The 72,089-nt window shown below is 42.4% G+C and overlaps 2 protein-coding genes across 2 annotated transcripts; both read left to right on the forward strand.

Annotated features, from left to right (window-relative positions):
• The first annotated feature begins 5,590 nt into the window (after positions 1–5,590).
• Positions 5,591–10,647, forward strand: LOC131293704 (uncharacterized). Its single transcript, XM_058321779.1, has 4 exons — positions 5,591–6,264; positions 8,839–8,970; positions 9,488–9,800; positions 10,564–10,647. The coding sequence occupies exons 1-4, from the start codon at positions 5,591–5,593 to the stop codon at positions 10,645–10,647; spliced, it is 1,203 nt and encodes a 400-aa protein (XP_058177762.1).
• A 12,145-nt stretch (positions 10,648–22,792) lies between these two features.
• LOC131293705 (uncharacterized protein K02A2.6-like) lies at positions 22,793–25,774 on the forward strand. Its single transcript, XM_058321780.1, has one exon. It carries the CDS (start codon positions 22,793–22,795, stop codon positions 25,772–25,774), a length of 2,982 nt encoding a protein of 993 aa, XP_058177763.1.
• The last annotated feature ends 46,315 nt before the right edge of the window (positions 25,775–72,089 follow it).

The raw sequence follows: 72,089 nt of genomic DNA on the forward strand, positions 1-72,089 counted from the left end.
AATGTGAAAGAAAACAGAAATGTCAAAACCATTCGAGCCAAGCAGATTCTTTGCTACTATTAACCAAACTGATAGTCTAAATCTTTGCAACAAATATTTTGGATGCATTTTTTATCAAAATTACTCATTGTTTTCGGTCGAACAATTGAATTGACAACATATTTGCATGGTCACAACTACAACGATACAAATGTCAAAAATTAGACTTTCGATATACCTTTAGTTTCAACCACTTTGTTTGAAGCAGGAGGTAGAATTCGGAATGGAGGAGAAGATCGTGAGCGTAGCTGCTCGCTGCGTTGAATCGTGGACGGGAAAGGCGAAGCAAGGGGAGTGCATGACGCATAGGGACGGGTGGTATAGCAGTTTGTAGAACAAGGGGTTGAAATAATGGTGGAAGTAGTGTGAAACGGGTGGAAATTAAGGGGAGGTGAGTCCCGTTTCCCGCGGGGCACCCCGCGGGAAATTGCGCTCATTTCCCCTTCATTTCCACCCGTTTCACACTTCTTCCACCATTTGTTTAACCCCTCTGGTCCACAAGCATGTATGTCGCATTCTTGTACTTCATGCACTTCCCCTTACTTCGCCTGTCCCGTCAACGATCTAACGCAGTGAGCAGCTACGCACACTATCTTCTCCTCTATTCCAAATTCCGCCTCCTGCTTCAAACAAAGTAGTTGAAGCTTAAGGTGTATCGAAAGCCAAGTTTTTTGACGTTTGTATTCTTGTCTACGTTTCTTAACCATGCAAATATTTTGTCGAATCAGTTTTTCTACTGAAAACATTGAATAATTTAGATGCAAGATAAATAAAAATACATCCCAAATTTGTGTTGCAAGGATTTAGGCTATCCATTTGGCTAATAATAGCAAAGAATCTGATTCGCATGAATGGTTTTGACATTTCGGTTTGCTTCAACACTTACCACATAACCTTGAATTCAACAACGTTGGTATAAGCTATCAAAACGTCATTGCTGTGTTGTGCTGATGACTGTGTGATGTCGACTGGTGTGCAAAAAAATGTACAGAAAAGTGTGTTTATTGTTGAAATGTGGTAAGAAATCTACCAAAAAACCAAAATAGGTAAGTAAGATTCCTTATACAGTAATCTTTAATACCTCCAGCAACACCTTGTGGTCCAGCATTCATGGTAAGTGTAGTACAATTGTAATTGCCTATTCAAGGCATTAACATAATGTGTTTGCTTGTCTTTTCTTTTGTTTCAAGGTTCAGTACAACAACCTGATGTAAGATTAGTGAATAAAGTGAAATTGTGATAAAATTAAAGAATAAATTGTTTCGGGGTTTCGTTTGTTTGATGACATTTCAGCTCCGGGCATTGGCTCGGGTAAGGGAGCATGGTTGGAAGGGTATGGAAGGGGAGTGGGGAAAAAGGGGAAAAAGTCACTCAACAACGCACACAACCAAACAAATTCCCTTAACAAAAATACTCATGTTAAGGGTGTGTTATAGGGCTTGTTAACGTAATTTTTTCCAGCAGGGGTTATAGGGCTTGTTAATGTAATTTTTTCCAGCATGCTGCGGGAAACGGCACTCAGCTCCCCTTAATTTCCACCCGTTTCACACTTCTTCCACCATTTGTTTAACCCCTCTGGTCCACAAGCATGTATGTCGCATTCTTGTACTTCATGCACTTCCCCTTACTTCGCCTGTACCGTCCACGATCTAACGCAGTGAGCAGCTACGCACACTATCTTCTCCTCTATTCCGAATTCCGCCTCCTGCTTCAAACAAAGTAGTTGAAGCTTAAGGTGTATCGAAAGCCAAGTTTTTTGACGTTTGTATTCTTGTCTACGTTTCTTAACCATGCAAATATTTTGTCGAATCAGTTTTTCTTCTGAAAACATTGAATAATCTAGATGCAAAATAAATAAAAATACATCCCAAATTTTTGTTGCAAGGATTTAGGCTATCCATTTGGCTAATAATAGCAAAGAATCTGATTCGCATGAATGGTTTTGACATTTCGGTTTGCTTCAACACTTACCACATAACCTTGAGTTCAACAACGTTGGTATAAGCTATCAAAACGTCATTGCTGTGTTGTGCTGATGACTGTGTGATGTCGACTGGTGTGCAAAAAAATGTACAGAAAAGTGTGTTTATTGTTGAAATGTGGTAAGAAATCTACCAAAAAACCAAAATAGGTAAGTAAGATTCCTTATACAGTAATCTTTAATACCTCCAGCAACACCTTGTGGTCCAGCATTCATGGTAAGTGTAGTACAATTGTAATTGCCTATTCAAGGCATTAACATAATGTGTTTGCTTGTCTTTTTTTTTGTTTCAAGGTTCAGTACAACAACCTGATGTAAGATTAGTGAATAAAGTGAAATTGTGATAAAATTAAAGAATAAATTGTTTCGGGGTTTCGTTTGTTTGATGACATTTCAGCTCCGGGCATTGGCTCGGGTAAGGGAGCATGGTTGGAAGGGTATGAAAGGGGAGTGGGGAAGCTTGAAAAAGGGGAAAAAGTCACTCAACAACGCACACAACCAAACAAATTCCCTTAACAAAAATACTCATGTTAAGGGTGTGTTATAGGGCTTGTTAACGTAATTTTTTCCAGCAGGGCAGGGCAGCATACTGTCAAAAGCTATTTTTCGATTTTTTGCAGTGTAGACGTCAAAATGCTCTACATTCCGCTACCTTATATAGTGTGTATTTATCTTGATGGCACCCCTTCCAAAGCGACATAAAGTCACCTTATATATTTACACACCTTGTCTGCTGTCAACATTTTTGATCGTCTCTGGCAGCACTGTATGAAAAATGAAAAAAAAAAAAAATTGACAGCTCCATCGTATGTTACCCTCGGTTATTGTCAGATGTGCTGTGATTTACAAATGTGTGTGTTACTACTGGTAAGTGGTATATGTTAGTTATTACTCAAATTTTTATTTACATGAAAGTGTTTCGTACTTACCGTAGCAGGATTAGAACCCATTACTGCAGGCTGCATTGTGATCAGTTGAACCGTCGTGTTTTCGTAAGTAGCTAGGCTGACTTCGCTGACGGGCTACATTAAAACTGTGTTTTTTGTTTCAAACTATGCCATGGATCAATTGCCCCACAAACGAGTTTTATCTGAAGTAAACGTTTAGCAATGTCGATCGCAAGGAATTACAGTTTCGGATTCTTCAAAACCAAGCAGTAATTCGAAGCGTTTAATACAACATACAAAAAAAATGTGTGCAAGTGTTTTTTTTAATTTTTATTTAAGGTTCCTCAACATCACCGGCAATGAAACCACCAGTTGCACCAAAACCTGCATTCGTCATCAAGCCAAGCCAATTGCGTCTACTGAATTTCACGGGTCATCCAGCAGCAAGTGGTAACTGGAAGCATTAAAAGTAATATTGAACAAGAATGTGTGCAAGTAATTAAATTAATTTTTCATTTAAGGCTCGTCTTTGCCAGAATTTTTCATTCAAGGCTCGTCTACGCTGAAACCACCGGTTGCTCCTAAACCTACAACCGTGGTCAACAAAAGCGGTCCAGTAGTTTATACGGTTAATAGCGAAAGGTTAGTGGAAATTTATCTTTAAATTTTATTGAAACACAAGTATTCTACAGGGTGGATTTGATAAGGATATAATACTTTTTTAGCACAATTGGAAACCGAGCCACAATACCATAAGAAACGCAAATCAATCCACATAGAAGTGCCAGCAACCACTGTTGTATCGACTTCCAACACCACTCATCGAAAAAATGGTAAAACATTGAGAATATTTGTATGATATTGTAGATTGAACTGTTGGTTAACTATTTCAGAAACTTATGAGCACAAAGAAGAAAATGACCCATTGGATCGACTGGAAGCTAAAATAGATAAAACTTTAAGTGCATTTGATGGTTTTGCAGTAGAAATCCGTGACATTCAGCGGACTCAAAAACGCCAGGAAACTCAAATGCAGCTTCTAGTAGATATGGTGAAACCAGGTGCAGGGATACAACGGCGACCAAACTTCGATTTTAAAATAATTAAGTCTGCCGAAGATCTGCATGAAACCGAAAAATTACTAGAAAATGATAATTACCTCAACAAAGTGATCGAATGGTTAGAAGCTAATTTAACTACAACGGATAGAGACAACAGAATGCACGAGACTATAGGTTTAATTTTTGATAGAGAGTTTCTCCCTTTAGTAAGTTGGACTGGATTAACACAAACAGGACTCAACAAAATAGAACTAAGAGTTTTTAAAAACATAATAGAATTATTTAGAAGCATAGGATCATCTGAACTAGTAGCGATTCAAAACGAATATGTAACAAAATTCTTCCTAAAAAATTACGCTTTGCTAGTAAGAGGGTTCATATGAAAGACTTAAAAAAATCATCGTGTCGTAATTTAAGATAAAATGTTGTCGTTGAAATTAAGATATGTTGTAAGAAGTCTCCAATAATTCACTTTCGCTAATAATTAAACCATTATATTATAAGTATCTGGTTGACTTTATTTTTCTTAATCTATTGCATTCAATTTACAAGTGTATGGAGTAATGAGATAAATGGACATTTGTTTTCGTCATGACCAGTAGCTATACAAACCACGGTAAAATCCCAAATGAAGCCCCCCCGGCGCCGCATCGTCATCATTTTTTCCACGTTTGCGCCTGAAAGTTATGCAATAGGTGGCACATCAATTCAGTTTGAATATTTGAACCGTTGATTTTCCGTTAGAAGCTGTAATGTTTCGAAATAATCGGTTAAACTGAGCAAGATGGACATCATAAACCAATGATTTGGAGTGAAAAAATGAGTATGAAACGGCGGCGCGCCCGCAGCGAGCGCAGCGAGCGGACTGCGCTAGGTCCACCGAAAAAGGGAGTTTGTTATAAATTTGTGAAATAAGGGGGGCCCATGGGCCCCCCTCATATCGCACCCCTAGGTTGATTGCGTAGCCGAATTTTCATACACTCATGCAAGTAATGCATGAGGGAGTTTATGTTGTACATCCTTTCCAGTATAATCATCATCTTTAATTTAACAAGAATTCAATTCAAACGGTTCACAAAGGCATTTGTTTCACCAATTGCATACCTTTAAGGTACATCCGCTCACAAATGGTGTAGCCACGACAGCGATTTTGGTTGGGGGGGCTTCATTTGGGATTTTACCCAAACCAGTTTACTCTCTGTAGCTTCGCATATTTCTTCAGGGACTGAAACATGTAACAAACAAGTTCATGAACAAATTGCGCTTTCATATTATCATATATTTCAGATTCAGCTGAATCTTTGGCTTACCTATCATTTCTGGCCCTTCGTCTACGGAAGCTGCTTCGTTTTCAACACATCTTATTTGCCTTTCACGTCGATTTAGTAACCGGTATGTAGTGTCTTAGAAATGTAAGTAATTTGTAAGCGTAGTATAAGTGATCGATGTAAGTTAGACATAAGTATATGTGTAAGGATTATAATAAAAGGTTAGTCGTTGATCAGCATTCGAACAAGCAACAAGTCCGCATAATAGTTGGCGACGAGGAAAAAAGCGAAAAAAGTCAAGTCAAGTCAAGTCGAGTCAAAATGTCTTTGATTGGAAAGATTGAGCCCTTTGTAATGGGAGAAAGTATTAAGGAGTATTTGGAGAGGATGGATATCTTCTTCGATGTAAATGAAGTTGAGTCCGGGAAGAAAACAGTGATGCTGTTAACGCTGGGAGGAGCATCACTGTACAGTTTGATCTCAAAAATGGTGCTACCGGAGAAACGAAGTTCAGTGCCGTACGAAAAGTTAGTGATCAAACTTAAAGAACAGTTGGAGCAGAAAGTGAACGTGGTAGCGGAGCGGTTCAACTTTAGGAACTGTATTCAAAAGAATCAATCAGTGGCGGAATATATAGTTGAACTAAAAGCGCTCGCACAAACATGTGAATTCAAGTGCTGTCTGGTGGAAGCGTTGCGTGATCAGCTGGTTGCGGGTGTTCGAGATGATGGCCTGAGAAAGCGGCTTCTGCGTGAGACTGGTCTCACGTTCGAAGGAGCAGAAAGCATCGCCAGAACGTGGGAAGCTGCGGACGAGCAGAACGAAGCGTTTACGAGGAAGGAGAAAGGAGGAGAAATGGCGGCGATTAGGAGTGCGCCAAAAAGAAGCGTCGTTTCAAAATCTCACTACTACCGTGGAAGTGGTGCACCTGTAAAACCAAGTAATGATAATAATTGTCACAGATGCGGAAGATCGCACAACCCACAGACATGTCCTGCGCGTACGTGGCAGTGTTTTACCTGCAAAAAGTACGGACATGTGTCGTCGTGTTGCAGGAGCAAAAATGTACATGGGCAGGATAGATCACTAACACACATAGCGCGGATCAATGTAATAAGTAGTCCAGAAGTGCGCGTGTTAAAAGTTAATGACACGGACATTGCGTTTGAAATTGATTGCGGCGCGTGTAATACAGTGATGCCGGAGAATTTATATCGAGAAAAATTTTCAAATCTACAATTAGAAAAAACAGATTTAAGATTGATTACGGCATCTGGACAAAGATTAACACCGTTAGGAAAAATAACTGTTAATGTTATCGCGAGTAACAGAACGGTCAAGTTAGAAATAACAATAATCCCGACAGAAAACAGAGGGAACCCTCTACTAGGCCGTGATGCGTTAGACATATTATTCCCTGATTGGAGAAAAAGTTTTAATTTAAACCAAATTGATGCGGATAAATGGCTAGTAGAAATGAAAGAAATGTTCCCACATCTAACAGATGGGAATCATAAACAAGGAATAGAAGGATTTGAAGCTAGTTTAGTATTAAAACCAAATTGTACTCCAATATTTCACAAAGCTTACTCAGTGCCGTTTGCTCTAGTACAAAAAGTAGAAAACAACCTAGAGAAGTTAGTACAAGACGGTATACTTGTACCAACACGTACATCAACGTGGGCGAGTCCTATAGTAGTAAGAGGAAAAAGTGATGGTTCGGTACGGATTTGTTTAGATGGAAAGGCAACTATAAATAAATATCTGACGGTAGAACATTATCCTTTACCGAAAATTGACGATATTTTAGCGAAAATTGCAAATTGGACAGTGTTTTGCAAAATAGATTTAACAGGAGCATATCTGCAAGTGAAGCTATCAGAACAATCGCAAAATATTTGTACCATAAATACCCATAAGGGGTTATACAAGTATACTAGAATGCCTTTTGGAGTACAATCAGCGCCTGCGATATTTCAAACGATTATCGATCAAATATTATTAAACACTCAAGGTATTGCGTATATGGATGACATATTGGTTGGCGGTGAAAACGAAAAACAACGTAAAGAAAAATTATGCGAAGTGTTGAAAAGCCTAGAAAAGCACAATGTGAAGATAAACGAGAAAAAGTCGGAATTTTTCAAACCGGAGATAGAGTACCTAGGGTATAAAATATCGAGGAACGGAATAACAACAAATGAGTCGAAAGTTAAAGCAGTAATTAAAGCTCCAGTACCATCAGATGTGATGCAATTGCAAGCGTTCTTAGGAATGATAAATTATTATAGCAGGTTCTTGCCAAATTTAGCAACAATATTAAGTCCAATGTACGAATTGCTACGCAAAGACAAAAAATATGTATGGTCAAATGAATGTCAGGCGTCATTCGAAAAAACGAAATCAATGTTGGTAGATAACAACATTTTAGTACCATTTGATCCTAAAAAGCCTGTTATATTAGCAGTTGATGCTAGTCCTTACGGATTAGGAGCAATATTGTCGCATGAAATTGATGGAGTAGAGAAACCAATATATTTTGCTTCAGCAACTCTCTCACAAGCGCAGAAAAACTATGCGCAGGTTCACAAAGAAGCGTTAGCGGTCGTTTTTGGTGTAAAAAAATTTCATAAGTACATCTACGGAATCAAGTTTAAACTAGTGACCGATAATTTGGGAGTAAAAGAAATATTCAATCCGTCAAGAACAACGTCGTCGATTGCAGTAGCTAGATTGAGTCGATGGGCAATGATATTAGCCGAATATGAATATACAATAGAGCATAGACCAGGCAAAAGCATGAGTCATGTAGATGCATTAAGTAGACTGCCATTAGAGGAAGGTTTAGAAATAGAAGAAGATTGCGCACAAGTAAATGCGATTTCGTCGTCCTCAATCATTGACATTGAGATGATTAGTCAATTCCAAAAGTCAGATGCAATATTGAAACAAGTATACCAACAAGTTAAACATGGTTGGGCGAAAAATGTCAAAGCGGAATTGAAAGATTATGCTAAAGTTAGTAATAGCTTAGCAATAGAAGATGGTGTGTTGTTTTTCAATGATCGAGTAGTAATTCCAGATAAGCTGAAAGATAAAATAGTCAGTCTTTTTCATGACAACCATGATGGGTTAGTAAGAATGAAAATGTCAGCAAGGAAATTAGTATGGTGGAAAAGTATGGATAAAAGTTTCGAGCAATGCATAAAGGCATGTCAAGTCTGTCAGTCGAGACAAATCGTACCTAAAGAAATAGTCACAACAAAATAGGTACAATGCTCAAGACCATTCCAAAGAATACACATAGATTTGTTTTACTTTGAAAATAGTACATTGTTAATTATAGTCGACAGTTTTTCAAAGTATATTGAGGTAAAAATTATGAAAAGTACTAAAGCAGAAAATGTCATAGAAGTGTTAGAAATATTTTTTGCATGTTTCGGATTACCAGAAGAAATTGTATCAGATAATGGTCCTCCATTTAGTTCAGATCAATTTACGAATTTTTTAAGAGAAAAAGGTATAAAAGTCAGTAAGTCCCCACCGTACCACCCACAGTCGAACGGGTTGGCCGAGAGGGCGGTTAGAACAATAAAGGATAGCCTGAAGAAGTATCTATTGGATACAAGGTACAAACCACTAAGTCTTCAGAGGAAACTGAATCAAATATTGTTCAAGTATAGGAATAGTCCATGTACGGTAACTAAAGTCACACCTTCAGAAAGAGTGTTTTGTTAAGCGACGGCTAGACACAGCGGTATTCGCACGAATATTCCCGCCGTCCCGCGGGAATCCCGCTGGACGACGGGAAACTCCATATGAAAAAAACGGATTTCGTTCCCGCTATGTTTAAAAAACGCGAAACTACGACCCGGCGGGAACGGACGCATTTGCTTAATTGAAACGTTTCATGAAAAGTTTCATTCGCTTGCTACAACAACGTCGGTATGGGCAACGTATATGGATGCGGCCGATGTTGTTGGAGAGAAACCAAAATGCGAGTAGTCTTCGACGCAAAATTTTGGAGGAGGAACTCAACAACACCATTCATAAACTTTATATTTGATAATGACTCACAATTCCACTTTTACCTGCCGCCAATTTAGATCACGTAAACAAACTAAAACGTAAACAAAGCTTCACTTTGACAGATCGGGCGAATAAGCTCGTTCCCGCTGGATATTTTGTCGAATCTGGGCTACTTTTTCCCGTTCCCGCCACCTGGAATTCCAGGCGTGTTTAAACGGCGGTTTACGTACCACATACAGTAACAGCAAAAGTCAATCCTATAAAAGGAAATGAGAGACAAATGTCAACTATGGAAGAGTCAAGAAGTCAGTCTAAAATCGTAGGAAATCAAGTCGAATATGAAGAAGAAGAATCTGTATTTTACAGAAATCACTTTAAAGAGCACATGAGATGGATCCCGGCAATAGTAAAAAAGAAAATAAGCGGGTTAAGATATTTAATCAGTCTGAATGGAATAATACGGATGGTACATAAAAACCAATTGAGGAAAAACAAAAACCAGACGAGTTCAAAGGATGTCATAATACCATCAGAGGTAAATATTTCGTACAAAAGGAAAAGGAGTGAATCAAGTCCTCCACCGTTAAGGCGATCGAAAAGGTTAGAAGGACAACCACGATTAAGTATCCAAGATAGGAAGTAAACTCCGTTTAAGGGGGAGAATGTAGTGTCTTAGAAATGTAAGTAATTTGTAAGCGTAGTATAAGTGATCGATGTAAGTTAGACATAAGTATATGTGTAAGGATTATAATAAAAGGTTAGTCGTTGATCAGCATTCGAACAAGCAACAAGTCCGCATAATACGGTACAATGCTCCGGTTTGTTTCAAACGACGAAAATATTTAGGCATGATTGCTTAATTTGATTCAGTAAACAAATAGAAAATTTCGAGTCTTCGAAAGAAGCTAAGCACTTGTTAACAACAGTCCACCCGGTTGACAAAAATTCAAATTTTTTGCAGCTGTCATGTAGTACCAGCAAGTTTTTCCATGGCAGGTTGCTGGGACTCTTGCTGGAACTACATAGTACCAGCAACAATGTCAATTTCTGTCAACCGGGCACTATTCAAAGTTTCCGCCATTTGTTAGAGCTAGCTCAAGATAGAACAGTCGAGAATGAGATATAGAAAGAGATGATAGACTATGCTTTGGTGTTTTGATTTGAAACCGGATTGACGAAAATATTTCAAACTGACGTCTTCCATTAGACTGCATGTAAGTTGAACTCAAACCATACAATGTAAATGCATTTAACAACTCGAACTAGAGATATTTATCTTCTTGGTTAGTGTGATTCAGAGAGGGGGAGAAGGATGGGGGTACATGACCCCGGAGGAGGGTTACTGGCAAGTAACCCGTATGGCCTACTATCAGATGGAGTAAAGGCTAAGAGTGCAATGAATAATACGGAGGATGAACAGTTTCTAGTTATGGAAACCACATCTACGGGGGTTAGTTGCGATAATTTAAATCCGTTTATCGTGCAAAAAACGTTCGAAATTACACTTGGAGACGAGCCGCTGGAGGCAAGAAGACTACGTGACGACAAAATGTTGATAAAAGTTAAATCGGACAAACATGCTCAAAAACTAAAAAATTAACCAGCATCCAACATGGAAACGGTAGGGTAAATGTGCGGATAATAGATCACCCAACGCTTAACGTGGTTAAGGGAATGATTAGATCCTTCGACATCGCCCACTTAACAGAGGACGAAATTACTGAAGGCCTGAAGGAGCAAAAGGTAACGGAGGTCCAGATAATAAAAAGAAAAGACAAGGATGGGAAGCTGGTCAACTCAAGGGTGGCTATACTCACATTTAAAGCAGCAAAAATCCCTAACAAAATTGACTTTGGGTGGCACCCACTAAAGGTGGAGCTCTATGTGTAAAGACCCATGCGGTGCATGAACTGCATGAAGCTGGGCTATACTAGAAAATGGTGTGGTGAGAAGGTATGCGCCAATTGCAGCACTATGGTACACGAAGGTGTATGCGAAAGGACAAAGTGTGTGTCCTGTGGTGGGGGTCATCATACACTAGACAAAGAGTGTCCAATTTATAAAGAAGCAAAGCAAATAAGACGCGAGGAATGTCCGATCATTCCACGAGTTTACACATTTAATGATAGCAGTTACGCTAAACAAACGGCAGTAAGACAAAACAACACAGATAAAAAGATTTTAACAAAAAAAAAAAAACAGTCGACCGAAACAAATAATAACATCAACACAGAAAATATAACAGACAACAACGGTACAAGAAACAAAACAGAACAAATTATAGAGAAGATAGAAATAGAGTTGGACACTGAGAAAACGGAGCCCAACAAACAGTTTATCAAGACATACGAGAATGTGACACTCCCGAGTGAAGAGAGAATTGTATACGGTACTACCTCGGAAATTGAAATTGAAGAGTTTTTAATGGAGGAGGAAGCATCAATGATAGAGGATATCATTGAAGAACGACAAAGCAATCCACATGACGGCACATAAAATAAAAAACAAAACAAAACAAAAACAAAAAAAAACAAACAAAAAACTAAAAACAAAAAACAAAAATGGCAAAGATAATCCAGGCCAATGTGCAGGGTCTGAGGAGCAATGTGGAGGAGCTCCTCAGACTGGGGGATACAGAAAAAATAGATATATTTTGTCTGCAAGAGACATGGCTGGGTGGGGAGTGCAATAGAAAGGTGAAGATGAAAGGATTTAAGATCTTCTCGAGTAACAGGGCAGACGGATAAGGTGGCAGCGCCATAGCAATTAGAGGGCACTACAAAACAAAAAAAATCAATGCGAATGGCATCAGCAACGTACAATCAGTTGCATGCCAGGTTGAACAGCTGGGATTGCTGATAATATCGGTACATGTGAAACCAAACACCCCCATAAAGGCGTTTCAGTCATGGATTGAGGAGTAGATAAAAGTAACAACAACAGCCAAAGATAACCTTAAGATAATTACGGGAGATTTCAACGCCCACCACGGAACGTGGGGTAATACATATGAGGACGCGAGGGGAAGAATCTTGGCAAAGAAATGCAGTAAAAACGATCTAATGTGTGTGCAAAATGGGGAGGTAACTAATATCAGCCATAATGGAACAAATACTGCCATCGATTTAACAATAGTGCCTATCAACATGACACACAAGTTAACAAGAGAAGTCTTTGATAGGCATGTTGGTTGTAGCACCCACAGATTGATAACCATTGCAATAGACAAACCTAGCAGTGCAAAAAAAAGTACGATATTTAATATTTTTAGATTTAGAAACAACATTAGTAAAGAAATACAACAACTGGAAATAACCAAAGAGTCAAATATTGCTAGCATCACCAAAGAAATTAATAGGATTAAAAACAAAAACAGGATAACATGCAAATACACCCCAAAACCATGGTGGACCAAAGAGCTAGATGATGCGCTAGAAAGAAGGGACCTAGCAAGAAAACAATACAACCGCCACAACACAATTGAAAAACACATAGATTTAAAGAAAGCAGCGGCTAAACTGAAATTCCTTATTAAGCAGGAGAAAGCAAAACAGTGGGAGGTTGTCATAGATAAGGTTGACTCTCAAACATCCACGGCATCCATGTGGAAGCTTATAAAGAAGCTCCGAGGCACCAAAACGGACAATCACCAAAATAAAGTCTCTAGCAATCGGAGCGTAGGAACAGAGATTCGGAAAAAGAACTTCAACACTAACAACCCCATAGGTGTATTCTTCTCAGCCTTTACATCTGAGGAGAAAATACTGGATATCGAAAAATGGCATACTATTATTTAAAAAAAAGAAAAATACGGCACCGGGGAAGGATGGAATATCTTATGAACTACTGAGACAACTAAATGCCAACACGGTGAAAGCGATCATAGAAGAAATAAACAACGCATACCAAAGAGGACAAGTGCAAAACAGATTGACGACTATAAAAGTGATCGCGGTTAATAAGCCAGGAAAAAATACAGACTCAGTCGAAGGGTACAGACCCATAGCTTTGATCCCAACTGTTACTAAAATAACAAACTCGGCCATATTAGAAAAAATCTTATTGCAACTAGATAGCTCCCACATGCTTCCCGAAACCTCGGTTGGATTCCGCCGAAATAGATCCACTTCAACGGCCATAAACTTACTAGTTAACATAATCAAGGAGAATTGTAGGAGGCATTCTCACACTGGGGTAGTTTTTATAGACCTGAAAAACGCCTACAATAGTGTCAATATAAGGGAGCTAATTAAAACTCTAGAATCCTATATGATATCACCAGAGGGTATCAGGTGGATAGGCCGATTTTTATCCAACAGAAGGCTAGAGCTAACAACTGACGAAGGGATTATTAGACGACTAGTATAAAATGGGCTACCTCAGGGAGACGTTCTATCACCCACACTTTTCAACATGTATACTGCAAGATGTCATAGCATAAATGGAAACGAGGTGAGATTAGTTCAGTACGCGGACGATTTCGCGCTAGTAGAAGCAGCCAGCACACCCCTTGAGCTGAGATCCAAAATACAAAGCTCTCTAAATTGGCTCGTAGAAACATTTAAAGAGATCAAACTGGAAGTGAACGCGAGCAAAAGCAAAATTATGACATTCCCAAACTGTGATAATAGAATAAGTATAGACATAGAAGGAATCACCATTGAACAAACTATAGAGCATACATTTTTAGGGGTGATAATAGATGACAAGCTGAAATTCCATAAACATGTAAAAAACCAAAGAGACAGAGCAGAAGAGAGGCTAAACGTATTAACACGTTGACTGTTAAGCCGTTTTGAACAAAATTCTCAGTCAGGCCGCACGAACCGTTTCCGAGCAGAGGTCACATACTTCTATGCGTTAGTATAATGTGCCTCGCTCACTTCGTGTATCATACTCGATCGTTTTTTTGGTATGCATGCATGTAGGTAAACATGGTAAGGTTACTAATTAGTAGTGATTTTGGATTGTACGAGCTCATTCGCTTCTTGCTTCGTTTGCAATTAAATACTTTTGAAAAAAATGTCAAATCCTTTTCAACTGAGCATGGATAAATCACCTAGTAGTGAATCGATTAGCGGTGATGACGAGATTTTTGGAAATGATATTCCTAACTTCGATTCAGATAGTAGTGATGAGGAAGAAGTCATACAGCTAAGCAAGAGAAAGCGTTTTGTACTTGATTCATCAGATTCTGATTGCGATTATGAACGTTGTAATCTGAGTGAAAATGAAGGCGATCTTGAAGAGATTTTTGGTGAATTACTGTTGGAAGAAGAAAGAAATATCAACAGTATTCAAAGTACAGAAGTTGAGCAAATTCAATGGCATGAATTCATCGGTCGACAACAATCATTTACATTTGAACATAGAAATCAGCTACATGTAGACTTGGGTTGCGATGTAAATCCGTATAGTGTATTTTCGTTATTCGTCGACGAAAATATTATAAACGTACTCGTACAAGAAACAAACCATTATGCGCTGCAAAAATTGAACAAATTGAAGCTAACCCCGAAAGCTCGAATGCACCAATGGAAGCCAACTAATCCGCAAGAAATAAAACAATTTCTTGGATTGTTATTATGGATGGGGCTCGTAAATGTTAGCCCCATTGCCAATTATTGGTCAAAAAAGAATGTATATAACTTTAGCCTACCGAGCAGCGTAATGTCTCGTAATAAGTTCGAATTATTATTGAGCAATATACATTTCGTCGATAATAATACTATTACTCCACAAGATAGAGTAGGAAAAATATTGCCATTTTTTAACAAACTTCAAGATGCATTTCAAAAATATTATACTCCCGATGAGGATATTGTGATAGACGAATCCCTGATTCCATGGCGTGGAAGATTGGTCTTCAGACAGTACATACCGAACAAGGCGCACAAATACGGTATCAAATTGTTCAAACTTTGTGCGAACGATGGTTATACCTGGGCAATGAAAATTTATTCAGGTAAATCAGCTGAACGGATCCGCGAAACTGGATTAGCGCAAAATGTGTGTGTGCATCTTGCAGAAAAATTGTTCGACCAAGGGCAAACGTTGTATATTGATAATTTTTATACTAGTTACGAATTGGCTAAATTATGTCTAACTCGGAAGACTCATGTAGTAGGAACTCTTCGGCATAGTAAAAAAAACTTCCCAAAATCTGTTTTGGATTGCAAACTTAAAAAAGGAGAAATGGTAGCCAAGGAGTATGAAAACGGGATAGCTGTGTTGAAATGGAGAGACACCCGAGATGTGAGGCTACTATCAACAAAACATGAACCTATTCTGGTACAGACCAATAAAACCTTTGGTGGTCCTTCCTCAAGTACTTCGGTAACAAAACTAAAACCATTGGCCATTCTGGAGTACAATAAGGGAAAGTGTGGAATAGATTACTCCGATCAAATGGTGTCATATGCTACGACCATGAGAAGAGGTATAAAATGGTATCGCAAACTAGGCATACAGCTTTTGCTCGGAATTTCAGTTGTAAACGCGTGTGTGGTTTATAAAAAACTAACAAACAAAAATATAAATATCCGTAACTTTCGGGAAATTATAGCGGAACAATTATTAGCATTGCCTGCCAATAATATTACACGAAATTTGGAGAAAAAAAAAACCATGTCATTGCCATACGCAAAAATAATGCAGGAAAACCCGTTAGGCGTGCATGTCAACGTTGCTATGCTATGAGAAGAGACGAGGTGGCACGGGCAAAAGCACGTTCCAATATAAAAAAAACGACAAAATATTGTCCAGGTTGTCCGCATCAACCACAAATGTGTGAAGAATGCTACCGAATTATTCATAATAGTAATAAAAAATGAAGTTCTTTGAAAATTAAATCTCGTTTTTTTCTCGATTTGCAACAGTGAGTGCAAATACACGTACACCGGTTGTGTACGTTCGTAGTATTCGTACCATCCGTATACGGCACGTCGAGCCGATTTGCTGTCACCCAAAAAGCGGGTGACGCGGCCTGGTGAGAAGTATCGCCGTCACCCGCTTTTTGGGTGACACGGCAGTTAAAGTGTTAAAGGCAATCTGTAACCGGAGTAACATGATAAGCCCAAAAAAAGCGATACAAGCCCATAGGGCAGTAGTAAGGAGCAGTATGAAGTATGGAGTAAGCGTTAGCCTAAATGCCAACAAGACCATACTAAATCCCATAAACACGACCAACAACAAGTCACTCCGCGTAGTAACTGGCTGCACAAAAACCACCCCGCTAAACACGCTCATAGCAATATCGGCCGAAGTACCATTCCCGATAAGATCCAAATATCTAGTAGCCAAGCAAATAGCCAAAGAGATCGCATACTCGTCACCAAATGCTCGATACCTCACTAGCAATAAAAAAATCAAGGGAAAAATGACAGCGCAAGAAAAAATATACCACGAACATAAAAAACTACTACATAAAGTAACGAAAGTTAGTTATAATGACAAGAAGGGATGTACGATAAAAATTAGAAGAAGAGTTCCTAGTCTAGAGTGGAAAAAGGCAGAAGCCAACCCGCAGGAAGTCCGACATATATGCCTGGAGCTAATAAGAGAAAATTCCCACAAACCAGCCATATACATAGATGGAAGCTTAACAGCAGACGGCTGTGGCGTTGGCATTTACGTAAATGCCTCAGAGAAAGAGGTAACGAAAGTTAGTTATAATGACAAGAAGGGATGTACGATAAAAATTAGAAGAAGAGTTCCTAGTCTAGAGTGGAAAAAGGCAGAAGCCAACCCGCAGGAAGTCCGACATATATGCCTGGAGCTAATAAGAGAAAATTCCCACAAACCAGCCATATACATAGATGGAAGCTTAACAGCAGACGGCTGTGGCGTTGGCATTTACGTAAATGCCTCAGAGAAAGAGGTACCACGAGAATATGCCTTTAAACTCAGCAACGATACTAACGTAAGCTCGATAGAACTGATAGCAATAGAAAAGGCGTTAGAAATAGCTGTACAGACAAGACTGAAATCCCCTGTGATATATACTGATAGCATGGCTGCTTGTTGGACCATCGAAAATGCTATTCAAGAAAACTACACAGATGACATAATAAGAAGCATACTGGCGAACAGCGACTACGTAGGTGCCTCTTTTCAGTGGATCCCCAGCCATATGGTAATCCTAGGGAATGAAAAGGCAGACACCCTCGCTAAGAGAGGTACAACGAGCAACAGATACATCCATAACAAACGCAGAGTGAAAGATATTATAGGAACCTTAAACAACAAAATGTGGGAAGAGACCAATATTTGGTATCAGCACTATAGTCAAGATAAAGGAAAAAAATTCTACCAGTTCCAAGCAACTATACAAAGAAAAACATGGCACCACGAGTTAAAACTAACAGGCAAAGAAATCAGAATAATCAATAGACTGATCGCAGGCCATGATCACAGCAAGTTTTGGCTTAACATAATGAATATTGTAGACACTGGAACACTGGATATATGTAACGTACCTGAAACTGGCAGACACCTAGTGTTCCACTGTGATAAATATAAATTAGAAAGGCAAAAAAGTGGTATCAGTATAGAAAAATTTAAAACGAGCTTTAAGAAAAAGCACCGAAGATATATGCAAGATACCTGCAAGTTCATTGTGGAAAATAGGATTAATTTCTAGAAAAAACAAAATAATTAAGATAGGAGGAAGACACCTTTCCCAGTCAAGCACAATCAACCACCGAGTGAGCCCGGTATAAGGCCTGGGTCAAACCCCCGCTTTCAGTTGGAAATAACTGAAAAGCTCAACAACTGACTGGGAAGGGTTGTGGAATACTCAACCTAGGGCTATAAACAAAAGTAAGAAATGACAGAAACAAACCGTCACAAACAAAGGAACAATACAGAACAAGAACAGATAGAAAAAGGTGCCTCACACAGCCAGTAAGATTAATCACAGAAAATCAGGACATATGGCCTTTAGTAGCCGGTCCTTAATACCATAGAGGTCTATGTCTCCAGGTTAGCTTGCGAAGGCCCAGGAAGCTGGATTCAAAAGCCGTACTGGAGTAAATCCTCGCTGAATAAAAAGCAGAAGATGTTCACCAAAAATGTAAAAAAAATAGTACTATAGCGGCAGTTTTCGTTAATATTCGGTAAGTAAACGTTATTGAGATAAATAATAATCATTTGCTCAGTCGAGGGCAGATTTAACATTTGTTTTCGCTGTGCAAATGTGTCCGAAGTGTCTGTTTAGTGTTTAGTAGAGTTTTTTTTTGTTCATGGTGCATCGTTCGGTGATAGCGGTTGGTTTTGTTCTTGGCGGCGTCGCTTATCAGTGGCGTTAGCTGAAGCGGTATCCATATCGCCGGTTATCTTAACGGTGTGCTTGTAGCGGTCTAACCGGCCAAACGAGTAATTTGTGTTTCGTGTGGGTGAGACGGCAGCGTGTGGAGCGGGCGGTACGTATACGGTGTTTGTTTATTTGCGTGCGTTTTTGCTCGGATTTTGTTTTACGGCCATGGAGTGTAAGAAATGCTCCGTGGTCGTTTCAACTAGCGATGACCCAATCGTCTGCAATGATTGCGGCGGTCATTTTCACCACCTGTGCGCCGATCTGACTGAGTCGGTTGCAAAGGCGGTTAAAAAGTCGAAAAATGTTGTGTTTATGTGCGATACTTGTATCGCTTGCAATAAAAAACCGGGCATGCAGGATGTAGTGGTGGGAGAAAGCCAACCGTCAAGCGGAAAGCAATCCCAAGCCCTACAAGCAGCAGATTTAAAATTGTGTGCACTGATTAAGAGTGCTGTGAAGAAGAGACTGGAAGAAATGAAAAAAGAAGTGTGTGAGGCGGTAGAGCGCCAAGTTACATCAACCACCACCACTACATTGAGGGGCTCTCTCACCTGTACCGCGAAGGTTATCATTGAGAAGCCTTCGCCGGTGAGTGCTAAGGAGAAGGGGAATGAGAGCTTTGCTACAGTAGTGGCCAAAAAAAGTGGGGCAGATAATAGTTTGAAGAATAAGGTTCACACTATTATTAGTAATTTTGACGTGGGAAGAGTTGATACCAAGCCCAAAGCTACCAAGAGTGTTGTGAAAGAGGCTGGCTCTGGGCCCAAAATAGGTAAAAAAGACGTGGCTAAAGTGGCAGAGCAAAAACTCTCCAAGTCTTTAGTAATTGTACCGAAGGTGGATCAATCTTGCGACAAGACAAGAGTTGATCTACGCGCCCGTTTGGATCCGAGGAAGCAGCAGGTTTCGGACTTCCGTAATGGTAGGAAAGGTCAGGTTTTTCTACAGTGTCCTGCATCCGCGTTAGATGAAGTTAGCAAGGAGGTGCAGTCCAAACTCGGGGATGCTTATTCCGTTCGTTTACCGTTGTCCGGAGTAAGGATAATGGTAATGACGGAGAAGTATTCTGGTGAGGATGTGATTGCTATTCTGAAGGAACAGAATGCAGGAATCCCGTTCGCGACACTGGAGCTTGTTGGAATGTACGAAAGTAGGTTCTACAAGTACCAGAAGTATAATGTCGTGATCGATGTGGACAAGGAATTGGCACAATGTCTAGAGGACCTCAAAAAGGTCAAAATAGGTTTTGACAGTCGTGCGATAAGCACTTCTGTTCATGTATTGCGGTGTTTCCGGTGCGGGCAGTTTGGGCACAAGAGCACCGAATGCAATAAGGAGGAAACCTGCTCTAGGTGCAGTGGTGCACACAGGACGTCGGAATGTAAGTCGGCGGCCTTAAAATGTGTGAACTGCGTGTTGGCGGGTTCAAGGGGGAGCACGGAACATGCTGCTTTTAGTAGCGAGTGCCTCATATACAAAAACAGGTATCAAAGATTGCTAAGCATTCCCAATAGCAGAGATTGCTGGGGATAGGACAGCGATATGAAATCATGTATTGCAATGTCGCTGGCCTATCGTCAAGCTATGTTCTGTTACGCGGCTCGGTAGAAAGGATGCAACCCGCGTTGGTCCTTCTATCTGAGACGCATATAACGGAGTGCGAAGCATTTTATCAGTTTAGTATCCCGGTGTACAGGGCCGTGTCCTGTTTGTCCCACTCACGAAACACAGGAGGGGTTGCGGTTTATGGGAACTCGGTTGCCTTGAAGGTGATTCTAAACGAGTCGCTGGAAGGCAACTGGTTTTTGGGGTTTACTGTGACTCGAGGCATGTCGGCTGCAAACTATGGCGTTCTGTATCACTCACCTAGTTCAAGTGACTCACGATTTGTCTAAATTCTGGGGGACTGGTTAGACAGATTTCTAGATTTTGGCAAGCGTAATGTCTTGGTTGGAGACTTCAACATTGATTGGTTCAATGATGTGAGGTCCGAAAAATTGAAGAAACTTATGGACTCGGTGTGCCTGAAGCAGAAGGTTAGTGCAGCTACCCGTATTACGCTGAATAGCAGGACATTGATTGACCATGTGTACTGCAACACAGACTCAATTAGCGTGGTAACAGATGCTTGTGCAAAAATATCTGATCATGAAACTTTGCTTTTAAACTTGAATGATAAACGTTTCAGGACAGTTCAAAAACAAGTTAAATGCTGGAATAGGTACTCTAAGGAGGGTCTTTGTCAGGCAGTCACTTTGGGTCTACAGAGGGAAACTACAAATTTCCATGAAGCTGTAGATCTATTGAAGGATACACTAGAAAGTGCTATGAATAGTTTAGTTTATGAAAAGACCGTGGAGACTAGATACTCTGGCAGATGGTATACGTTGGCTCTGGAACGTCTAAAGCGGAAAAGAGACAAAGTGTACAAAAAATTTGTTCGGACTAATCTGGCTTCACATTGGTATGAGTACACTAAGCTACGAAACGAGTACAGTAGGTCTTTAAAAACTACTCGTAAGGAATACTTCAGTAGGGAAATTAGCAAGCATCAGGGTAATAGTAGGGAACTTTGGAAACTTCTTAAAAGCATGTTGAAACCCGACGGGAATACAGCTTCATGCGTGAAATTCGATAACTGTTTCGAGTCCGATGAGGCGGTGATCGCAGCAGGGTTCAACAACTTTTTTGTGAATAGCGTCACACTTGTTAACAGCAACATTCCGACGGTACAAGACAAGTTGATACTCCCAGGAATAGATTTTCTTTTCAACCAATAGACATGAGCAAGCTTAGGCAGATACGTTTTGACCTGACTAAAACGGCAGGAATAGGGAATGTAAATGCAAAAACTTTGTAGGATTGCTTTCATGTGGCGGGGGAGACGCTCCTGGATTTGATTAACCAATCGATGGAAAGGGGTGTTTTTCCGGATACATGGAAGGAGTCATTGGTTGTACCTATTCCAAAGCTGACTGGAGCTATCAAAGCGGAAGAGTTCCGCCCCATCAACATGCTTCACACTGTCGAGAAGGTCCAGACCGGATTGCTGGCCCGGGAGCAGTCGGGATATCGGGAAGAACATTCCTGTGAAACTGCACTGAAACTGGTGCTTGCGAAGTGGAAGGGGTTGATGGACAGTGGACAGCCGGTGCTTGGATCTAAAGTTTCTTGGATCTAAAGCGGGCATTTGAAACAATATCGAGACCCTTGTTGCTCACAACACTTAAACGATTCGGTATTGAGGGTAGGGAACTCAGTTGGTTCAGCGATTATCTGACTGTTCATCTCCACATAGCGAACTCTCCTCCGTCGAACTGTCGAACTCAGTTCCCGCAACAGCTGGGAAACTCGTAGGAAACTGGTAGGAAACTCTTGACAGCACTAGCAAAGCCCCTCGTTCTGACGTTTAATAACTGACGGATTAAGAAGAAGCGAAGAAGACCGAAACAAATGCGTGTCCACTTAGCGAACTCAGGAAACTCGAAACTCCATACAAGTTTGACAGGAGTTTCACCAGAGTTTCCTATGAGTTCGCTATGTGGAGATGAACAGTGACAGGTAGAACCCAGAGGACAATTTTCAAAAAATCTGTTTCAGATTCCATTGAGAACACCCTTGGGGTTCCACAAGGAAGTGTGCTTGGACCAATTTTGTTTATCATCTATATAAATTATAAACGACTGAATCATTTAAACTCAAACTTTGCACACACGTTCCTAAGGTATGAGAATAGGTTTTTAACTATGTCTCATATCTGTAAATTTTATGCTTTGTTAATTAATTACAATTTTCTATCGTCATACATTGTTTTGTTTGTTTTGTTTATGTTGTGGTGATATGATCATACGATGAGCAGTCAACGAAGAGCCATAAACCCGGGCTCTCCGACAATGAGTGCCATCGTCGGATGATGCCGTGATCGGGTTGAGAAGGATCCTGCTCGAGGATCGTGCTCGAGCACGGGTACGAAGAGGGACCGAAGCGTTGGTCCGGTGCTCTGGCTCTCCAACCACCGGTGCGAGCGGACGTATCAAGCGGAGTCATTTTAATAGTCATTAAGTCTTTATTGTCTAAACGTGCTTGAATAAAGTTTAAGTTTTTAAAGTGTAAAACATAACAGCTGGCGACGAGTAAAGTTGATAGTGATAAGTGAAAAGGATACAAAGCTCCACCGCGCAACAATTTCGCCACCGAGGAAGCGTCGAAGAATGAGTCAGGAAGAAGAAGAACGGCGCGCGTCCCAAGGATGGTTGGGTTCAGTGGCCCCACCGCCATCGCAGCCGTTTGTGCAGGCGGGAGATCGTCGTGATGCTCATGCACCGCCATTGCAACAAACCGCCCAGGCCCAGACCGCGCAGCAAAATGGAAGTTTTCCACCATTTTTGACGCCACCAATCGTCGAAAATTCTTCAACGCCCCAAATTCTGCAACTCATGCATCAGCAGATGGCCCAGCAGCAGCAAATTTTGTTGCAATTAATGCGACAAAAAGAACCCGCCGCGAGTGAAGAAAAAAAGCCGGAGCAGATTTTAGATTCTTTGTGCGGGCACATCAAAGAATTTACGTACGACGCCGATGCTGGAACCACTTTCGCGGCATGGTATGCGAGGTACGAGGATCTATTTCAAAAGGATGCCGCGCAACTGGAAGATGAAGCGAAAGTGCGAATGCTAATGAGGAAGTTGGGCACCTCTGAGCACGATCGCTACACAAGTTATATCCTTCCGAATCATCCGCGAGATTTTTCCTTAGAGGAAACAGTTTCACAGCTGACAGTTTTATTTGGCATCAAGGAATCCCTGCTTCATCGAAGATTCCGATGCTTAAAACTCGCTAAGTTGCGGACGGAAGATTTTGTCTCATTCGCTTGCCGCGTTAATAAGGGCGCAGCAGAGTTTGAGTTGAGCCGGCTTACGGAAGAGCAGTTAAAGTGCTTGGTTTTCGTGTGTGGCCTAAAAGACGAAGCCGATTTAGAGTTTCGAACGCGCCTGCTGCACCGAATAGAGGAGAACCAAGCTGTAACGCTCCACCAGCTCTCCGCCGAATGCCAACGAATGACAAATCTACGTCAGGACAGTGCCATGATTGAACAGGATCGTAGCGAACAAGTGTTATCCGTTCAACGCAGTGCATATCGTCCTCATCGCGCGTCCAGTCCGCAAAAGAACACAAATAGTACATCCAAACCGAGTCGACCCTGCTGGTTGTGTGGAGCTCTACACTGGTCGCGAGAGTGCACGTTCAAGACGCATACATGCACGCAGTGTGGAGCAGTCGGGCACCGTGAAGGATACTGCAAGCAGCAACACAAAAAAGGGCAGCGTCGACAGGAAAGGCGTTTTCCGAAGCGAGCCCATACACGCAGTGTAATGGTAAACGTGTGCAGCATACATCATCGTAGAAAATATTTGAATGTGGCGATTAACGGCATTCAAATTCGGCTCCAGTTGGACACGGCTTCCGATATATCAGTGATAAGCCGCAACCTATGGAAAAAAGTCGGTTGCCCGCAATTATCACCACCCTCAGTCACCGCGAGATCTGCATCGGGAGACCAGCTCGAAATTGTTGGAGAATTTCGAGCCACCGTTGCAATTAAGCAGCAACGGAAACGAGCCGTCATCTACGTCGCAAATTCGGAGTTGGCTTTGCTAGGGATTGACCTCGCCGAAGCTTTCGCCTTATGGTCTGTTCCCATAGACCAACTGTGCAATCGCGTAACTACCGCGCTACCAAACGCCCCAGAGGAAATTGAGCGGAAATTTCCGCGATTGTTTCAACCGGCAATGGGGTTGTGCACTAAGGCACAGGTAAAACTCCACCTGAAGGAAAATTACCGTCCTGTGTTCTGTCCAAAACGGCCGGTGGCATACGCCATGCATGATGCGGTAAATAAGGAACTGGATCGGTTGGAGATTCTACACATCATCACCCCAGTGGATTTTTCGGAGTGGGCTGCCCCGATCGTAGTCGTCCGGAAGGCCAACGGATCGATTCGGATCTGCGGCGACTATTCAACAGGACTGAACGCAGCTCTAAACCCGCACGATTACCCACTCCCGCTGCCTCAGGACATTTTCGCAAAGCTAAGTAACTGCACCATATTTACTCAAATTGATTTGTCCGATGCTTTCCTCCAGGTCCCAGTGGATGAGGAAAGTCGCCCTCTACTGACGGTCAACACGCACAGGGGCCTTTACCTGTATAATCGTCTGCCCCCTGGCATAAAGGACGCCCCGGGAGCATTCCAACAGTTAGTGGATGCTATGCTGTCGGGAATTTCCGGTGTCTCTTGCTACATGGATGATATAATCATCGGTGGCCGCACTGCTAGTGAACATAATGAGAGCCTTTTTGCTGTTCTAAACCGAATGCAGGAATACGGTTTCACTCTGCGGGCCAGCAAATGTGCATTTGAGAAGGCGCAAATAAAATATCTGGGTCACATCATCGATGGACACGGTATTCGTCCGGACCCAGAAAAGGTTGCTACAATAGCGAATCTCCCAGAACCCAAGGATGTAACGGGAGTACGATCCTTCCTAGGAGCTATCAATTTTTACGGGAAATTCATCCCGAATATGCGCAACCTACGCTACCCTCTAGACAAGCTGCTACAAGAAGGGAACATGTTCACATGGACTGCAGAATGCCAAAAGGCCTTTAAGCAATTTAAAAATTTGCTGTCATCAGAACTTATGCTGGTACATTGCGACCCCAAACTGCCAATTGTGGTATCCGCTGATGCGTTGACCATCGGATTAGGTGCAACTATTGGTCATAGGTTTCCCGATGGTACATTTGAAGTTATTCAACACGCATCCCGCGCCCTAACGAAAGCCGAGAAAAATTATAGCCAAATAGATCGGGAAGGACTGGCTATTATATATGCAGTAACAAAATTTCATAAATATATTTTCGGGCGCCATTTTCTGCTGCAAACGGACCATAAGCCGCTTTTGAGAATTTTTGGAAGCAAAAAAGGTATTCCGGTATACACCGCAAATCGCCTGCAGAGGTTTGCACTTACCCTCCAGTTGTACGATTTTGAAATTGAATATGTATCAACCACCAATTTCGGAAACGCAGATGTCCTATCGCGGCTGATCAAAACGCATGAGAGACCTGAAGAAGACTACGTAATCGCTGTTGGAAATAATACGTCCCAAAATGTAAAAGGTTTCGAATAATTAAGTTTGGCATCACTGCCAGATCTACTGTCATCGTGCGAAGCTGTCAGTCGTTTCATTCGCCTGCTATCCATCATACAGATAAGAACTAATAAAGTGTTTAAGAAAAGAAAACATACATTTTACAAAAGGTTATGGGCCCAGTGAACCCACCAACGTGCGATCAGTTTTACTGGTGAAAGCTAAAGTTTTTATTTTTTCCGTTTTGTCAGTGAAGTGTAAAGATGGCTAAAGATATTACATTCGACAAATTGAATGGACGAACGAACTATGCGTCCTGGGAAAAGAAAATGCTTTCTTTCCTGAGAACCCGTGATCTGTACAAGTGCGTGTTGCCCGCTCCGAATACTGAAAAGGATGAAGAAAAGCTATCGCGTGCTGTTGGATGGTTATTCCTTGCCTGTGAAGACCATGTTGCGCATCATTTCGGGAAAGACGATAGCCCATTGCAAATTTGGGAATCATTGCGGAAAACATTTGCCGAGACCGGCATTGGTTTGCACCTTCAAGCAGTGATGACGATCTCACACACGTATAGATCGGACTGTGAATCGAATGATGATTATGTTGGAAAGATGATGGAAGCATGGCGACGCTGTAGTGAGGTTGGCATTAAATTCGAGGACAAAATAGTAGCCTTATTTATGCTAGGGAACCTAGGACCTGAATATGAGTCGTTCCGACAAAGTATTGTTGGTAGTGGCCAGCCGTTGACGGTTGATCGTGTTAAGTCTGGGCTGTTAGAACTGACGCCAGTACAGAGTAAAGGTACAGAAGTGGCGTACTATAGTGTGCCAAGACAAAACAAGTTTCCAGGAAATAACGACTCAAGTAAAAGGCGCGACTACAGTGACATAAAGTGTTTCGGTTGCGGTCAGAAGGGGCACTTCAAAAACAAATGCCCTAAAGACAGCGGCAACAGTGCAAAATGGCGTTCAGGCGGCAGGATTGCAAATCCGAAGAAGAAAGAACATGATGAAGCAAACGTTGCAGCTGCCTTTTCAGTCGTTTTCGGGGAACGAAACAATAGGTGGAATCGCATACGGATTTGTTTATTTAACCATGGTTAAATCTCCCTACTACCAATTTTGAATGAACTCAGGCCTATCCCCGTGGATCGGAGCGAGACGCAGCGACTGACTTATGCTCCGTCGCATTCGTGCTGCAGTACCGAAATTTTTCAACCCGCTCTTGAGTGAAACTTTGCATGAAAAATGAAATAAAGCGACGGATGCAAAGCATAAACCGTTACAGTTTGCACGGAAAGTTTATTTACCGGCACCAGCGCTGCCACCAACGGTAGAACATTTTCCAATGTAAACAACATTGACGCTTTCAAATCTATTATCGATGCACAATAAAGAGAAGAAATAAAACAAAATTGCTCCTTAATGGTTATTCCTAGCCAAGTGCATCATTCAGACAAAAGATAGTTCCACTAAATTCCTATGCAATAATATTTATATCATCTCAATCGCCTCAGAAATGATTGTGTTTTAGATGATCCAAAATGTATGATTTCAAAAGCATTCGAAGCATTCTCGTGCGGTCTCTTCAAAGCAACACTCGATAGAATAAAGAATCCTTCGACAGAATTTCTATATGTTGGTATGTTTTCATTTACGTTATTACAAAATCGTATAAGTGTTACATACCTTTAACGACAACGAGAAAATAGACAAATATAATTCAATTTATTGATTATATTTATCTGTTAGCTCGGAACGATCTGTTTGCGCATGCACATGCACATGCATATCAGCAATTACAGCGTTGGAAAAACAAATTACAAGTTTGCTAGTTGCTGGCTCAAGTTATGTTCTAAGAAGGGTGGATGCGATATTTTTTTCTCCCGCAATCAATTTTTACTCTTCTCCCGCAGTTGCTACCATTGCTACCGCTGCACGTTTTACACCTGTGAATAAACGAATGCATATCAAACTAACATATGATCGGCTATTCATAAAGTGTGTCCATTATATTCAAAACATCAAAAATATATCCCAGCGATACATTGATCATTTGAATCAATTATCTCGAACGCCAACTATTGCGAGGTGTTTGATGCTAAGGATTCATGTTCGCCATTTGATATTTGAAATATAGAATTCTTTTCCGAGTTTTATCTTCGGGCGTACATAAACTTTTTATGTATAACTTTTTAGTTTTATCTTCGGGGACATAATCGACATAGCTTGTCCTTATACCGATTAAATCTTGATTAGTGACGAACGTTTGCATTTCGGGAATATTACAATAACGTTGGCATTTAAAATATGAGACAAATTTTAACCAATGAAAAAACGGAACACGTTAGCAACTTTCTATTAAAAGCAAATTAAAGAGTAGCATTTCGTTTAAATTTAGAACAAGTTTGACAACAACCATCTACGTTTGATTGTGTGTTAAACATCCTGCTTAATAGCGGACCACGTGACCAACGATTATTTAAAACCAGATGTCGACAAGTGGTAAAAAAGCCTAGTATTTTATATTACTGTTGAAGCTTGTTACAGTATTTTTAAAGCGAAAATTTAATTTTTTTTTAAATATAATAAATTTTAAAAGTGAAAATCAGCGAGAAGGATTTGCCCAAAGTCGCTGTTCTTCCTGTCAAGACTTCCGGCGTATGGAGAAGTGTATAGTGTGCAGTGTCTTCCGGAATAAATCCACTTTATCAGAAAACACGATAAAGACGATTCAGTGGTTTGGACATACATAGCCACAGTAAATCATGCGTAAAGAGGATCGGAGGAGTTGAATGGGTCAAATACAATTGAAATATCCCACAGTGCTCACCTTGCTCATGCCTATCAACTACAACCAATCGAAAAAAAACATTTACAACAACTGAAAACATTCCTACATGGTTGGTTTGGTTGGCTATGCCAAAGTTTCGGCCAAGGCCAACTGGCCGTCGGAAGTTATTTTGAAAGTACTAAAAATATGTAATCTTCAATAAAATTTACTTGATTCAATATACTTGGTTGACTTTTTTCTTATCGTCAACGAAAATTTGTCTATTTTTTAATGCAAACGTCGTGGCCGTGTTTCTCAGTTCAAATGTTAATTACAAAGTAACGGTAATCTTTGTCCGGCAGTGATTAATTTTCTATCCGCTTGAGCAGTTGCTACACGAGTTTATGTATTTATATTAGGGTAACCAGCATTTAAAAAAACGAAAGCGTTTTGACTAAGGAGTGTCATTAACCTGCTCTCTTTTAAACTGTTGTTAGCGCTGCCAGAAAAATATAATAAACGCCAATCAAAGGAGGCTTAGTAAAATAAGATAGAAGAGGTTAGCCAAGAAATAGTTAGTTGCAATGAAGACTTTGAGAGAGGAGGTTTTAATAGTATTTTTTTTGGTGAACGCTTGGTGAAGGCTTGATGGAGGATTGAAATGGTGTGAAATATAGCTGCCATTCCAAAATCTTCTAAAAACAACTATTCCGTTATTTTCGAGATAACAACTGTCAATACATGATTTCACCTTATGCTGGGAAACGATTATGTTTTCGGCGGAAGAAGATGTTGGAACGTATTTTGCACACAAAAGTAGCTTTTGATAAGAGCTAGATTTTTATCCGTTACTTCAAAATGCTGTCTCCATTCGGTGTATAGATCTGTGTGTAGATCTTTACTAGTTTCCAAAAGACGTAATCTCATGAAACAATCAAATGTTAAGCAATTAAAAATGCGATGCGCCATCGAAATCTGAAAAAAAAATCATTGCAACTTGCAGTAACTTCGGGGTAGTGGATGTGGGTAAGCTGTGCAATTATTTTTATTTTAATTTTGGCATGGCCTATCTTTGTAAAAGTGATTGCTTATCTGTAACATATTGCAAGCAAGGTATGAAACAAAGTTCCTAGTGGAGGAAAAAGTACATCTTTCATCATTCGTACTGTTCTTGCTCCGCATCCTCTTTCGTTTTGCATGTTCTTAACGTAAAAAGCACATGTTACATAAAAAACATGCAACTTAAGCGCTTGGTCACTGTTAATGACGCCGGCAGTACACTGGGCCTAGCGCCAGTTTGTATTGAAATTTAAATCAAACATTTTGCGGTCATATTTTAGTACCTTTTATTACATGTTAAACATGTGAGGAACAACTGTAATGAAAACACAAAGAAATTCCATGCGCATATGTATATTTAATGCTGCGCGAAAATATAACAAAGATAATCATACGGTGCGATCGGTTGTCGCCACACGAGTGTGGCAAAACAAGAATCAGCTGGTTCTTGTTAGCGGTTCTATTTACAAGGTCAAGGCGCGTGCGTTATACACATGTGTGTATCAAGCGACGCGTCCGTGTACTGTCACGCAAACACCAAAGCGGTCAAAGAAAACCCTAGTTAAACCCGAGAGTGTACAAGAATCTCGGTGGACTACTGGAACAATTCGAGATTAACACCCCACACGCTTCGGACTGGCAGAATCAAATGGTAAGTAAAAACTTTAATAACAAAGACAAATATATACATCTTTCACCCTCAGGCAACATATCAACTCCCAAAGCCGAAGCAACGGCGGAACACCTGCTACCAGGCGAGCAGAACACATCAGGAGGTTACAAGAGGACCGCAGAGGGGAGCGAGGCAGCAGAACGAGAAAGCCAGAACAGAACAGAAGAAAGAGAAACAAACGGAACAAGAGCTGTGAAATGTTTTTTGAATTTTTTCACATTTTTTTGCAAAGGTTCAAAACAAAGCTTAAATTTGTTGAATTATTTCATTAATTATTTCATACGCTTCAATTATTTCATGAACTTCGGTGCTGCATCAGAAATGAACGGAGCTGCTTTAATAGGAAAAGTAGCCGAACACTTCACAGAAAAGCAGCGGTCATTTTCCATAGCGAAATGTTGGTGGGGCTGCCGTCTAGCGTTCATTTTGGATGAACCGCGTTCATTTGTCATTCATTTGTGTCAAATTAAACCATGGTTTAAAACTAAACAAACCATTGTCACGCACCCTAGGGTTCTGCGGGTAAAAATTTCGAGCGGTATAATAAACCATCGTTTCTGGCATCGCATACGCTCTGACTTCAGCGTTGACAATGGTTTATTATATGATGTGTCTGGGGTAGTTGTTTAATAAACAAATCTTCCGCGCAAGATATTTTATTGTAAAATATCAATAGGGACGTCGATATTTTTGTGAAATATCAATACACACACAAGAATATACATTTTTAAAATTGAAGTGGATGAAATAGCATTAATAAAAAAGTAAAAACACAAATAAATACCGGTCGCCGATGGGCAAACGAGTATTTAAAGAACATTTGGCAATTTAACACCTAAGTTACTATGGATAGGACTAGCCAACGTGCATCTTTTTAATATTTTTATATATATATCGAAAGCACGTGAGTTTTTTTTTTTTAACAGAGTTGGTTGGATTATGGGGCTAAACCAAATAGGGTATTCCCAGTCTTCAGCGAACCGAACCATATCCGGTTGTATGAACGAAGGCAAAAAATGGCGTATTTCATTTAATTTTTCTAAAAAAAAGAGGAAACGGAAAATTGAGAGATATGTACGTTATATATTTTAGCATTTTCTTATAATTTGAATGCAGTTTCCAGTTGAGCCAAATGCCTTGCTTCGATACGAATCAGTCGATATAATTTTCTACGATATGGAAATCCACTAGAATAGTTTCTGTGGCATGAATTAGTGGCAGAAGATTTATTTTGCATTATTTCCCATTGTAAAATTTCCCACCACTTGTACACAAATCGAAGCAAATGGCAGAATGGCCAATGTTTATTCGAATTACACAAGGTAAAAGATTTCACAGGTTTGTGTTTTCCATATCGTGTTGTTATTTTTTCATTTGTAGTTAATGAAAATGTACCAATGCCAAGAAAACAACTAGAGAAAATTTTAAACAATAAAGAAAAACAAAGAAGTTGTTTTTCTTATAAAAAATTGATTTGAAAACGTTCAGAATAACATTTAAAATTGTTTGTAATCAAAGCGCAAAGTAGGCTTTGTATCAAAATTGCATCCAATGGTTTAACATTTAACCATGGTGAATTGAAACAGTACGCGATACCAAATTCGAGCGGCTAAAATAGACCATCGCTTGATTTAAGCCATGGTTAAAAATTAAACAAATTCGTATGCGATTCCACCTAATGATTGGTTTTTAGACAGTGGAGCGTCAAGGCACATGACTCCGAAACGAGAAATACTGAACAATTTTCGGAAAATCGACAGCCCAGGAATAACTGTTGCAGATAACCGCAAGTTGAAAGTCGAAGGTTGTGGTGACGTTGAGCTTTCCGTGAAGGGGAAGAAACTTTTGCTAAGAGACGTTTTGTATGCACCCGAATTGAAAGCGAATTTGATGTCGCTTGATATTATATCGCGTACGGGTCACAAAATAGTTGTCGAAAAGGGTGTTTGCAAGGTTTTGAACCGTGATGAACAGTTGATCATCGAAGCAAGTTCGACAAATGGAACATTTAGAATAGATGCGAATCATGTATTGTGTATGTTGGCTGATAAAAATGCGCTGGTTGATTGGCATCGCAAAATGGGACACTTAAGTTACGACGGTCTCAAAAAGATCGAGAAAGCTGATGATAACGTGAAATTTTCCGACACAAAAGAAACGATCGCGAATTGTGAAACATGTGCGAAGGGGAAGCAAGCTAGAAAAGGCTTTTCGAGGAATCAGAAGGTGACAATCAAGACGAAAAGAATCCTTGAGTTAGTGCATACAGATCTGTGTGGTCCCATGAGTTCGTCATTGGGTGGTTCAAAATATTTTGCGGTTTTTGTGGATGATTTCTCTCGAAAGGTTTTTGTTTCGTTTTTAACCGAGAAATCAGCGTTAGCCCCTGCATTACGAGACTTTATTGTCAGAATGGAAAATCAGACTGGAGCAAAAGTAAAGCGTCTTCGATCGGACAACGGGGGGGAGTTCGTGAATGCGGAAATGGTTAAACTATGTAAACAGTTTGGAATCGTACACGAAACGACAGTGCCATATACTCCTCAGCAAAATGGTATATCCGAAAGAATGAATCGGACGATCATCGAACGAGCACGATGCCTGCTTGTTGACTCCGGGGTTGATCGGAAGCTTTGGGCCGAGGCAGTAAATCATGCAGCTCATATCATTAACCGATCGATCAATAGATCTTTGGGCGATCGTTGTCCTGAAGAGATTTGGAGTGGCAGAAAGCCAGACCTGTCCAAATTGCGAACATTTGGGGAACCTGCAATGGTCCATGTCCCCAAGATAAAACGTACTAAGTGGGATCCAGTATCCGTCAAAATGTTGTTTGTTGGATACATGCTCACAGAGAAAAACTTCAGGTTTTATAACCAGACGGATGGAAAAATATATGTGAGTAGAGACGCTAGTTTCTTTGAAAGTGTACCCAAAAAACAATTCTATGTTGATACGACCGATGATTGTGAACAGCTAATAGCTTCAGTTGGGGTTCCGGACGTATCAGAGGTAAAGAAAGCGGAAACACCGAAGTCATCGTCGGATGATGAGGAGCCATGTTTCGAAGACGCGATAACGACTCCTGAAAGTGAGCCAAGGCGGTCACAACGTATACGTCGTCCAGTATTACGAGAGGATTTTATTTCCTATTTCACACGTGATTGTGAACCGGAAGATCCCGAAGACCGAGAAAGTGCATTGAAGGCACATGATGCAATATTTTGGGATAATGCCATGAAAGAAGAATTAAATTCCTTCAAATCCAATGAATCTTGGACATTGATTAACCTTCCACAAGGGCGTAAGGCATTAAAAACCAAGTGGGTCTTCAAACGCAAGCGTGCGGAAGATGGAACGATCGTGCGGCATAAGGCTAGGCTTGTGGCCAAGGGTTGCAGTCAGCAACAAGGAATTGACTACAACGAAACGTTCGCTCCAGTCGTGCGTTATGAATCGATTCGTATATTGATAGCCTTAGCAGCGCAGAAAAATATGGGTATTGATCAGATGGATGCTGTATCGGCTTATCTTCAAGGTACTATAGACGAAGAAATTTACATCCAGCAACCCGACGGTTATGATGATGGTTCCGGAAAGGTGTTTAAGCTGAAGAAGGCTATGTACGGGTTGAAGCAGAGTGGACGATGTTGGAACACATGCTTAGACAAAACCCTACAATCTTTCGGGCTGAAGAAATCAGCAGAGGATCCGTGCGTATATTACAATCAAGACAGCAGTCTCGTCATCGCTATCTACGTAGACGATATCCTAATTTTTTGGAAAAACGCTAACATTCGAGATGAGTTGAAGTCTAGTTTGACGAAAGCCTATCAAATGAAAGACATGGGAAAGGCGAAAACATGCGTAGGAATGACGATCGAATATGAGAAAGATTTTATACGCATCAACCAAAAGCGATACGCGGAGGAGGTATTATCACGTTTTGGAATGCTGAACGCAAATGCAGTAAAATCACCGTGCGACATAAGTCAAAAACTCACCGCCAGATCGGATACAGAACCTCAGCAAGATATACCTTATCGCGAAGCTGTTGGCGCGCTATTGTTTTTAGTGCAAGGTACTAGACCCGATCTAGCATTTGCAGTCAGCAATGTTAGCCGATTCAACGATAAACACGATGAAACACACTGGGCAGCAGTGAAGAGGATTCTCCGCTACTTGAAAGGGACGACCGATTACAGTATTGGATACCGACGTGGATCGGAGGATACTGTAAATGGATACGCAGATGCAGACTGGGCAAACGAACAGGATGAGCGTCGGTCTTTCTCCGGTTATGTATTCAAGTTGGCCGAAGGTGCGGTTGCTTGGTCGTGCAAGCGTCAACAATGTGTTGCCGTGTCGAGTACAGAAGCTGAATATGTGGCGATTGGGCATGCGGCTAAGGAAGCGGTATGGTTGTTACGCTTTATAAAGCAGTTCCGCGATATATCAACCATTCAGCTATACTGCGATAATCAAAGTGCGTTAATTATGACAGAAAAGGAAGCATTTAGGCCAAGAACAAAGCATATCGATGTAAGCTTCCTTTTGTACGGGATCTTGTGAAGCAAGGGTTAATTACAATGAAATATGTTCCATCAAATGACAATCTCGCTGATTGTCTCACGAAAGGTTTAAGCGGGCCAAGATTGGCATTAATCATTGTAGGTTTAGGGATGTATACTTCTTGAACTTAATCCAAATTTTTGATTTTACGTTTTGGTCCGAGTTGGGGTGTTGGAAATAATACGTCCCAAAATGTAAAAGGTTTCGAATAATTAAGTTTGGCATCACTGCCAGATCTACTGTCATCGTGCGAAGCTGTCAGTCGTTTCATTCGCCTGCTATCCATCATACAGATAAGAACTAATAAAGTGTTTAAGAAAAGAAAACATACATTTTACAAAAATCGCGAGTATTAATCTGGAGGAAGATATTCAATCAGTCATCGTCAATGCGTTAAGCTCATGTGCACTAAATGCCAAAGACGTAGAACGAGCTACGAAGTCCGATCCGATCTTGCGAAAAGTGATGCATTATACGCGTGAAGGATGGCCACGTGACTGTACATTCAATGGCGAATTCGCAAGTTTCTACGCCAGGAAGGATTCATTGTCGGAGATGGGAGGCTGTCTTTTGTTTGGGGAAAGAGTAGTTATACCCAATAAGCTTCGACAACGATGCCTTAAACAACTACATGTCGGGCATCCCGGGATTCAACGAATGAAGGCGTTAGCGAGAAGCTATGTCTACTGGCCAGGCTTGGATCGAGAAGTCACCGAACTTGTTCGAACCTGCTACGCATGTGCATCTGCAGCAAAATCAACACCAATTCCCATTCCAGCCTCATCGTCATTCACGCAGGCTACAGCACCATCTTCATCCTCACATGTGTCGTCGGCTACATCTTCGTCTGTATCACCGTCTCCAGTATTGTTCGTGCCACCGTCTACGTCACCAAATGTGACGGTGCCTACATCATCTTCCGAGCCAGGAATACCACCAATGCCATCGTCATCCCAACCCTCTACGTCGAAGTCGTCGGATGATCCTTCAACCCATCAGCAGCCGCGAACGGAACAAGATCTGATACCGCCTCGCCGCTCTTATAGAAGTATAAGAGTTCCGCGAAGGTTTGATGACTATCAGTTATCTTAAAAGAGGGAGATGTTGTGGTGATATGATCATACGATGAGCAGTCAACGAAGAGCCATAAACCCGGGCTCTCCGACAATGAGTGCCATCGTCGGATGATGCCGCGATCGGGTTGAGAAGGATCCTGCTCGAGGATCATGCTCGAGCACGGGTACGAAGAGGGACCGAAGCGTTGGTCCGGTGCTCTGGCTCTCCAACCACCGGTGCGAGCGGACGTATCAAGCGGAGTCATTTTAATAGTCATTAAGTCTTTATTGTCTAAACGTCCTTGAATAAAGTTTTAGTTTTTAAAGTGTAAAACATAACAGTTTACATTCAGCAATGACACATAAAGTGAACTACAACAAGTATAAACGGACACAGCAACATGCCTTTTGACAGACTGTGGTGGTGAGTTTAATACGTAGGTGTTGAGTTTAATTCAAACAAGTCGTTTCATTTATCGGTTAGAAAACAGATCTTTTTGAGAATAAAGTCACTATTATTTATTGGTCAAAATAACAAATTTTGTTAATTTGTGGTAAAAGAACATGTGTGCAAATTTTTGTAGCTTTAAGTGGTAAGATAAACTTCTCATTTACCTGTGTTGTGGAAACAAATTTCAGTACAGCTACCACAGCGAGGTTATGAGCTGACCTTCGTACTGATACTAATCTTGGCTTATGTCAAATTATCAAATTGAGAGTAGAATTGCATGTCTAACATTTTAAGTCAGAAATTTTCAACATGGTGAAGAATATCAAGAAAAGAAAGAATATAAGTTTCCAGAACACACTCGCGTGACATCATTCGTTTGTGCATCCTACTATCGATTCTGTATTCTATTAAATCAAACGTGAAGGTTGTGGTATATATTGTTGTTATATTGTTTTGATCATTACCGTTATTGATTACTGTTATTGCTGTGTTTAATTTTGTTACGGTTATCACTATTATTTTTGATATTGTTATTCTTAAAATTGTTCAACAATGCCGGCAAGACGTAAAGTGGCTCTCCTAGGCCGACAAACACGTGCGTGTGAGCATGTCTCAAATACGTGCATCTTAAACTCGAACAACTCGAGATGCACGAAATGAACGACGACAGTTACAAAGAAGTCAAACGATCCGGTTTGCAGTTAACATTCGCAGAGCACATAACCGAGAACGACAACAAGAACACCGAGCATTTACATCTGCTTCGTTCAATCGACTTGCATTTCAGTATGAGCCTGCTGTTGCATACTATGCCCACACTAAAGTAGTGATTGGCGCAATGGACAAGGAATGCCCTTACTGTCATGCGCTTAAATTCAAGCTGGAGTCAACTGGGATGTGTTGCGCATCAGGGAAGGTACAGTTACCACAAATCGAAACACCACCAGAACCATTGAAAGGCTTGCTCACCGGCACAGATCCTGATTCAAATGTGTTCCTGAAGTCTATTCGTAAATTCAATGCATGTTTCCAATGACATCTTTTGGAGCAACAGAAATATGTTCCAATACTTCGGGAAATGGTCAAAGGTTTAATTCAACCTTTAAAATTAAGGGACAAGTGTATCACAAGATAGGATCGTTGTTACCAATGCCAAATGAGACCCATAAATTCTTACAAATTTATTTCATGGGAGGTGATGACACCGATCGCGTAGATGCACGTTGTGGCTACAATAACCTCAACTCAAGCAGTGCCAGGCGCATCGTCTACGACCTTGACGTTCTATTGAATCAGCACAACGATTTATTAAATTCTTTCAAATCGCATATGAACGAGCTGCACTGTGACAATCATGCAATAATCATCAATCCGGACAAAACACCTCGCGGGGAACACGTGCGAAGATTCAATGACGTTGTTGGTATTATGGTCGGTGAATTTTCAGCTAGGAGAGAAATTATCATACGAAGAAGGGACAACAATCTACAGTTCATTTCGGATACGCACCGTTCGTATGACGCTTTCCAATATCCACTCATGTTCTGGAAAGGACAAGACGGGTATTGCATTGACTTAAAACAACGGGATCCTTCGACAGGTACATCATGACACATTGTCCAATTTTAGTTTTCTTATTTTATTCTTCTGGATATTTTATCATAGGAAACGAAACCAACAAAAAAGTGAGCTCAAGGGGCTTTTATGCTTACCGCTTGATGATTCGATGTGGTGAGGATAACATGATTTTACGGTATCGTGAGCTATTTCAACAATTTGTAGTCGACATGTACGCTAAAGTAGAAAACGAAAGACTACGCTTCTTACGTCATAACCAAAAGAAACTCTGAGCAGAAGAATACATTCATCTGAGGGACGCTATTATTAACGATGTCAACACTGCTGATGTTGGTAACACCATTATTCTGCCATCATCTTACGTGTTCAGTCCACGTCATATGCAGGAATATGTACAAGATGGGATGACATTCGTGCGCGAATACGGAAGACCATGTCTATTCGTCACGTTTACATGTAATCCGACGTGGCAAGAGATCACATCTTTACTATTACCCGGACAAAATGCGGCACATCGTCATGATATAACAGCACTTGTTTTCAAACAGCCATTGATAAACTTCATTACAAAACTACATGTATTTGGCCCAACACGTTGCTGGATGTATTCGGTAAAATGGCAAAAACGAGGACTACCTCATGCGCACATTTTGATCTAGTTAGTCGACAAAATACGTCCTGAAGAAATTGATAGCATCATATCAGCGGAAATTCCAGATCCTACAACAGATCAACTGCTCTTTGATATAGTTACAACCAACATCGCTTGTCACCTGTTGTACTTTTTCCTCGCTCCACTAAGCCGTTCCTGTACAAGCGTAGTTTCCACTATCAGTAACCCGGTACAGTCACTGTTATAACCGCCGTAGGTCACTCGAACGTTAATCCGCGAATCTCAAAACTTTTCCCGTCGGTGAGCCACGCTACACGAGCCGCAAACTCAAAAACTTTGCGGCGCAAAGAGGGGAACAGCCGAAAAGTTTACGTCAGAAACTTTTCAGCTCCGTGAGCTGAAAACTGCACCCGCAAAGTTTTTGGCAGCTACCGCAAACTCAAATCCGCCAGAAGAAGAAGATGCAGAAGAAATAAATGTAAACATAACAAATCTCAAAAACAAAATAAACGAACATATGGTGATAAATTTACGTGTTTATTTTGCAGCTACAGTAATATTTTGTCATTTTATAGGTAGAATATCAATTGTAAATTCGCTATAGATCAGGGGTCGGCAAAGTCCGGCCCACCAACTGATTTTATCCAAAAGTTTCAAAAAGTTTAATGATAAAGATTAAAATATTTTATCCTACCACTTTTTATGTATCTTGAGAACATCAAAATCTTCCTTCTTCATGCGAAGAAAGTTAATTATAGTTTCATTTGCTTGCTCTGCTACAGTATTGTCCAGCAAACGATTGCCATCTTCTTGCCTACGCACAATACGCCTGTTGCGTTGCCTCCCCGGTGGCAAAATCAGCATGCTTTCTCATTCTGTCCAATTGACAATTGATACCACCAGAACGTGAAAGCATGATGATTTTGCCACCAGGGCTGTTGCGTTGTTGCAAGTTTTGGGTACTCAACTCGATGACAAGCGATAGGGAAGTTAGCCACACTTCACTCATCAACAGATTATCCATCTTTTACTTTTTGTGTGAATTGAAATAAGATCTTGTTTGCTTTGAAGGAAGATTTTTCAGTTAACTCGAAGTGATTTCGGTTTGCTGCGTTTGTTGAACCCGATTTACGATGGCTACCCTTTGCCTCGTCTGTGCCCGCCCTGGAGGATCGTATCTACACTTGCGACGGCTTCTGCAAGCGTTGGACCCATCGATCCTGTATGGGTGTGAGTGGCGCCATCCTTAAAGAGCTCGCGCGACAAGGATCGCAACTTCTGTGGCAGTGCAGCGGTTGCACGGAGACCCGTCGAAATGGGAGAGAGCTGGCGATTGAACAACTCTCTGTTGCCCTAGCGGACCTTCGCTCGCAACTGATAGCTGAGATGGATTCATCCCGCGCACGTCTGGACGCAGCTACATCTTCGATTGAGGCTGCGTTGAAAAACGCACTCAACCCACCTGTCCGGCCTGCTCCACGGGTTCACCCAACACACACACCTACCGCTTCAACCGCCATCACTATTTCAAGTATTAACCCACCGAAGCGACGACTGATGGACCGCTCCCCCCCGTCCCCACCTGCTGTGGAACCAGCCTCAACTCTTCTCACTGGCACTGCACCTCCTAACACCAAGGCATCTCATGCCGCGATAATACTACCGCCAGAAACGCCGACATTCTGGCTCTATATTTCGCATTGCCGTCCAACGGCCACTGTAGCGGAGATGCCAAGCATTTGTCACTGAACAAATGGGCATTGACGATGCCACGGTTGTCAAACTTGTGCCTCAAAACAAGGAGCTCAGCACTCTGACCTTCATTTCGTTCAAGGTCGGGATGTCGCTGGAGCATAAATTGAAAGCTTTGTCACTTCCCACGTGGCCGGTGGGAACAGTCTTCAAGGAATCCATCACTCGAAGAAGCACAATCCATGGTGTACTTTCCGCCTCTGAGGATCGGTCTGGTCTGGGAGTGGGCACCCCTGGGCACGATCCGAGAGTTCCAGTACCAGCCAGAAGGATAAATTCACCAACCACTCCCGTCACCATTTCAACACAATAGCAGATTACTGACCTGCGACACCAAACTTTTACCCAATCGATTGCCCCCGACCCTCGCTTACAACATTACTCCTGCTTCTACCAAAACGTCAGGGGAATGCGCACGAAGAGCTCTGAATTTCGACTGGCGGTGTCGGAGTGTGACTTCGATATAGTGCTCCTCACTGAAACCTGGCTTGACTCCTCGCTGCCCTCCAGCCTATTCTTCGATCTTGACCAATACACGCACTACACGCACCCGAGGTGGTGGAGTGCTCATTGCGTGCTCTCATCGCCTTCCCTCGCATGAGCTGCGCTCTAATTACCTCTCACTGGAAGCTGTCTGCCCTAGGAGCAATCTCTCCATACTAGGCACCCGCGAAATGAGCTCCAGATCGCAGGGTCGACGAATGTACTGATGAATGGGTCGATGATGCCCGCTTCGTCGACCTTTTTGAGCGTATACCAAAATGTTAACGAATATGAATGAGTGAATGGAGTGGATAAAACATTCAGAGCTCCTCCGATGGGGAAAAAAACCGAAGGGGAAAATTGAAAAAAAAGCTCACCATTATACTCCCTTTCGTATCTTCCCAACCCCCCTCCCCACCTCCGTCACCTCCGTCACCTCGTCCTCTTCCGCATCCTCCTTCTATTCAACCCCTTTACTACTGTTTCCTCATATCACCCATCTATGTTCAATCCCCCCTTAGCCCCTACCAAGTGTACATTGGCACACCACCATTATTTCAAGTCAGTCAGTCGTCAACGATGGAAGAGGAATTAGTTGTCCATGATCCAACGGTTGGGCCCGGGCGATCGCCTATAATGAAGAAATGCAGAAACTCCACGGAAGGAAAGATCTGACAATCCTACATGGAATTGAACCATGAATGATCGGTATAGTAGCCGGCCACGATACATTGAACGCTATCGGGCACAGCTCAACCAGACCGTATTTTGTTCGTACAGTATCTCCAAGCAAACGCTGGTCAGTTGTATCGTCCACTTCGTTCATACTTTCGTTAACCACACGCATGCCTTCCGTCGCACACCTCTTTGATTTGATTTACTGTTTACTACACATAGGCTTTCGCTTTGCCGCAAGCGTTAGCTCGCACCGGCTGCAATGGTTTTTTTTCACTGTTTTTGGCTTACGCTGCGGGCAGGTAGATTTTTTCCAGCCGCTATCATATTTGATCACAATGCCGAATGCGATTTGCCTGTTGGATAGTCTATTCTACGCCTTTTGTATTGCGGTTTGCCTAAGTGCACGTACTTGCATGTACGTGTGATAATTATTATAATTAGTCAGTTGGTGGTCGATACTGCTAGTGACAGTCAGATTCTTCAAGCGTACGTTGTCCACAGTGGTCCAGTGAAGTTTCAAAATACCCAGCCAGCTTTTGCAAGCCAACCAGATACATTTTTAATTGCGAAGGTAATAGAAACACTTTACACTCCGCTGGAATTTGAGTGCAGTGGAGCAACTGCAGTCCACAAGTCTAACACATTTGTAATATTTTTTTAGAACCATGGAAAAGATTCAAATTGGTAATATAACCATCATAGTGACACCCGAAGGACCTCAAAATAAGATCAGGAAAGAGGTTCCTTACGTGACTATATCACCAGTGGACAAGATGTCGGCAAGCAAGGGACCTATGATCCCGGGTACTAATATAGTAAACGCCCCGGACATCTCGGAGGCCAGCGAGGGTACTATGATCCCGGGTACTAATATAGTAAACGCCCCGGACATCTCAGAGGCAAGCAAGGGCCCTATGATCCCGGGTACTAATATAGTGAACGCCCCGGACATCTCGGAGGCCAGCGAGGGTACTATGATCCCGGGTACTAATATAGTAAACGCCCCGGACATTTCAGAGGCAAGCAAGGGCCCTATGATCCCGGGTACTAATATAGTGAACGCCCCGGACATCTCGGAGGCCAGCGAGGGTACTATGATCCCGGGTACTAATATAGTAAACGCCCCGGACATCTCAGAGGCAAGCAAGGGCCCTATGATCCCGGGTACTAATATAGTGAACGCCCCGGACATCTCGGAGGCCAGCGAGGGTACTATGATCCCGGGTACTAATATAGTAAACGCCCCGGACATCTCAGAGGCAAGCAAGTGCCCTATGATCCCGGGTACTAATATAGTGAACGCCCCGGACATCTCAGAGGCCAGCGAGGGTACTATGATCCCGGGTACTAATATAGTACACCCCGTAAACACCCCGGACATTTCAGAGGCCTGCGAGGACATTATAATCCCAAGTCTAACAGCCACAGGGGACATTTCTGAGTCCAACGTGGACGAATTAAAACATATTATCGAGCGTGGCTTCAACGATACGAGGAAAAGGCTGGCGGTTGTTGAAGCTCAGGTTGCACGTATTGGAGAGACGGTCTGCATGACATATGGGAAAAGGCGCTATTCCTTTGAATTTGACCGTCTCTCCAATGCAAACGAACTGTGTAACTTCAACGTAGGGCTAACTGAACAAAGTTACGTAAACGACGTAAAAAGTGGCTGTGTGGAGCAGTTAGTGCAGCAGACTGCAACAATAGGATGCATCAGGCGCTAGATTTATTATTTGAACCAGAATTTTTTGCTGAATGCAGTTGGAGAGGAGGTGGAAGGCCACATCCTAAAGTACCTCTAGCTACATTTAGTAACGTACTAGATTTATTCAAATCAATAGGATCGACACCCCTGTGTGCAGTCGATGATGACAGCTTAGCAAAATTTTTGAAAATGAAATTGAAACACGCTAAGGGAAGAGTTAATAGAAAAAGTGGAAGAAAAACTTCATGCGTTTTTAGGAAGGTCGCAGAGAAACACACAAGTTTTGAATAAAAAATACAGTTTGATCTTGAATACTCATTTTTAATTTTATTCATGATTCCATCAATGTATGAAGCATTGGAAAAAATACTATAGTACCCCCAGTGCCTTTTACCTTAATAAGTTTACATTTAACTAAACTAATGGGCATTTGTACCAAACAGGGCGAAAGATCCGTTTCGTTAACTTGGAAAACATTAACAATAGATGATGAGCGGGGGTAGTCGAAAAATGGCATAGGATTAGGATGACTATCCCCCCATAATGTAAAAAGGTGCGGTATTCCGAACCCTTCCAATAAGCAAGAAACTTTAACGATCTAACTGGCCTCACTATTTCTAACGGTAGTTTAATGTCTACCAACCTACTGGAAACAGTTTCGCGGGCGGTTTTATCCCATTTACACTTATCAAAAATTCGGCCTACCCAACCTTGCAGGAGCTTTCGTGTTACGCCCAAGTCGATCAGGTGAAGACGATCACTGATGATAACGTCTTGAACGATATCAAAGTTTTCAATATCGATCAGAGGCGTCTTCTCTCTGATGTGGCGTCCGTTGTAAGCACCAGATCTAAAACATGCGTCCGAACGTTTGTCTGCACCAACACCAATAAATACCATCCTTCTTTTTTCAATAACGCCTTTGCACGTACATTTGAGGCAACCTTCGGTGCCGTTGAAGTACACAGTTCCTGAAAGCAGATAAATCAAAACCATATTTCATTGAACAATAAAGCGTGCGAAGCTTCGATTGTTTTATTACCTTTTACAAACGCTCGTGCTGGTGCATCTGCAATAACACATCGAAGTGTGAATCGTACTTTTTTGCCGTGAATGAACAAACCATTCTTTATAAGGTGGTTCAATTCATTCACCAGAGGCCGCAGATACTGCTCGACATCGAGTGGCTTCGAAGGGCCGCAAAAAATTCCCACTGGAATGACCGGAACAAGTGGCATTTCCTGGACCTTCATCAAAATTGGCCATAGTGCTGTAAGGCCACTGATGTGGAGAGGAAGCCCGTCCATCGAAAGTGTAATTTGCATAGTCGCGATTTTAGGATCAGTTTCTCTAAAAAACGATGTTTTATTAACATAAATATTCCATCACTGGTCACTGACTATTTTTAAACTTACCGAAAATATTCTTGAAGACCCTTTTCGATTCCCTTATACCAATATTCTCCTCCTGGAATCGTTGAAATCTGCCTCCCTATGTTTACTGGTGTGTTTAGCAGAGTTCTAGCATCTTTGGGAAGTTTGCTGTTAGTTTCTTCTCTTAAAATTTCTAACAGATCGTTCACCAATTTAAGTGACACGTTTCCCAGCACTGCCCACCGCTTCAGCTTCTGTGCAAAGGTAGGATTACGTTCTGGGACGGTTTGACTTCCGTTAACTTCAGGAAGTCCGTCAACATCGTACTCCTCATCATCGCTGAATTCCGCCATCTCCTCATCATACCCGCAACTACATGGCCGTTCTCTGCAGTCGTCACATCCAGCATCGTTAAAAACTACTGAGCCCGCGGTATCGGTAGATTCGGACGGCATGCATGTAACCTTTGCTGGCGTAGCATCACTTGCATCAGCCTGGTTTTCACCAAGCTCTTCAACCAAGCTACGCTTCAATCGAGCCTCATTAGAAGCAATTAGCCGGTACAATTTGTGCGTTTGCCGCATATTTTTCATCCACGAACTCATTTTACTTTCGCACGATAATTTTATGTAACAAAAATCACAACTTTATCACTTGCTAGTCAGAAGTTGAATGATAGACTTTTAGGGTACGTATAGCGTACATGGATCAAAACAAAATAAATAATCAGCTGGTCAACCGTATCATCAATGAAAGCATTCATCGGCGTGTGGGTACTTTGTTTTGCATGAGGGATACCAAACCCGCAAAAGTATATGAATTGGGTGACAAATATGGATCAAAGCGCAGAACAGAGAAGGCAACGTTTTGTGTTTCGATCGCATCGATCGACGATGAGGTGCCCACGTAAATCAATGGACCAGCGGGGTACAGCGCAAGGGAAGTGGCGTTGGAAATGCAAGGAAAGAACTCCGAAACGTACAGACCGAGCACCTTTTGCGGTCACATTTTGTATGGATGGGAGTCACCAATACAACCAAAAGGAACTGGCCAAGCGCTTCGCCGACCAACAGCTCATCGTGAGTTATTTTGGGTGATCAATACACTAAAAACAACAAAGATCGAGTGATTTCGAGTGATTTTGAGCGGGTTTGAGTGGATTTCTCGCATTTTGTATGGCCGAATGTTCCTAGGGTGGATCGATGTTTACGTGGGCGGTCAACACATCATCATCGGCACCATCTACATACCGCCCTACCTCAGTAATGATCGCAGGACGCTTAGTGACCTTTCCGAGTGTATTGGAGCAGTTACGAGAAGACCATCAAGAGACGTACCGCTCATGATTGTAGGCGATTTTAACCAGTCGCTCATTTCCTGGTCACCTGCCGGCACAGACCTTCCGCTGGTCGCCAACTCACCTGTCCTGCACTTCACTCCATGCGTCGCCTCACCTGCTGCCTCCATGCTCACCGATATACTGCACCTGCATGATCTTCATCAGCTGAGTGGGATTCGCAACATAAATGATCGCCAGCTGGACCTTGTACTTGCGAACTCAGCGGTCATCGCCGCCTGCCGCGTCTTTCCGGCCGTCGAACCTATTGTGCCCGTGGACCCACACCATCCGCCGTTAGATCTAGCTGTTACTTTCCTAAATGCCTCTCAACATAGCTTTTCAAGTCGATCTAGGACCAACACTCCCAGGCTCCTTAGCTTTGCGAAAACCAACTTCCACAAGTTAAACGGCATCCTCTCCCGCGTCGATTGGTCTTTTGTTTTTTCTTGTACGACAATCGACGAGGGGGTGCAGGGTTTCAATACCGTATTAACTCAGGCGATCTCCTCGAGCACACCTTTCCTTAAACCCCGTCCTTCCCCTCCCTGGTCTGATCACACTTTACGCTCTCTAAGCTCGGACAAGCGCCATTATCTGCGTATTTATCAGTTACATCGGTCGCCACATTCAAAGCGCTTGTTTAAATAAGCCTCCGCGGCTCATCGTGGCTATCATCGAGCTCGATATAAGGGCTATATTATTCATCTCCAACCCCGTTTCCGCTCAAATCCTCGTTCCTTTTGGCGTTTCGTCAACTCTCGCCGTAACACCAGCTCACTCCCGCCACGCATGTTCCGTGACGACGCATCTGCTGACGATTCTGTCGGTATCGCGTCCCTTTTCTCGAACCTCTTCAAGGATGTGTTTGCCTCACCGGTCACCGCCTCATCTGACTTGGCACCGGGCTTATTGGGCACCCCCAGCGGTGCTATACACGTCACTTCGTTCCCGGTGGGAGTCGATCGGGTTGAGCGTGCAATCCGTAGGCTCAAGATGTCTTATGCACCGGGCCCGGATGGTATCCCGGCCTGTATCCTTAAACGCTGCAATTCTTATCTGGCGCCTATACTAAGCTCCCTTTTCGAGCGTTCGCTTACCAGTGGTGTTTTCCCTCAGATCTGGAAAACTTCATGGATTCGCCCCATCCACAAAAAAGGGAACAGATCCTCAGTCAGTAATTATCGCGGCATCTCCCTGCTTTGCGCATGTAGCAAAGTGTTCGAATCGGTGATCAATCCATCGTTATTATTCTATATTCGCTCTGAGTTAAGTAATCAACAACACGGGTTCATTCTTGGCAGATCCACCACGACTAACCTTGTTGATTTTGTATCGACTGTCAGTGTCAACCTCGATAAGGGCTTCCAAGTGGACGCGGTCTTCACCGACTTCAAGGCAGCTTTTGACCGAGTCTGTCATAGTCTGCTTTTGGCCAAGCTCCTTAAACTGGGCTTCTCTGAGCTGATCACCTCGTGGTTCGCCTCCTTTCTCTCTCCCCGCTCCTGTCGGGTGAAAGTTAGAGATTGCTTTTCCGACCCTTTCTCCTGCCCTTCCGGTGTTCCGCAGGGGAGTGTCCTTAGTCCTCTCCTCTTCCTCATTTATGTGAATGACATCAGCTATGTACTCCCACCCTCGTCTCATCTCCTGTTCGCTGATGACCTTAAAATCTTCCTTCCCATTCACATTCCCTCTGATTGCCTGCTATGACAATCCCTCCTGAACCTCCTCTTGGATTGGTGCTCCGCAAATTTCCTCACCCTATGCCTTCCCAAGTGTTCCATTATTTCCTTTACTCGTTCCCGCAATCCTATCCTTTTTTCCTACTGTCTTGAAGGCACTTCCCTCGGTCGCGTCGATACTATCCGCGATACAAACGCTCGTGCTGGTGCATCTGCAATAACACATCGAAGTGTGAATCGTACTTTTTTGCCGTGAATGAACAAACCATTCTTTATAAGGTGGTTCAATTCATTCACCAGAGGCCGCAGATACTGCTCGACATCGAGTGGCTTCGAAGGGCCGCAAAAAATTCCCACTGGAATGACCGGAACAAGTGGCATTTCCTGGACCTTCATCAAAATTGGCCATAGTGCTGTAAGGCCACTGATGTGGAGAGGAAGCCCGTCCATCGAAAGTGTAATTTGCATAGTCGCGATTTTAGGATCAGTTTCTCTAAAAAACGATGTTTTATTAACATAAATATTCCATCACTGGTCACTGACTATTTTTAAACTTACCGAAAATATTCTTGAAGACCCTTTTCGATTCCCTTATACCAATATTCTCCTCCTGGAATCGTTGAAATCTGCCTCCCTATGTTTACTGGTGTGTTTAGCAGAGTTCTAGCATCTTTGGGAAGTTTGCTGTTAGTTTCTTCTCTTAAAATTTCTAACAGATCGTTCACCAATTTAAGTGACACGTTTCCCAGCACTGCCCACCGCTTCAGCTTCTGTGCAAAGGTAGGATTACGTTCTGGGACGGTTTGACTTCCGTTAACTTCAGGAAGTCCGTCAACATCGTACTCCTCATCATCGCTGAATTCCGCCATCTCCTCATCATACCCGCAACTACATGGCCGTTCTCTGCAGTCGTCACATCCAGCATCGTTAAAAACTACTGAGCCCGCGGTATCGGTAGATTCGGACGGCATGCATGTAACCTTTGCTGGCGTAGCATCACTTGCATCAGCCTGGTTTTCACCAAGCTCTTCAACCAAGCTACGCTTCAATCGAGCCTCATTAGAAGCAATTAGCCGGTACAATTTGTGCGTTTGCCGCATATTTTTCATCCACGAACTCATTTTACTTTCGCACGATAATTTTATGTAACAAAAATCACAACTTTATCACTTGCTAGTCAGAAGTTGAATGATAGACTTTTAGGGTACGTATAGCGTACATGGATCAAAACAAAATAAATAATCAGCTGGTCAACCGTATCATCAATGAAAGCATTCATCGGCGTGTGGGTACTTTGTTTTGCATGAGGGATACCAAACCCGCAAAAGTATATGAATTGGGTGACAAATATGGATCAAAGCGCAGAACAGAGAAGGCAACGTTTTGTGTTTCGATCGCATCGATCGACGATGAGGTGCCCACGTAAATCAATGGACCAGCGGGGTACAGCGCAAGGGAAGTGGCGTTGGAAATGCAAGGAAAGAACTCCGAAACGTACAGACCGAGCACCTTTTGCGGTCACATTTTGTATGGATGGGAGTCACCAATACAACCAAAAGGAACTGGCCAAGCGCTTCGCCGACCAACAGCTCATCGTGAGTTATTTTGGGTGATCAATACACTAAAAACAACAAAGATCGAGTGATTTCGAGTGATTTTGAGCGGGTTTGAGTGGATTTCTCGCATTTTGTATGGCCGAATGTTCCTAGGGTGGATCGATGTTTACGTGGGCGGTCAACACATCATCATCGGCACCATCTACATACCGCCCTACCTCAGTAATGATCGCAGGACGCTTAGTGACCTTTCCGAGTGTATTGGAGCAGTTACGAGAAGACCATCAAGAGACGTACCGCTCATGATTGTAGGCGATTTTAACCAGTCGCTCATTTCCTGGTCACCTGCCGGCACAGACCTTCCGCTGGTCGCCAACTCACCTGTCCTGCACTTCACTCCATGCGTCGCCTCACCTGCTGCCTCCATGCTCACCGATATACTGCACCTGCATGATCTTCATCAGCTGAGTGGGATTCGCAACATAAATGATCGCCAGCTGGACCTTGTACTTGCGAACTCAGCGGTCATCGCCGCCTGCCGCGTCTTTCCGGCCGTCGAACCTATTGTGCCCGTGGACCCACACCATCCGCCGTTAGATCTAGCTGTTACTTTCCTAAATGCCTCTCAACATAGCTTTTCAAGTCGATCTAGGACCAACACTCCCAGGCTCCTTAGCTTTGCGAAAACCAACTTCCACAAGTTAAACGGCATCCTCTCCCGCGTCGATTGGTCTTTTGTTTTTTCTTGTACGACAATCGACGAGGGGGTGCAGGGTTTCAATACCGTATTAACTCAGGCGATCTCCTCGAGCACACCTTTCCTTAAACCCCGTCCTTCCCCTCCCTGGTCTGATCACACTTTACGCTCTCTAAGCTCGGACAAGCGCCATTATCTGCGTATTTATCAGTTACATCGGTCGCCACATTCAAAGCGCTTGTTTAAATAAGCCTCCGCGGCTCATCGTGGCTATCATCGAGCTCGATATAAGGGCTATATTATTCATCTCCAACCCCGTTTCCGCTCAAATCCTCGTTCCTTTTGGCGTTTCGTCAACTCTCGCCGTAACACCAGCTCACTCCCGCCACGCATGTTCCGTGACGACGCATCTGCTGACGATTCTGTCGGTATCGCGTCCCTTTTCTCGAACCTCTTCAAGGATGTGTTTGCCTCACCGGTCACCGCCTCATCTGACTTGGCACCGGGCTTATTGGGCACCCCCAGCGGTGCTATACACGTCACTTCGTTCCCGGTGGGAGTCGATCGGGTTGAGCGTGCAATCCGTAGGCTCAAGATGTCTTATGCACCGGGCCCGGATGGTATCCCGGCCTGTATCCTTAAACGCTGCAATTCTTATCTGGCGCCTATACTAAGCTCCCTTTTCGAGCGTTCGCTTACCAGTGGTGTTTTCCCTCAGATCTGGAAAACTTCATGGATTCGCCCCATCCACAAAAAAGGGAACAGATCCTCAGTCAGTAATTATCGCGGCATCTCCCTGCTTTGCGCATGTAGCAAAGTGTTCGAATCGGTGATCAATCCATCGTTATTATTCTATATTCGCTCTGAGTTAAGTAATCAACAACACGGGTTCATTCTTGGCAGATCCACCACGACTAACCTTGTTGATTTTGTATCGACTGTCAGTGTCAACCTCGATAAGGGCTTCCAAGTGGACGCGGTCTTCACCGACTTCAAGGCAGCTTTTGACCGAGTCTGTCATAGTCTGCTTTTGGCCAAGCTCCTTAAACTGGGCTTCTCTGAGCTGATCACCTCGTGGTTCGCCTCCTTTCTCTCTCCCCGCTCCTGTCGGGTGAAAGTTAGAGATTGCTTTTCCGACCCTTTCTCCTGCCCTTCCGGTGTTCCGCAGGGGAGTGTCCTTAGTCCTCTCCTCTTCCTCATTTATGTGAATGACATCAGCTATGTACTCCCACCCTCGTCTCATCTCCTGTTCGCTGATGACCTTAAAATCTTCCTTCCCATTCACATTCCCTCTGATTGCCTGCTATGACAATCCCTCCTGAACCTCCTCTTGGATTGGTGCTCCGCAAATTTCCTCACCCTATGCCTTCCCAAGTGTTCCATTATTTCCTTTACTCGTTCCCGCAATCCTATCCTTTTTTCCTACTGTCTTGAAGGCACTTCCCTCGGTCGCGTCGATACTATCCGCGACCTTGGAGTGATCCTGGATTCAGGTCTTACCTTCAAGAATCACTGAAAGGCTATTATTGCTAAGTCGTATAAAATGCTTGGTCTCCTGCGTAAATATGCAGCTGATTTCTCAGACCCGCTTTGCCTTAAAACTCTCTACTATAGCTTAGTTCGCTCTATCTTAGAGTATGGTAGCGTGGTCTGGTGCCCTTCAGGTTCTGGCTGGATCGCTAGGCTCGAGGGTGTCCAGCGTAGCTTCATGCGATTCGCCCTATACCGCCACCTTAATCTCTCGGCCACGAGGCTAGATTACCAGGCTCGTTGCCAACTTCTGGGTATCGAGACCATGGAATCTAGACGCAACAATGCTCAATCCCTGTTCGTTGCTGGCTTATTGCTGGGTGCGCCTCCCTTCTTTCCCAAATACCTATCTATGCCCCTTCCCGCATCCTCCGCCCCCGCCCCCTTCTTGCCGTCCCTAGTCGTCGCACACGTCTTGGCCAGGACGACCCGCTTGTGGCCGCTGTTAATCGCTTCAATGAGCATTTTGAATGGTTCGAATTCTCCTCCCTATCATCTCTCCGATCCCATCTGCACTCCTCTTCGCCCTAGATTTTCCCTCTACCCCATCTCCACGCTCGTCTTTGTCCCTTTTCTCCACCAGTTCCTTTCATTTTTTTGTTTTTGTATTAGTTAAGGTTAGTTAATAAGTCGCGAAGGATTGTTAAGCCTTTAAGGTGGACAATGTGCATTAATAAAAAAACAAATAACAAATAACATGATATATGGTCCATGCGGCGCTCTTAACCGATTATCGCCATGCATGACTGATGGTTACTGTTCAAAACGGTTTCCTAAAATGTTCACGAATGAAACAATCGCGAATGTCGATGGATACCCCATTTACCGCCGAAGAAGCACTGATAATGGTGGAAGTTCGTTCGAACTCAAAATCAATTCAGAGACATACATGGAAGTGGATAATCGTTGGGTAATACCATATTCACCTTTGTTGACTAAAACATTCAATGCTCACATAAATGTTGAATTTTGTAGTTCGGTTAAGAGCATTAAATACATCTATAAGTAAACAAAGGGAGTGATATGGCTGTATTCCAGATTTAAAATACGGATACAACTTCTGCTGGATTGACGGCTAATGACGAAATAATGCACTACCAAATTGGCCGATACATCAGCTCCAATGAAGCTGCCTGGCGGATCTTTTGTTTCCCAATTCATGAACGGGATCCTGCAGTTATTCATTTAGCCGTCCATCTTGAAAACGGTCAACGAGTATTTTTTTCGGAAGCTAATGCAGTTGAGCGAGCTGAAAACCCAACAAAGACTACTCTAACCGAATTTTTCGAATTGTGTAACCGTACGGATGCTTTCGGTGCCTTTGCTCGAACACTGCACTATTCCGAAGTGCCGCGCTATTTTACATGGGATCAAACAAAAAAATTGATCCCTAGCAAACGAGGTACACCAATTGATGCATGTTCCGGGCTATTCAAATCTAACACGTTAGGTCGGGTTTATACAATCAATCCAAAGCAGCTAGAATGCTTCTACTTACGCCTTTTGCTAATGAATAAAGCCGGCCCATTATCATTCCAAGATTTATGTAAAGTAAATGGCCGGCAGTATCCAACATATAAAGATTCTTGCCTTGCACTTGGTTTGCTCGAAGACGAAAATCATTGGAACGATATGCTCACCGAAGCAGCACTAGACTGTACAGCCTCCCAAATTCGATTACTGTTCGCTATAGTCTTGACTACATCTTTTCCGGTACGAGCAAGCACGTTGTGGGAAAAACACAAGGATTCCATGACCGAAGACATATTACATCGAACTCGAACACGCTGCAACGATCCAACACTACCATTCAGCGATGCTATGTATAACGAAGCAATGATTGCCATCGACCCAACCAGGAATTTATACGATTCTCGTTGGAAACATCGTGATATACCTCGCCAACGAATTATATCGCGAGACAACCAACGAGAGAACGACAATTCTCGTCAGATAGCTTCGGCTATCGAAAAAACAAAAAGATCCCTAGTAGCATTTTTGAGTGGCAAATGTGTTTCCGTCTCACTCCAGCTCACGGTCGAGCCTACAGCGCTCCCTACCGTCGCTACCGCGACTCGTCTCCCTCGTCCATCAATTGACCCGAACTATGAAAAGTTCTTGCCCCCCTACGTTTCCTTCCTATCCCGCGCCTATCGATGAGATTGGCGTCGGCTGTTCGTCGTCGATTCACCTTCGCCCCATTGATCCGCACTACCCAAGCGCCACAAGCTTCGGGTTGAGGCTGGAAATCAATGGGCAAGAGCGAGATGGTGATATCCTTGTCTCTTTTACACCAACGCAGAAATTTCCCCGTCCCACCACCGCCAGAAATCTCTCCTTACCGCGCCCATCTGTTGCCGCGGCAGCCGATCCGAACTGCAAAATCGATTTTTGTGATTGGCTAGCCGAATCCTCATGTGTGAATTCATCAAAGTGCGCATGCGCAAGTTGCATGTACGAAGTTTAAATGCCCTGCGTGATCGGGTCTTCGAAGACCCAGCGCGAGCGATCGAAAACCCAGCGCGAGCAATCGTTGACCAGTCGAATACCCAGCGCGGTCGAATACGGACGTACGGGTACCCGTACGGGTAAACCCAGCGCGGTCGAATACGTACGTACGGGTACCCGTACGGGAATACCCAGCGCGAGCGGTCATTCATGCAAGCGATCGCTAAATGAAGAGCAAAAACCGAAACGCGGTGGCCATATGAATTCGCTCCGCGAGAGGTTTAAATGGCTAGAGCGGGTTGAGCGTATACCGATGCATTCCCATACAGTCCATACAAACGGCTACGCAGTAGATATATATTGGGCCTTTAGCACACCGTTCTCAACAAAGAGCGACGGTCTTGCGGTAGGTGCGCAGAGACCGGAGTGGAAACAACGCGGTTCAATTCCGCGTAACAGCTCGAGACATGAAAATGTGTAGAAGGAAGAGAAGAAAAAAAGAGGGAGGGCCCCGAAAGGGGCCTCCATTTTTCGTTTTTGCCGCGGCAACTTCGGTTTTTTATCTTCGTGGATCGCTGCATATTCTTCGGCTTTCGCTGCATAATCCCGGCATATGCATACGAGTATGCGGGTTAACATGCAGCGGCAGCCCCGAAGAGTTGCGTTCCAGGGGTACCTACCCCACCCTAGAATGAATCGTTCGTCAAACCGAACTGTTATCCCCCGAAACACTGCACGAAGTAACCCAAGCGCCACAAGCTTCGGGTCGAGATAGGGAATTCAATGGGCAAGAGCGAGATGGTGATAGCCTTGTCTCTTTTACACCAACGCAGAAATTCTCCCGTCCCGCCACCGCCAGAAATCTCTCCTTACCGCGCCCATCTGTTGCCGCGGCAGCCGATCCGAACTGAAAAATCGAGGTTTGTGCATCAAAGTGCGCATGCGCAATGCAATACGGTACGAAGTTTAAATGCCCTGCGCGATCGGGACTTCGAAGACCCAGCGCGAGCGATCGAAAACCCAGCGCGAGCAATCGTAGACCAGTCGAATACCCAGCGCGGTCGAATACGGACGTACGGGTACCCGTACGGGTATACCCAGCGCGGTCGAATACGTACGTACGGGTACCCGTACGAGTATACCCAGCGCGAGCGGTCATTCATGCATACGTACGCAGCGCAAGCGATCGCTAAATGAAGAGCAAAAACCGAAACGCGGTGGCCATATGAATTCGCTCCGCGAGAGGTTTAAATGGCTAGAGCGGGTTGAGCGCGAACGATGCATTCCCATACAGTCCATACAAACGACTACGCAGTAGATATATATTGGGCCTTTAGCACACCGTTCTCAACAAAGAGCGACGGTCTTGCGGTAGGTGCGCAGAGGCCGGAGTGGAAACAACGCGGTTCAATTCCGCGTAACAGCTCGAGACATGAGAAATTGTAGAAGGAAGAGAAGAGAAAAAGAGCGAGGGCCCCGAAAGGGGCCTCCATTTTTCGTTTTTGCCGCGGCAACTTCGGTTTTGCTTCGGAAATTTCCAACCAAATCTTTCTGAATATTCGTGTCCCGATTTGGCCACAATTTGGCTGGCTTTACTTCGTGCAGTGTTTCGGGGGCCAGCCAAATTCTCGCTCAATCGGGACACGAATAGTCTGAAAGATTTGGTTGGAAATTGCCGAGGCAAAACCGAAGTTGCCACGACAAAAACGAAAAATGGAGGCCCCTTTCGGGGCCCTCCCTCTTTTTTCCTTCTCTTCCTTCTACACATTTTCATGTCTCGAGCTGTTACGCGGAATTGAACCGCGTTGTTTCCACTCCGGTCTCTGCGCACCCACCGCAAGACCGTCGCTCTTTGTTGAGAACGGTGCGCTAAAGGCCCAATATATATCTAGTGTGTGGTCGTTTGTATGAACTGTATGGGAATGCATCGGTATACGCTCAACCCGCTCTAGCCATTTAAACCTCTCGCGGAGCGAATTCATATGGCCACCGCGAGAGGCTTTTGCTCTTCATTTAGCGATCGCTTGCGCTGCGTACGTATGAATGAATGACCGCTCGCGCTGGGTATACTCGTACGGCTACCCGTACGTCCGTATTCGACCGCGCTGGGGATTCGACTGGTCAACGATTGCTCGCGCTGGGTTTTCGATCGCTCGCGCTGGGTCTTCGAAGACCCGATCGCGCAGGGCATTCAAACTTCGTATCGTATTGCATTGCGCATGCGCACTTTGATGCACAAACCTCGATTTTTCAGTTCGGATCGGCTGTCGCGGCAACAAATGGGCGCGGTAAGGAGAGATTTCTGGCAGTGGCGGGACGGGGGAGTTTCTGCGTTGGTGCAAAAGAGACAAGAATATCACCATCTCGCTCTTGCCCATTGAATTCCCTATCTCCACCCGAAGCTATGGCTGGTAGGGATGCGTTTTGCCCCTCTACCGTTTCGTCCTTATCCCGCGCCTATCGAAGAGATTGTCGTCGGCTGTTCGTTGACGATTCACCTTCGCCCCATTGATCCGCACTTCCGACCCCGCCTTAGAATGATTCGTTCGTGCGACTTTTGTTGTTCTCGATACCTTTTCACGGTAACCAACACACTTTTTTTTATCAATTCGTTGCGTGTTGCTTCTTTGTTTTTTTTTCAGGAAATCAATTGATAATGAAAATTGTCTGAAGAATGAAATTAGGTCAAGACCATGGGAACGTTTACTTAACGCTCAAGGAAACGGAAAGTTTGCACGGATTAAACGAACTTTCCCAAAATAAAATTTAACATAGAATAGTTAACTTTATTTGCTAACGCTTTGATTCAATGAGGCTGCTCGAACCACGACAGTAAAGATTTTTAAGTTATAAAAAAGATCGAAGGATGCAGCTTCGGTATCTTTGCTTCGGCCTTTTTCCACAATTTGTAAACCCACATACATTTTTTGGCCTTCTTCGCCATCGTTCATAAACGACATTGTCAGCTTTCATTTGAAAAAGAACAAATAGTGCGGACTTGTGTACAAATAGTAGCGCTTTGAATATAATTCTGTGAATATAATTCCGTTTAAATTGCAGAGGTGGTATAATAAAGAGGAATTGTCAATTTTATATTCCTGTCAGTATGTAATAAAGTGATATTAAGATCCCGTCGAAACAGACCAAGGAGCTTTTGAATGTCGATTTAGATGCCTTAGATGGTTGGTTAAAATACAAGAAATTGGCCTTAAACATCAAGAAGACCAAATTCATGGTATTGTCTTCGAGACAAATTACTGACCAATCAGCTATTGTCATCAATCAGGAACCAATCGACAGAGTCTCCCAGATAAAATATCTGGGAGTTATATTAGACGAAAAACTGTCTTTTGGGCCTCATATTGACAATGTCACCTCAAAAGTGGCAAAAAAGTGTGGTGTGATTAGTAGATTGGGCAACAATCTGAATTTTTTCGGAAAAGTTCAGCTCTACAAATCGTTAATAGCACCGCACTTTGATTTCTGTGCATCAATTTTATTTCTCGGCAATCAAACACAGTTACAGAGACTGCAGAGGTTGCAAAACAGAGTCATGCGAATGATTTTGTGTTGCGGCTGGTATACTCCTTCGGTTGTTATGCTCGACGTCTTACAGTGGATGTCGGTCAAGCAGCGGATAGTGTTCCAAACTGCAGTCTTTGTGTACAAAATTTTGAAAGGCCTGGTACCAACGTATTTGGGGGAAAGGATAGTGGTTGGGTCTGACGTGCATCGGTATAACACTCGTAGTGCCGGTGAGCCGAGACTTCCCAGCTATCTGTCTGGAAACGCCCGAAATTCGTTGTTTTTTAAAGGAGTACAATGGTACAACAGGATGCCGAGAGAGATTAAACAAGCGCGAAATCTAAGGGAGTTCAAACGCCTATGCGCCGTATACGTGAAGCAGGTGGTCTGACGCTGTGCTTGTAATGTATTTAGTAAATGTTGTAGTTTTTGAGCCCCGTAGTATTGCATTTGTCAACACGGTCTTTGACTATGGTGATGATGAGTAAAAAAATGAACAGGGACTTTTTATTTTTATTATTTAATTTAACTTAATAGAATGAATGAGTCTACATAGTTTTGAGACACGCGCGCGTGAATGAGGACAATTGGTGGACATGGCTGTACGAAAAGAACTAGTAGTATCTACACACCTCGCTGTAGTTGGGTCCCTTTCTGTTCTTGATAGTGGCACCACATTATCAACCAATGGTAATTGGCGGTGTGAACTACAAACAGAGCAGAAATACCCTTTTACACTCCGGAAGGTGGTGCCTCGTTAACCTTGGGGGACTCGGCGATTTGCCTTTCGAGGTGATTGCTCGGGACCGTTGTACGCAAGGAACAAGATCAGGTCCCTTAAGTAGTACTGGTGGGTTTCACCACACTATCAACCATTGATAGCTGGCGGTGTTAACCAAAACTGTGCGAAAATACCTGCCCTACTCCGGAAAGTGGTCCCCTTTTGCTAGTTGGGAAATCTAAGATGTACCTCTTTGTGCAATTGATGGCGACCGTTGTATGAATGGAGCAGAGATGGATGCGATTGTTCTGGAGAGTAATGCCCCAATGCCCCCTCTCGTTTGATAATTTATATTCAATATCGCAAGATACTTTCGTCCCTCTCAAACCTATGTAGGGGTAAGCGGTGGGACTCATCATCATCATTATCATTGAAACTAGAGTAGGTTTTGTTAATGCTAAATAAAATGAAATGGACTGTTAATTTAATCCGGCTCATCCGGCGCCAATGACGTCGGTGGTCCGTTTAATTCTGAACAACCTCCAAGCTATTTATTATTTCCTTGCACACTATCCGTAATATGAAAACAAAGAGTTCTTTAAATCGCTTGCCGTATCGTTTGCAGCAGCGACACAAACAAAAGAGTGCGAAAGCGTGCACTAGACAATTGGATGCACAACAAAATAAAAAGCAGAAACACACGCGTACACTTCGCTGCTTCAAGAAATTTGCCTGTTCCAAATTGTCATCGAACGATACTGGACAGCTTGTAAGTGGCACTTTTTCTAACCACGCGATGGCCTCATGGTAGTGTGCAAGAAGCTCTAACGGGGACGCCTCGGGATCGAGACAGTTTTGTGTAAGTATCAATAAAAATTATTGAATCATTCTCACATTTGCAGCCCTAACAAAAATTCACACTCATAAAAAATATCCACCAGGCAACTAAATAGCCCGAATCGACCAGAGATGGTGGGGGGAGCGAGAAGAACAAGCAGAAGCGTGAACCGGGTAGAAAAAAGAAGCCCTGCGAAGTAACGGGCAGAGCAGAGCAAAAGCCGAAAGCCGCCTGCGAATCACTTTTTTTTTGCTCCGGTTGCCGAACGCCGGGCGATCGGCGCCGAAGCTGCGCTCGGCGACCATTCGGGGAAAAATCTTCGAACGGTCTGCCGCGTTCGAAGATTTGCTTCATTCTTATTGGAGAGAGTGAGAATCCAATAGCCCAACCAGGAATTTTTACGATTCTCGTTGGAAACATCGTGTTATACCTCGCCAACGAATTATATCGCGAGACAACCAACGAGAGGACGACAATTCTCGTTAGATAGCTCGACTATCGAAAAAATAAAAAGATGGTTCTCGGGTAGTATCGAACCCGCATTGATCCCCAGCTTGATGGATCAATTATCCTATCCTGCCATCAGATAGGGCCATCGGCTATTGATAAGAGATGGGCGCTAAAACAGAAATATAAATTAGGAGAGTCCTCTGGAACGATGCTGAATGAACGTCTCTCTCCAGATGAACTATCTACAATAGATTGCGATGATCTTGCTTGGATTGCTTTCGTGCAAAGTGAATTCCCCGGAGCTTGCAATCGGTGCGATGAATATTGGCACACAAACAAACAGTTCGCGTTTCGGATGCTGGTGGATCATTCGTCGATACTAGACCGATGGACACGGCCAATACATCTGAACAGACGAAGCGTGGCGCGTCGTGATCGTTTGAGTTTCATATACGCTCAGTTCATTTATCTTACGAAAATTCCTGGTTGGGAGGAAAGTCACTCATTTTTGCTAGTAGGGATGGCTCTCGGGTAGTATCGAACCCGCATTGATCCCAGCTTGATGGATCAATTATCCTATCCTGCCATCAGATAGGGCCATCGGCTATCGATAAGAGATGGGCGTTAAAACAGAAATATAAATTAGGAGAGTCCTCTGGAACGATGCTGGATGAACATCTCTCTCCAGATGAAGTATCTAAAAATAGATTGCGATGATCGTGCTTGGATTGCTTTCGTGCAAAGTGAATTCCCCACAAGGAGAAACGGAGCTTGCAATCGGTGCGATGAATATTGGCACACAAACAAACGATTCGCGCTTCGGATGCTGGTGGATCATTCGTCGATACTAGACCGATGGACACGGCTAATACATCTGAACAGACGAAGCGTGGCGCGGTCGGATCGTTTGACTTTCATATACGCTCAGTTCATTTATCTTACGAAAATTCCTGGTTGGGGAGGATCTTTGCGTGGTCATTGGAAATTTGCCACTAATTTGATGGTCACTGAAATCAGTCGCGAACTGCAGTATAATATTGCAGAAATGTCGGATATTTTCTCTCGCAACGTACCACTGTTGACTGATGAACAATCATACAGTCTGCTGCAAGTAAAATCGGACGCTCGAAAAATGAGACGGTCTGCTGTCTTTCCGCAAGCCTACAGCATTCCCGGAACCGAATATTGACCTTCAACGTATACAATTCTTTTCATTAACTCTTTCACTACGTAAGAAAAATGAAAACGAAATCAAAATCGATTGTTTTACTGAGATTCGGCACAAAATGTGCGCGAAGACCCGAAAAGCGGACACGCAAGTAAAATCGGACAGCTAGGTTTCTTTGCCGTTTGGCGCACTGCAAGTGACTTAAGGTCGTTCTAGTACCACATTTATGAGTTGGCCACTATTGTTCTTTGTAGTTACAAGGTGGACAGCAAAATGAAGAAACAAAAATACTCAAATTTTACATAGAAGCAACAAACTTAAACTTGTTAGTATCAGATGGGCTTATGCCCAGATTATGATCAGTAAGATGGTCCAAACATGGAGGGAAACTACTTACGAGGAAACCAGAATAGGATTGGATAATCTTGTGAAATGAAAGTTTGTTAATTTCATTACTGAAGCCCTGAGTTTATCGAGATCAATGAAGCATAACCCAGTAACCCACTTGGAAACGTGGGAAGAAGGATCTTAAAGTAAGAAAACAATGATTAAATGAAGAAAATTTATCATATATATTAACATAGTCAAAGGTATTAACCATTAGCTTTCATATCAGTTAAAAAAATCTTGAAGTTTGGACATGATTGATCAATCATATGGTATCGTAACTCCGTCGAAGTTCCTGGGAAGCTGCATGTCATACACGGCATCATGAACAAGGTGTATTACATCAATATTTTCAAAATTAAGTCAAAACCTAGCACCTAATAACTAACATTTGAAGTAATATTTTGTATTCTATCAAGTTTATAATCCAAAACACACATTGCTGGATACTAGATTATGGGTATTATTCAACTGCCCAAACTGCTCACTACCGCCATCCAATAACAATACACTTGTGGGTAACAAAGCACTTGTAGGAACTTATGGTGGTGGTTGTACGACTACAAACCAATTTAAAACTTCTTGTGATAATTGAAAGACGTAAACTAAAGAGTTTATGTAAAGAAAATTACAAAAAATAAGTTGGAAGCACGCCAAAACGGCTACAAGTTTTTTTAGCTACAAGTGAAAACTTGAGAAAATGCTGAATTTCAAACACCTGTTTTGATTATTTGCATTGCATAAAGTGAATTGTGTAAGAAACTTATGATAAAAAATCATTTGTAGTTAAATTTTAACTAAAACATTACAAATAATCCACAGTGAAATAGTAACAATCTTTGTTTGCATTCTCGTCAGCTTATCGTTATTTTTTATGGGTTTTTCGTATGATAATTTGGGTACCTATAAATCAAGTACAAAGAACAATAGTGGCCAACTAATAAATGTGCAGGTACAACGACATGCGACCACTTGAAGTGCGCCAAACGGCAAAGAAACCTAGCTGTCCGATTTTACTTGCGTGTCCGCTTTTCGGGTCTTTGCGCACATTTTGGGCCGTATTTCAGAGAAACAATAGATTTTGATTCCGTTTTCAATTTTCTTACATAGAGGAAGAGTTGATGAAAAGAAATGTATAAGTTGAAGGTCTATATTCGGTTCCGGGAATGCTGTAGGCTTGCGGAAAGACACCAGATCGTCTCTTTTTTCGAGCGTCCGATTTTACTTGCAGCAGACTGTATGTTTACGAACGCATTATAATGGCAGTATCAACAGAACAAGGTGCCCTAGCAGCAATTTTGAGTGGCAAATGTATTTCCGTCTCACTCCTGCTCACAGTCGAGGCTACAGCGCTACCTACCGTCGCTACCGCGACTCGTCTGCCTCGTCCATCAATTGACCCGAACTATGAAAAGTTCTTGCCCCTCTACGTTTCCTTCCTACCCCGCGCCTATCAATGAGATTGGCGTCGGCTGTTCGTCGTCGATTCACCTTCGCCCCATTGATCCGCACTTCCTACCCCACCCTAGAATGAATCGTTCGTCAAACCGAACAGTTATGCGTTTTGCCCCTCTACCGTTTCGTCCCTATCCCGCGCCTATCGATGAGATTGATTTCGGCTGTTCGTCGTTGATTCACCTTCGCCCCATCGATCCGCACTTCCTACCCCGCCCTAGAATGATTCGTTCGTGCAAGTTTTGTTGTTCTCGTTACCTTTTCACGGTAACCAATACACTTTTTTTAAATTAATTTTGCGTGTTTCTTCTTTTTTTTTGGGGTATGAATCTGCTGATATTGAAAATTGAAAATTGTTTGAAGAATGAAATTAGGTCAAGGCCATGGGAACATTTGCTTAAAGCTCGAGGAATCAGAAACGGGTTGAACGAACATTCCTAAAATAATATTAAACATAGAATAATTAATTTAATTTCTACAACACAATTCTAAAATAACTAACAACAATGAAAAATGTTATAAAAAATTATAAAAAGGATCGAAGAATAAAGCTTCGGCCTCTTTGCTTCGGCCTTTTTCCACAATTTGTAAACCCACATACATTGTGTGGGCATCGTTCATAATCTGTATTGTCAGCTTTCATTTGATAAAGTACAAAAAATACAAGAAGTACAACAGTACAATACGGCCTGGCCGTCCAAATATATATATATAAAAAAAAATGCGGACTTGTGTAGAAATAGTAACGGTTTGAATAACCATTCTGCGCCTTTTCGAACACTTGATTGGCGAACATAAATAGCACTTATAAAACAAACAATTTTTCTAAATACTAAATTGTTCATTTACTTTTGTTGCGTTTAAATTGCAGAGGTGATGGAATAAAAACGAATTACCAATTTTGTATTCTTGTCAGTTCAAACTTATATTTTCATGCGATAAAGATCTAGATCTAGATAAAGATAAGTGAAATAAAGATCTCGACGAAACTAGAGTAGGTTTTGTATGTAGTAAAATAATATGTAGTAATCAGAATTCATAATTTTTAACTATGCAAATTGAGATAGGCAAAATGTGTTAGGCTAAAGGTAAGGCAAGTTTAGAAACCGACCAAAACGAGAAATAACAACATGACTATTTAGTTTTTTTTTACTCACACTCTTTATGGCAATTGGTTTTAAATTGACCCTGTCTATATCGTCGGTCTATTGTGTGAGATATTTTTTTAAATATATGTCAAGCATTTCCAAACTTAGATGCCTCTTGTATAAGATCGTGCTAATCAATTAAAAAATTTCATTTATACAAAAAGCACATTTCACGTTTATGTCTGTAAAGATTTTTAACGTTTGATATCATAATCATCATCATTTATTTTGAGCGTGACCTGCAAAAAAGCTTGTTTCCCTGGGAATGGAAAAGTCAGCTGAATGATTGCGATGGAATGCAATGATCCCGAGGAATTGACGACGATATGAACCCGATGATCCGCAGTGCATTATTTGTAGCATAATAGCATGGCTGTAAAGATGTGAATTATAAACATACTTTTTTTAAACTGATTGCTTGCAATATTTGAAATCAATCAGAACAAACAAATCACCATACCCAAAATAAAGCGCAAAAATTAAAAGCCAACCCGGTGCCAACGACGTCGATGGTCTTTTTAATTCTAAACAACCTCCAAATGAAACAGCTATTCATTATTTCCTTGCACACTATCCGTAGTATGAAAACAAAAAGTTCTTTAAATCGCCTGCGGAATCGTTTGCAGCTGCGATACAAACAAAAGAGTGCGAAAGCGAGCACTAGACAATTTGATGCACAACCAAAAAAAAAAGCAGAAGCACACGCGTGACCTTCACTGCTTCAAGAAATTTGCCTGTTCCAAATTGTCATCGAACGATACTGGACAGCTTGTAAGTGGCACTTTTTCCAACCACGCGATGGCCTCATGGTAGTGTGCAAGAAGCTCCAAACGGACACCTCGGGATCGAGACAGGTTTGTGTAAGTATCAATAAAAATGATTGAATCATTCTCACATTTGCAGCCCTAACAAAAATTCCCATTCATAAAAAATATCCACCAGGCAACTAAACAGCCCGAATCGACCAGAGACGGTGTGGGGTGCAAGAATGGTCCATGGTCTCTTTTTTTTTGGATGCACCAGGTGGAACTGGCAAGACCTTTCTTATATCGCTCTTGCTTGCCAAAATACGAGTAAACAACGACATCGCATTAGAAGTTGCTTCATCTGGAATTGCAGCTACTTTATTGGATGGAGGAAGAACAGCGCATTCAGCCTTTAAGCTACCACTAAACATTCATAACAACCCAGAAGCCGTTTGTAACATCAAAAAACAATCGTCCATGGCCAAGGTCATGCAGCAGTGCAAAATAATTATCTGGGATGAATGTACTATGGCACATAAGCATTCCCTTGAGGCGCTGAACAGAACACTTAAAGATTTGAAAAGTAATGACGAGCTTTTCGGTGGTACTGTGTTACTCCTGTCAGGTGGTTTTAGGCAGACTCTTCCCGTAATTCCCGGCAGACGCTTGCCTGAAATCATCAACATTGTGGAGCAATTTCGAAAATCTTCAGCTAAGTTTGAACATGCGCGTCCAAATGCTACAAGACCCATCAGCGTCTACTTTCTCCAAACAGTTATTGGACATCGGTAATGGAGATGTACCTACCTACGAAGAAACTGGTTGTATCAAATTGCCGACTAATTTCTGTACATTCGTTGATTCTCAAAATGCTCTCATAGATTCCATATTTCCCAATATCGAAAATCAATATGTACGTCATACATGGCTAGCAGAAAGAGCTATTCTGGCAGCCAAAAATGTGAACGTTGACGAGTTAAATTATAAAATTCAAGTTTCGATACCAGCTGATTTGGTAGCATATAAATCAAACGATACAGTTTGCGATTCTAACGAAGCAGTAAATTACCCAACAGAGTTTTTGAACTCCTTGGATTGCGCATCCAAGGCATGCCTTCTCATCAACTTCAGTTAAAAGTGGGATCGCTAATTGTTTTGCTAATTTGAACCCGCCACGTCTGTGCAACGGTACACGCTTAATAATCAAAAAGTTAAAGAAAAATATTATAGAAGCTACCATTCTAAACGGTAAATTTCGGGCCGAAAATGTATTACTTCCTAAAATTCCAATAGCCTCACGGCCACGACAGCTGAAAAATAATTTTCACCCGAAAAAAACCGGTTTTTTTTTCGCTTCAACACCGTTTTCACGACGTTCACCATGGCCGGGTTCTTTATCGTAGGGCACTCACAACACTGTCTTTTATCAGAAGATTTTGGATGAAATTGATAATTCTTTAATTAATATATCAAATAAACGTTCAATATTTGCTAGACTCGGTGATAATACGCACCACGGCAGAACAGTTTGCTTAGATTTGAGCTGTCAAAACATTTTCACCCTTTTTTCGCTACCATTTTCGTGGTCCATCCACAGATTTTGAAAAACTTTTTCGGCACTCACAGTCGCGAAAAAGTTTTTCGCCTCTCGTGGCCGTGAGGCTAATGATTTCTTCAGATTCTCCAATTGAATTTAAACGCGTACAATTTCCCATCAAATTAGCATTTGCCATGACAACAAATAAATCCCAAGGCCAAACTTTGTCTGTATGTGGCTTAGACTTAACTACATGTTGTTTTTCACATGGCCAGTTGTATGTGGCATGCTCTCGCGTGGGCAAACCATCAAATCTCTTTGTGTTAGCTAAAGACAGGCTTACAAAAAATATTGTTCATCCAATTGCTCTGCGTGACTAACCCTTTGACGTCCGGTGCGTTTACGCCAGGTCCTGCGAATCTAACCGCCCTGATAATGCCCTTTTTCTATATTCGAATAAACGAACGTACAGCAACGCGCCCTGTAAACTTCACAGTTTACGTTCCATTTGATGTCTCTACATTCAGTAGAATGTGGCGGGTGTCAGGTGACAGCGTTGGTCGAACTAGAAGCTTATTACGATGTTAAAAAATGTAAATAAAACGTAAATAAAATACATGATCTGTCAAAAATAAAGCTCAGATATCGATTACTAATAACATCGTTAAAATAATCAATGTTCTTAAGAAACGTAACGTGATCTATAAATTTTACAACATCAAACATTATCAAGTGAAAATGAGTTTACCGGGTCAGCTAGTAAATTATAAAATTCAGAAGAGTGCGCTTACAAGTTGTACCATCTCATGTTGCACGCAATCTCAAGTTGCATGCAAGTGTGCTATGCAACCAGTAACCTTCTGCTGGAATAGAGAAAACTATTCAAACCAACAATCCCGCAACAGAATAACTGAATCAGCGTCTTCGTGATCGGTCCTGATTCGCTTGGTTCTCGGTTTGAAGTCGCACTTGCCACGAACGTTTAAATTTTTCAGTTTGTCCACAAATATGAAATATGAACAAAAATATCGAAGCGTATTTACTTTTGACAAAAGTAAAAAATAAAGGTTTGATTTGGGAAAGAGTAAAGATACTTGGATTAACAAAAAACTTTTCATGTTGAAATTGTGTTTTGAAGCAATTTAAAATTGTCGCGCAGCACCGGGCCCGGGTCTTATAAAATACGTTCAATAGAGTCAAGTAAAAAAAAATACTCGACACCGGGTAACTAGCAATGGTCTTCGTATAATTTAATAAAAAGAAAAAAAGAAAAGAAAAACAAAATGCACTTCCAACAGAAGTGATGGCGAATTTCCTTAGAACTGTTTTCTCCAATACACGATTCTTCAAGTGCTTCGAAACACATACAAAACACAAATTTATATTAAATACAGTCACATACAAAACAAACATATCGCCATGATGTACAAATCAACCAGAACGAAATCCAGAGCTCACTCCGATGGACAAACACGAGGAAACTGAAGGATGTAATTGATACAAATTATATAGCAAAAAATATTTCAAAGCTCCCTTAGATTGATATGAAGTCGTACAATACCGATTTAAATAGTTCGAAAAGTGACTTGGACGACAAGTGAATAAGTGAAAACTGGGCATGGAATAAAACGTTGAATGTTATTTTTGACTAAAATTTCATATTCCACCTCCTAGAAGATAGCTTACACATAAAAAAAAATCATAGTGCCCGTGTAACCGGGCATATAAGCTAGTGTATATAAATGACATGAAGCAGGTCTTACGTTCCTGCGAGATAAATCTTTTTGCTGATGACACAGTAATATTTATATCGCGAAAGGACGTGAAACAGGCAGAGTCCCTTTTAAATGCAGACTTGGTGGCTCTGGATGGCTGGTTGAAATACAAGAAACTCGCATTAAACATTAGTAAAACACACTACATGGTGATGTCGAGGAGGGAGTGGATCGGCCAGCTTTCCATTGCCATCAACACGGAACCAATTGACCGAGTCTCCCAGGTGAAATATTTGGCAGTCATTCTTGACGACGGACTTACATTCAGTGCACATATTGATGGGGTCATCGCTAAGGTGGCAAAGAAGTGTGGGGTGATAAGTAGACTGGGGAATAACCTAAATTTTTTGGGAAAGTTCATCCCTACAAATCAATTATCTCACCACATTTTGATTTTTGTCCATCAATATTGTTCCTCGGCAATCGGACACAGCTCAAAAGGTTGCAAAAAGTGCAAACTAGGGTAATGAGGTTAGTGTTGTGTTGTAGTCGGTACACGCCGTCTGCTGTTATGCTGGATGTCCTGCAATGGATGTCGGTAGAGCAGCGGATAGTGTATCAGACTATGATACTAATATTCAAACTCCTGAGGGGCTTGTTACCGGGGTACCTTGGAGAAAGAGTAGTTAGGGGTTCTGACGTTCACCGGTACAACACTCGTAGGGCTCATGACCCCAGGACGTCGAACTTCTCTTCAGTATTTGCCAGAAATTCACTATTTTGAAAAGGAATACAATGGTACAACAGAGAGATTGCCGAGGCTGCAAACGTTCGTGAGTTCAAGCGCTTGTGTTCCGTGTACGTTAAGCAGGTTGTTAACAGGTTGGCTGATAAGTCCCCGGTCTGACACATAGATGGCGCCGCTAGTATTAAATGCATATTATTTTTATATAGTACCAACCTTCAAATGATTCGTGTCAAAATTTGACGTCTGTATGTCAATTAGTTTTTGAGACAGAGCCAAGGTGTATAAATATAGAAGGTGACTTTATGTCGCTTTGGAAGGGGTGCCATATTTGAGAAGAGTTGTGTCAAAAGCCCAATCCTTTTCCGATGCCCCCGCTCAAAACCCTCGTGAATACCCCAGAAGTGTTATGTCAAGTCATGAAATGTCATTTTACACTGGACGACTTCACCTTCTATTTTATACACCTTGAGACAGAGCGTCTTTTGTCAAGCAACTTTTGTTATTGTGAACGCCACTTGTTGTTCCACCAAGACAACGCACCGTGCCACAGGTCATTGAGAACGATGGCAAAAATTCATGAATTGGGCTTCGAATTGCTTCCCCACCCACCGTATTCTCCAGATCTGGCCCCCAGCGACTTTTTCTTGTTCTCAGACCTCAAAAGGATGCTCGCAGGGAAAAAAATTGGCTGCAATGAAGAGGTGGTCGCCGAAACTGAGGCCTATTTTGAGGCAAAACTGAAGGAGTACTACCAAAATGGTATCAAAAAATTGGAAGGTCGTTATAATGGTTGTATCGCTCTTGAAGGGAACTATGTTGAATAATAAAAACGAATTTTGACAAAAAAATGTGTTTTTCTTTGTTAGTGATGAAAGAGTATTTCAACAGAAAAAAGCAGACACTGGATTTTAAGTTCACTTGTACGAGTGGCTAAAACATTCGTGCCTCTTTATTCTCTATCAACGACAATAACAATGGTCGCGCCGCTTAAAACTCTTGCACACCTGAGCAATGCCTGCCAAGGTAATACCAAAGCAATACTTGACAACCTCTGTTTTTCTGTCAGAATAGCTTACCTTGGCATTGCTCATGTGTGAAGTATCAGCGCAAGTTGTCGACAAGTTGGCGACGACAACATTGTTTTAAATTTCATTCTATACTCGTTTTTACATTAAAAATAAACAACACCAGTTGTGTTTGAATGCGAATGGTTGTTTACGCTTGGTATACTGGTTTGTTTACCATTTCTGTACTAGGTAATATTGAATTGTCAAACATTGGCGAGGTTGCAAAAAAAATTTTTTGGTTGAGCAAGATTTGGTTGCAAACTTTTCCGACAGATGGCGATACCATAGAATCTGCATATTGGCAGTGAAAGTTGGCGCCAACATTGGCAATGTGTGCAAGAATTTTAATGTCTCGTAGTTGTGTATTGTCAAAACTTGTAAGCATTGCACTTTTCATCACGATCTCACAGATGATGATGATGAGATTTTTGTTTTGCAAATTTAAATGTAAATAAAAAAAAAATTGAACAACATATCTGTCAATAATTTTATTGATGTTTTTGTTGATAAAATTATTGACGTTCGATCGAGCGCGATCGATGCTGACGATCGACCGATAAACACAATCCAGCAGATGGCGCTGGTACCTACGAGAAGAACAACAAAGAGATAATCAATAAATAAACAAATTATGTCATTCGCGAACCGACACTTGCGGCAAGCAGACCTAATTTTTAGCTCCCGTATCATCGGTGCTTAGAAAAGTTTACTGTGTCGTCAATTGTACGAACTCCGAAACGCGAATCGCCAACAATATCTTTGAGACACGTGCGCGTAAAAGTGGAATTTTGAAGTTGATCTTTCTGTAGGAACTGTATCAGTCGCTCTTGTGCAATCACGTGGCAGGCGCCTTGAATTCATCCATTGATGATTTTTTCGACGTGACCAACTGTTTCACGGATAAGGTTTGTTTAATTTGCCAATCCTGGAAAGTGGTAACTCCCCTCGATATGTTTGATAAGGGAGATACCGGCTACATGAATAGGAGAGAGCATTTTTTGGCCGTGCACTCCGGAGAGCGGTTCCACGATTCCTGTCTTAACCGCTGTTTAAACTTGCCTGGAATTCCCGGTGGCGGGAACGGGAAAAAGTAGCCCAGATTCGACAGAATATCCAGCGGGAACGAGCTTATTCGTCCGATCTGTCAAAGTGAAGCTTTGTTTACGTTTTAGTTTGTTTACGTGATCTAAATTGGCGGCAGGTAAAAGTGGAATTGTGAGTCATTATCAAATATAAAGTTTATGAATGGTGTTGTTGAGTTCCTCCTCCAAAATTTTGCGTCGAAGACTACTCGCATTTTGGTTTCTCTCCAACAACATCGGTCGCATCCATATACGTTGCCCATACCGACGTTGTTGTAGCAAGCGAATGAAACTTTTCATGAAACGTTTCAATTAAGCAAATGCGTCCGTTCCCGCCGGGTCGTAGTTTCGCGTTTTTTAAACATAGCGGGAACGAAATCCGTTTTTTTCATATGGAGTTTCCCGTCATCCAGCGGGATTCCCGCTGGACGGCGGGAATATTCGTACGAATACCGCTGTGTCTAGCCGTCGCTTTATGGAAGTTGTGCTAACCGCTGTACGCAAGGAAAAGAGAGCTGACTGGTCTTTTTCGTGAAGGGTCACTTTGATCCCACCACTTCGTGATTTGCCTTGGATATTGCTTACAAATATCTTACGATAACTCCGCCATTCTCAAACCTGTGTTGGTGTAAGAGGTGGGACTCATCATCATCACAGATGCTGAAAGTCGCTACCCACAGTTACACAGATAACACATCCCCGGTGGCAAAATCAGCATGCTTTCTCATTCTGGCGGTATCAATTGTCAATTGGACAGAACGAGAAAGCATGCTGATTTTGCCACTAGGTATTTTGCGATAGCGATAGTATGGGCTATGCATATTCCATGGAACGCCCCGGTGGCAAAATGATCATGCTTTCTCGTTCTGTCGGTATCAATTGTCAATTGGACAAAAAGAGAAAGCATGCTGATTTTGCCACTAGGGCGGTTTGGGTATTACCCTAGTGGCAAAATCAGCATGCTTTCTCGTTCTGTCCAATTGACAATTGATACCGACAGAACGAGAAAGCATGATCATTTTGCCACCGGGGTATCTGTTAGGGAGAAAATGTCTCTTGCGGAAGGATGGTTTCTTCGTTTGGAACATTACCAATTTGATTTTGAATACGTTGCGGGACACGACAACATAGCAGATGCTGCATCGAGAACCCGTGGGACTATGGACATTTAACAACAACAAAGAATGGTAAAACTTTGGTGTTTACCGATAACTATTCCCGGTTTCTGGTGGCTGTCCCAGTGGAGCGGGCAGATTCGCATGGAATAAAAAAGGCGCTTAACAAGATATTCCTAACGTACTACGTACCAAGGAAATTAAAAGCAGACAATGGCCCCCCATTCAATGCGTTAGAGTTCAAGGATTGGCTTCTAAATGTTTGGGGAATTAAACTAATCCATAGCACGCCCTTAAACCCTATAGAAAATGGATCAGTCGAACGTGGAATGCAAGGCATAAGGTTCATCCAGACGACAGCAATGTTTCTCGGCAATGTTGACGTTTACCGTATTCGTACACGATTTCGTTGACTGTATGTGTGTGCCAAGCAACATTGCCGAACGAATTGACGAGCTATCCATGGGTCGATGGATAAGCTAGGAACATTGACGGGCAATGTTGACAGCGATCCGTTTGTCATTAAACAAGGTGACGAGAGGGCAAGCTAGACTCTGTATAAACCTTACGTGAAATGCGTAATTTGACAGAGTTGACAACTCAATTTATTTTAAATTTTTCTGTGATCCAAGC

This window comes from Anopheles ziemanni, chromosome 2 (assembly GCF_943734765.1).
Source record: "Anopheles ziemanni chromosome 2, idAnoZiCoDA_A2_x.2, whole genome shotgun sequence".
Lineage (NCBI taxonomy): Eukaryota > Metazoa > Arthropoda > Insecta > Diptera > Culicidae > Anopheles > Anopheles ziemanni.

Coding starts and splice junctions, on each gene's coding strand:
- LOC131293705 (XM_058321780.1), top strand. CDS start 22,793: ATGAGTCAGGAAGAAGAAGAACGGCGCGCGTCCCAAGGATGGTTGGGT.
- LOC131293704 (XM_058321779.1), top strand. CDS start 5,591: ATGGGAGAAAGTATTAAGGAGTATTTGGAGAGGATGGATATCTTCTTC. Junction 8,971..9,487: donor CCTTCAGAAAGAGTGTTTTG/TTAAGCGACGGC, acceptor TTAAACGGCGGT/TTACGTACCACATACAGTAA. Junction 9,801..10,563: donor ATGTCATAATACCATCAGAG/GTAAATATTTCG, acceptor AGTGTGATTCAG/AGAGGGGGAGAAGGATGGGG.